The sequence below is a fragment of the Puccinia triticina genome, chromosome 2A, assembly GCF_026914185.1.
Source record: "Puccinia triticina chromosome 2A, complete sequence".
Lineage (NCBI taxonomy): Eukaryota > Fungi > Basidiomycota > Pucciniomycetes > Pucciniales > Pucciniaceae > Puccinia > Puccinia triticina.
In genome coordinates this window covers 1743295-1815383 of record NC_070559.1, presented here as the reverse complement: position 1 = coordinate 1815383, position 72089 = coordinate 1743295, and the positions used below count along the sequence as shown (strand labels likewise).

The window sequence follows — 72089 nt, the reverse complement described above, 5'->3', positions numbered from 1 at the left end:
GACAAACACGGTCTGCGGTGCAGACCAATGCTGAGTGAGAGAATCATCTCAGATTTCAACGGATCAAGGAACAGGACCTCTAGAGAGATCGACTTAAGGCTCGACAACGACCAAGCTCCAACAACTTTTATTGTCACGAGGCTGAAGGACTCCTATGACGGAATCCTGGGCATGCCTTGGATCCGCCAATACGGACACCTGATCAATTGGAAGGAGCACCGCTTCCGGGAGCACCCAGAACACTCCAACTTAGATCACGTCGCGGCCGTCGAAGCGGTTGCGTCTTGCCCGACAACAACCTCCAGCGACGGGGTGGAGCCCGTAGGGAGGCAAGCAAGGGTATTTGACGAGGGGGTGCGCACTACGTGCGGTGAAACACTCCCGCGATGTGAGTTCCCCATTCCCCACACCCAACCAGATTGTTTAGGAACCGCTGGCAAGCGGATACACTCTTTGGATCATCAAACAGCACAGGCGAAGGCGACGGCCAAGCAACGGGACAGCATCGCAGCCGCCGAAGCGGTTTCGTTGTGCCCGATATGGACTCCTGTCGGGTCTGAGCCGTGGCAGTCGGTTGAGGGGATGGTGCTGAGTGCTGCCCTCGTCGGTGGTCCTGCGAGAAGTATCGGATACGGGTTGAAAGGTGTGATAGCTGTTGGGGGGGGGGGGGGGGATTTATTGAGAGGAAACGAGGGGGTTGGAATACCCTCGGCGGGTTTGGTTGGGTAAAAAAGCTCAGATAAGGATAGAAGGAAGCCGGCGCGGTCGTCGGGATTATCGGGAGGTGATCAGATAAAAGAAACTCGGAAGTCTCGGGTACTCAAAACTCAGAAGTATGCGGGGAAGGATCTACATGGCCCGGGATCAATAAGCTCAAGAACTCAAAAAGGTGATGATATTCCTCGTGGTTCAGAGGTGGATACCATGCGGATCCTTCCTCCAAGTTTGGCTGACTTGGATTCAGGCCCGCAACATGCCGCGCGACGAGCCCTTGTGCCCGCCGCGCCCGTACAACTAGGATGAGAGGATGAGAAAAAAGAAAAGAACAAAACCAAACAAAACTCAAAACAAAAACCAACCCACTCCACTGATACCTAGGAAAAAATGTCTAAGACAACAAGAAAAAGAAAACAACCAAAGTAATAAAGAAAACCAACACAGGTGAGGAAGAGAAGGGGGAATAATAGGAGAGAAAGAAAGAAGGAAGGAAGGAAAGGAAAAGAAAAGAGACAGGACGGAGAGTTAGGGAGACTTAGGGAAGGGGGAAGGATAGACCATGAAGAAAAGAAAATCCTGATACGTCTTGAGGATGCAGCGCCCGCCGCGCGGTTGAGCCTTGAGATCTTGCCCGTGCATTTTCATCCTGAGTGCGCCCCAGAACTCCACATCTTCCCCCAGTTTGCAGTCTGTCCCTAGACTGCACGCTGCTCTTGGTTACGTGCTGCCGGACAGGAAAAAAAAAAAAAAAAAAGAAAACCGCGACGGTATGGCTCACAGAGTGGCATGTGATGCTTTGACGACGTGTAGAGTTACCCTAGGAGGTGCACTATTGGATGGAACTTACTTTTGTTCCTCCAAAACCTTGCGCGAAAAATACTTCTTGACTTGATCGGCCGCGAAGCGCCTCTTGAGCTCGGTGCCGTCCAGCTCAGCCAAGATGTAAGAGCCTCCCTCGACTTGGCGGACGACGCGGTAAGGCCCATTCCACCGATGAGCGAATAACTGACCCCACTGCGTTTCTAGTGACCGGTTATACGCCATGACCATTTCCCCCGGCGCAAGGGCTCCGCGGAGCCGGCCGGAACGCTTGTTGGTCCAATATTGGACTGACTCGCGGCGTGCCTCCATCATTTTGCGATGGGCTATGCCCCGCGTCTCTTCGCTTCTCTCCAGCTGAATCGACCTAGCCGCCAGAAGATCCGAGGTTGTTCGTACCGATTCCCAGTCCACGCCGAGATAGGACTCCATTTCCAGGTCGATGGGCAATACTGCCCGTTGTCCGAAAAGCAACTCATATGGGGAGTACCCTGTGGTGCGCTTGGTCGAGATTCAATCCGCAAACAGCACTAACGGAAGAAACTTGCGGCAGTGCTTGCCGCTCTCACCCGCTAACTTGACTAGAGCAGCCTTCAACGGTGCGTGTCCCCGCTCGACCATGCCCTGCCCCTCCGGGTAGTAGGGTGTCGATACTCGGTGCTGTCCTGGTAAAGCGCGCAGCATGTCAGCCAACGCGCCGCAGAACTCTGAGCCGCCGTTGGTGGAATAAGATTGAGCCGGCCCGTAACGCATTGTCCAATGTTCTTGGAGGAAAGAGGCCACCGCCTCTGAAGTGAGATTATTTAAGATCTTAGCCTCCACCCAGCCGGAGAAATCATCCCGTGCAACTATGAGATACTTAGCTCCGCCTGCCTTCAAGTGCACAGCATCCATCGCCACTCGTCCAAACACCGTAGACTCTCCTGTTGGGTACCGCTGCTCCAAGGGCCGCCGGAGACTGCGCCTCTGACAGGCGTCGCAGCTTTGACACCAGCGCGCCACGGATTGCTTCAAGGAGGGCCACCAGAAACGCTCCGAGACCCGTCGATAGGTTTCCGTCACTCCCCTATGGCCCAAATTCTCGTGTAACTGTTGAAGAACTTCCTCCTGTTTAGCGGGGATAGTGATGACAATCCTGGGAAGCGGGCTGCCCCTCTTCATAAGCCTGCCATGCTGAAGAAAGAAATCTGTGGATCTTCTCTTTAAGGCGCGAAATTTCTCGGCTTCCATTCCCTGAGGTTTAATCAACGACGATAGGAACAGCTCCATTTGACGCCAATACCCTTCTTGGTAGCCCGAGTATTCTCCTGCCTCCGCCGCGAATGAATACACCGGACGGATCAAAGGAGATTCTTCGTCAAAATCGGATGGGGGATCTGATTCGTCGTCTCCCTGCGGGCGGCGGGAAAGGCCATTGGGCATGGTGAAAGACTTGCCAGGACGGTGTACTATCTCGAAAGAAAACAACTGAATGAACGCTACCCAGCGCGTCATTGGCGCGTTCGGTAGACTAGGGGCGTTGATCATCTGAATCAATGACTGGGCGTCTACCTGCAGTTCGAAGTACTGGCCCCACAGAACCGTCTGGAGCTTCTTCAGGATTCTGGCTACACCACATAGTTCTAACTTAGACTGGGAATAGCGCGATTCTACCTCGGAGAAAAGGAGGGATTCGTAGAGGGCCGGGCGATCGAGGCCATTGTCATCAGCCTGAGTGAGAACGGCGCCAGCAGCGTGAAAGCTGGAGTCAACAGCGAGCTTAAGCTTTCCGGCATTGGGCCCATAATCAATTTTGACGAGCACAATATCTTTGCCCACCAGCTCCTTGAGCTCCTGAAAAGCTTGCTCGCAGTCTTCGGTCCAATTCCATTCCGAGTCCTTGCGTGTCAAACGCCTTAAGGGCAGGCAAATCTGAGATAATGAGGGAATAAAAATCCGGACATAGACGACGACCCCGAGGAAACCCCGAACTTCGGTAGCGTTGACGGGAGTTGGCCAGGATGTGATCTTGTTGACTTTACTAGCGGCCATCTTGCGGCCTGCCTTACAGACCACATGGCCTACAATCTCTAGAGCGGGTACGCAGGCAGCAAGCTTCGAAGCCGAAACCGTCAAGCCCGACTCCTCAATCTGGAACAGGATGCGCTCCAGAACTTCAGCGTATTCCCAAATGAAACGTTGGATTCTGCAATTCCAAGATAACGTCTCGTTGCCATAGTCGGATTTTGGGCCTTTGATACCCCCATCATTGATGAAGATGCCGGCGTGCTCAGGGATCTCATCCTGCAATATCCAGACCATTTGCGCCTGGTAGACTGCCACGGAATTCGTGGCTCCTTGAGGGAGCCGGGTCAACTGGAACCGACCTAGAGGCGTGTTGAAAGTAGTCAAGGGCCGGGAAATGGGATGTAACGCTCGCTCGTTGTAGCCGCCCATAATATCACCAAGACCATAACACGCTCGGCCTGAGAAAGACTCAACAAATTCCTCTGTAGCGGGCGGGACCCCTGCGTCCCGGATCGTAACTTTATTCAACGGTTGGAGATCGTGTACCACCCGAAGTTTACCGTTTCCCTTGAGTACGCAGAAGACCGGGCTCGAATAGCTCGACGTTGACTGCTCGTACAAGCCATTTCGAACTCTTTCCCGGATGATGCGGATATACTCTTCAGCCTTGGCGGCCGGAATCGGAATCTTTCTCTTCTGCCACGGTTTGTGTTCAACGACGGGTATGATGTAGGGAAGTCCGTAGGTCTCCTTCAGCAGTCCACGCTCATCCTTGGTGAAGGCAATGGCGAGGTTGCGCTCCGCCAGGACGTTCTTAATCAAAGACAATTCGTCCGGGTAGAGCCAGCCCTCCGGGCCAAAGTTAACCACCAAAAGGCGCTCCTCAGTTACTCGACCCTTGGGTACAAACGGTCCGGCTAGAGAGTGAGATAAGCCTTTATACGGGTCACGTGAAAGAGGCGGGCGGCGAAGCGGTGGGTTCAATTCCTGTGGCATCGGCTGATTCACCGGTTTGACCTTCTTGGCGACCGGTTTGTACTTGGCCGCCAACGCCAAGTAGACGCCCTCCTTCCATGATCGCGCCAAATCCACCTGCGCGTTGTACCGGAGCCCAGAATCCATAAGAAGACGCGTCCGATGCTCCGCCCAGCTTCCGAATGCCGCCTTATCTGAAAAGGAGAGTCCTTCCAGGAAGTCTTTGCTCACGTATGTGGCACGCGGCAGGGTTTTCGACGACGGGGGAGCATCACGCCTCGGAGGTGCATATTGGTGGGAACTTACTTTCACGCCATATGCCCTCCACGACGGCCCGAACATTACAAATCCTCCTTCACACTCCATTCCAAGAGAGCATAGTTTAAGCTCGTTGCGGAGCTCCGCTCCGCACGCCGCGCTTCCTGTCGCGCCAGATCCTGAAGGAAAAGCACCAAAATCTGGGTTGTGGCTCACCAGAGTGGCACAGGGCAGGGTTTTCGACGACGGAGAAGCATCATGCCTCGGAGGTGCATATTGGGAGGAACTTACTTTGCTACTCCCAATCCTCCGTGGTATCTCCGAATCCTGTTTACGTGCTTGGGCCTCTGTTTCCGAGGAAAATAGTTTACCCTCGTCACGGAGGCCGTCATAAGACGTAATTAGTTTAGCCTCTTCGCGGAGGAGAAGTAGTTTATTCTCTTCGCAGAGACAATCACATTTTGAATCTTGAGACTTCTCCTGAAACGAGAATTTAGGACTTGAGGAGGGTTCCCGTGATGGGGCTGAGGCCTCCTTGTGACAAATCGAGGATAGTTTATTCTCTTCTCGGAGACTATGATCTGGATTTGAAGGGTTGACGGTACTGGAAAAGAAGGAGGGCAAACAGGGGCGGCTCACAGCGTGGCATGTAATGTTTTCGACGCGCGTAGAGATGCCCGGAGGTGCACAATGAATGGGACTTACTTCTGTCCCGCTAATGCCCCACGAAATACCCTTTTTCTCCTCTCCCGCACCTCTTCTAATGTACAATTGAGACTTGAAACTGGGATGAAACTGAGAACCGATCTTCTGTTTGCTTTTTTTGATTATCTGTGAATGTTTTTCGGGTTTGATGATTTGGTGACTGAAAGAAGAAGTGAAAAGAAAACCGGGCCAATGATACTCTGAGAGATGAGTCGATTCGACGGCGAGAGTTCGAGCATCTAGATTAAAACTGCCGAGTACCGAACCAACTGTGTTCATAAAAAAGGACGATCCTCCGAAAAATCGTCGGGGAGCCGCGCCACATGAGTGAGCACCGCCTTACGACCCTGACCTGGGAAATCACGCTCCCATCGACCTGACCCAGTCAAACACAAAGAAACCTCGATGTTTCTTCCAGTAGCGTCCGGTATGATAAGCTTCTCGCCCGATTGGGGTGAGAACGCCAATGTAGCAGCAATATCCATTAAGAAAGGCCGACCTAAGATCAGCGGCCCGTCCATCTTTGTGATCCAAAAGTGACACGTCTTCACCAACAACTTGCCGATCCGGACCTGCACGTCTTCAGCTACACCCATCAATTCACAGGCCTGGTTATTAATACCGTAGACCGCCGATGCAAAGTTAACACAAGGGCTCAGATTAAACTTGTTGGCCATGGCGTCTGAGATCAGATTCAATTGAGAGCCCGAGTCAATAAGGGGAGACGCTGAAGTCTCATCGTCCCCAATGAGACACGGCAAATATCCCAGGGGGCAGGAGTAAAGGTTTGGGTCGGTTCCCAGATCCCTGTCAGAGACCTCAGCCAACGTCCCGGAGTTCACCTTCAGCTCTTCGGTTCCAACCTCCACGCGCCGTCTAGATACCCATTTCTTCATGCCTTCGGCTATAGAGGGAGAGATCGCCATGAGTTCCGATACCGTGATGCCGGGCACCTTCAACGCGGCGATCTTTCGCAATACGCCGTCAACCGCATTCGGGTGTTCGCGCGAGACCTCTCTTTCAAAGCGCACTTTCGGACCAGCAGCCTTTGTAGGCGTCGGCGGAGTCGTGGGGCGATCGGGAGACAGCTCGTGCGTTGGGTCGCCTCCAGGACTGCGCTCGAAAAGCTCCGCCTCCTCGTCCATTGCACTTCTTTCTTCGGGAACAGGCGGGGTTGGTGCCCGGCGGATAGGGCGCTTCACGGCACTGAGAGGGACGGCTGGGGCCTTATAAGGCTTCGAGTCTTCATGCCGCTTCCTTCCCGCCGGGTTGGCCTCATAAACTCCTGAGAATGACTGAGACGACACTGCTGGCGGGTACCAAGGTTGAAGAGAACCACAACCAACTTTAAATCCTGCAACAGGCTCCGTCGTCGCCTGACTTGCGGCAGCTCGAGTAGGTTGAAACGACGCTACCACGTGACGAATCGGCCTGGTAGAGTCCCAAGGTATCAACGCTCCGTTCGGCAAGAAAAAATTCGTGCCCTTCTGCTCTACGAGGTTGTCGTCCTTATCCTTCTGGAGCTCGAAACAACGCGCGGTCCCGTGTCCCTCCCGGTGACAGTAAAAGCACACCATCGGACCCCTCGGATTCTGCGACTGTGATGGTTTGGCGGGTACCGAGGCTAGCTTCTGGTCGAGCTTCTGTTCGAACGCCTCAAACATTTTTGACAGCTCGTCCAAAGTTGGGATGGGCTTTGGTGGGGCCGCTACCGCCTTCGGGCGCTTCTCCTCTCCCATCCTCTGCATGATACCATTTGCCTCGGCCAAAGTCGCGGGTGCCACTGGTTTCGACGCCTTCGAATCCTCAAAAATCAGTGCTGTCTGCCTTCTCATTACTTCGGTGATTGCCGCCTTGAGAACCTCAAATTTTGGTAACTTGAAGCAGTTGTCGGCTGTCGTGATCATCGTGTTGTCTTTAAGAAGCTGATCTCGGATTCGATCCTGAACGGCTAACGAGAATGACTGATAGTAGTTGTTACGAATCTCCTCCACGGACTCGATATGATCCTTGGCGAGAAGATAGGCTTGGATGGGCTCCCAATGCTTCCTAAAGGCCTGATAGTCCTCAACAGAGGAAAATCCTCCGCGCGCGACCCATCCCTCCGTCAAAACTTTGATGTCTCGCGCCGTAAATTTTGCCAAGTCAATCTCTCCCCAGTACGACAGCATCGATGCCTTCAGCTTAGGCCAGTTCGGCGGCTCGTAGCCTTCCAGGGTCTCCAGAACATCGAGAAGAGAGTCGTCCACAAAGAAAAACAGCTGCTCGGCCATATCTTGCCCGGACGCCTTGTCCAAACGAGCGGCGACTTGATACTGGTGTAAAAAGCGTTCAACGTTCGTCCCATCGAACTTCAGGCTCTTTCCGTGCGGCGGCTTGATCTTCACAGCTTCCACGGCGGCAGGTTCGGCCATCTTGCTCCTGAAAATCTTCACGCTGACCTAACAGGGAAGGCGGAATGACGGGGAGGCTCACAGAGTGGCAGGTAATGCTTTCAACGGCGCGTAGAGATGCCCGGAGGTGCACAATGGATGGGACTTACTTTTATCCCTCCTATGCCCCGCGGCTGACGTCCTACAACAACAATGAAATAAAATTATTCCAGTCTTGATCCTGAAACGAGGAAACTGGACCGGCTTTAGATGATTCTCGAATCGCCCTCAAAGAAAAGCTCCAAAAAAAAAAAAAAACAAATATCCAGCCTAAGACCGCCAGTCCGTCTTGAAATCCTGAGGCGAGACTGTAAATCTTGAGGTCGCTGGTTCGATCCCGGCTCGGGGGACCAAATATGGACTCCTGTCGGGTCTTAGCCGTGGCAGTCGGTTGAGGGGATGGTGCTGAGTGCTGCCCTCGTCGGTGGTCCTGCGAGAAGTATTGGATACGGGTCAAAAGGTGTGATAGCTGTTGGGGGGGGGGGGGGATTTATTGAGAGGAAACGAGGGGGTTGGAATACCCTCGGCGGGTTTGGTTGGGTAGAAAAGCTCAGATAAGGATAGAAGGAAGCCGGCGGGGTCGTCGGGATTATCGGGAGGTGATCAGATAAAAGAAACTCGGAAGTCTCGGGTACTCAAAACTCAGAAGTATGCGGGGAAGGATCTACACGGTCCGGGATCAATAAGCTCAAGAACTCAAAAAGGTGATGATATTCCTCGTGGTTCAGAGGTGGATACCATGCGGATCCTTCCTCCAAGTTTGGCTGACTTGGATTCAGGCCCGCAACATGCCGTGCGACGAGCCCTTGTGCCCGCCGCGCCCGTACAACTAGGATGAGAGGATGAGAAAAAAGAAAAGAACAAAACCAAACAAAACTCAAAACAAAAACCAACCCACTCCACTGATACCTAGGACAAAATGTCTAAGACAACAAGAAAAAGAAAACAACCAAAGTAATAAAGAAAACCAACACAGGTGAGGAAGAGAAGGGGGAATAATAGGAGAGAAAGAAAGAAAGAAGGAAGGAAAGGAAAAGAAAAGAGACAGGACGGAGAGTTAGGGAGACTTAGGGAAGGGGGAAGGATAGACCATGAAGAAAAGAAAATCCTGATACGTCTTGAGGATGCGGCGCCCGCCGTGCGGTTGAGCCTTGAGATCTTGCCCGTGCATTTTCATCCTGAGTGCGCCCCAGAACTCCACACCGACAAAAACCTCCAGCGACGGGGTGGAGCCCGTAGGGAGGCAAGCAAGGGTATTTGACGGGGGGGGTGCGCACTACGTGCGGTAAAACGCCCCCGCAATGTGAGTTCCCCAGTTCCCATTCTGAACCCAATTGGTTGAGAACCGCGGGCAAGCGGATACACTATTTAGAACATGATGTAGGGACAACACCGGTGGTGGTCAAACCGAGAGACGGCATTGCAACCGTTGAGACGGTGTCGTCTTACCCGAAAAAATCCTCCAGCGACGGGGTGGAGCCCGTAGGGAGGCAAGCAAGGGTATTTGACGAGGGGATGCGCACTACGTGCGGTAAAACACCCCCGCGATGTGAGTCCGCCGCGCACTTCTCTCCTCCCCAAGTGTTAGGAATATCTCGCGAGCGGACTTCCCTTTCAGAACTTTCCAACCAGCCCTGCATCGCCGCGGCGAAGACGTCTTGGTCGACCTCAGCACACCTAGCGGCCCAAACAAAAAGGACGGATCCGCAACGGACGGCGGAGGAGCTGGTCCCAAGAAAATACTACCAATACCTGGGGATGTTCCGCAAGTCAGAATCGCAACAAATCCCGCCCCGCTGCAAGTATGACTTCCGAGTGGACCTGATCCCAGGTGCAACCCCTCAGGCTAGCCGCATCATCCCGCTGTCATCCGCGGAGAACGAGGCGCTAGACACCTTGGTTAAGGAGGGTCTAAATAACGGCACCATAAGGCGTACTACATCTCCTTGGGCGGTGCCGGTGCTATTTACCGGAAAGAAGGACGGCAATCTGCGGCCCTGCTTTGATTACAGGAAGTTGAACGCCGTCACAATCAAGAACAAGTATCCACTCCCCCTTACAATGGATCTAGTCGATAGCCTCTTAGATGCGGACACATTCACAAATTTAGATCTCAGGAATGTATACGGCAATCTTCGGGTGGCCGAAGGGGATGAAGACAAGCTCGCATTCATCTGTTGTGCGGGCCAGTTTGCACCGCTGACGATGCCATTTGGGCCAACGGGCGCGCCAGGGTTCTTCCAATATTTCATGCAAGATATACTCTTAGGTCAAATCAGCAAGGACACCGCGGCTTATCTAGACGACATTATGATCTACACCCAAAAGAGATCCAACCACGAAGCAGCGGTTAGTGGTATACTAGAAATACTGAGCAAGCACAATTTATGGCTAAAACCCAAAAAATGCAAATTCTCAAGAGGAGAAGTCGAATATCTAGGCCTACTAATATCTTGCAACAGGTTGAGGATGGACCCAACAAAGGTCAAGGCTGTGACTGAGTGGCCGGCGCCCGCGAATGTGACCAAACTACAACGGTTCATTGGTTTCGCCAATTTTTACCCACGTTTCATAGATCACTTTTCAGGAATGACACGACCACTGCATGATCTAACCAAGCTGGGCACAAGATTCGTATGGGACGGGCGCTGTCAAGCCGCGTTTGATGCGCTAAAGATGGCTTTTACCACAGCCCCTATCTTGAAAATAGCCGACCCGTACCAACCGTTTGTACTGGAGTGCGACTGCTCTGACTTCGCCCTTGGCGCGGTCCTGTCGCAAGTCTGTACCAAAGACAACCTCCTTTATCCGGTCGCTTACCTGTCGTGGTCTTTGATACAGGCGGAGCGGAATTACGAAATGTTTGACAAGGAGTTGCTGGCAATAGTGGCGTCTTTCAAAGAATGGCGCCATTACCTGGAAGGCAACCCTAACAGACTGAAGGCTATTGTCTACACAGACCACCGCAACCTCAAAAGTTTCATGACCACCAAACAATTGACTCGACGCCAGGCAAGATGGGCGGAGACATTAGGGTGCTTTGATTTTGACATTGTATTCCGTCCGGGGCGGCAGGCAGAAAAACCCAATGCGCTGTCCAGACGACCCGATTTGGCGCCGTCAAAGGCGGAAAAGCTAAGTTTTGGACAGCTGCTACAACCGGAAAATATCACACCCGAGACGTTTGCGGAAGTGGCGGCGTTCAACACATGGTTTGAGGACAAATTGGTGGAGTTAGATGACGCGGGACATTGGTTTGAGGTGGATGTTCTGGGACTCGGAGACGAAACGGTGGACAGCGAGCGGGACACACCAGAGGTTCTGACGGACTGCTGTCCTCAGGCAGGATCGTTCACACCACGAACTCGGGGCCAAAGCTGCATAGCAGTCAAAGTTCTTATTTGTTTTCTTTATACCAGATTCCGCTCTCAGGTACATATTTCTTGTTCTCTTATTCTTCTATGTCTCTGAGATTGTCAGATAGACCTTTACCTAACAAGAAATATCATCTCAGTATTCTGAAATTTATCAGCACCGAACTTATCTAAGTCTCTCCTGGGCGCGAAGCGCCCGCCTCGCCCAGGAGGGACTTAGTTAAGTTTGGTGTTGCGCCAATGATGCAGAATGGCACGAACCCTTCTGGGTGCTGTACTTTTGAGTGCATTCGCCGGGCTGCTTGTGATTTGACTGGAAGTCACATCATTCTGGTCTCATTCAACGGACCAAGTGAATTTTAAGCGCTCAATATTGGGCGAGGCGCCAGGTGGACACAGTGGCGCTAGCTGGAAAAGGGAAAGTAGAGCCTTGCTGAAAGGAGTTAGCCTGCTAGGTGCGCAGACACCATTTTTCATAATTCAGCAACCTCTATCAGTGAATTACACTTGGCCTCTTTCTTTATTGTGCACTTTTCCTCTCTTCTATATCTGAGAAATGTTGAACATTTTAGCGCTCAAATCCACCAAACATCCATGCTGGACGTAACTTGCCTAATTCCCTCTCCCGGACCGGAGGGAGGTGATGCGACAAGTGTAAAGCTAAGACATCACTACTCCTGAACTCAAATCTGTCTACTCCAGTACATATGTATAAATATGTTTTGGAAACAAACCCCAAAATCCAATCATATTACAGGCCCTCAAACGACAATGTACATCCTTTGCAGCGTCACGTCAAGAAGCTCAGCCCTATGGAAGCATTTCACCGACTTCACACTACTTGTCGAAACCCAGACCGGGATCTCGCTGGACGGGCAAGCCTGGAAGATTTGCCATTTTCTTTCTTAATTGGGCTAATTGCTGAACCTTCAAAAATTCATTTAATTCAAGATACTGTGTCAAGATGCTCTTCAATTATTATCCTCTTGCACAATATGTGCTCGTGTACTTGGCTTACATAGCTACTTCCGCTTATTCAAGATTTCCGGATTCAGAAACAAATTGGGGGTACTCATCTAGTCTTCTAGCAGGCCAAGGCAACATTTGGCACAAAGTATCAAACCAAGAAAATAAAATCAATGGGAAGCGTCCTTTGGAAACTCAACTGAGCACTTTCCAAGCGTTTGACGTGCATCACCCACAGTTTTGCAATCCCAAACATTGCTATTACGGTAAGAAAATCTGGTCTATATTTCTTTGTTTTGGTGAAGGTATTTGGATGATTCTCAGCTTTTCTCCTTTGTCTCTTTTTTCAAGTAGAGAATCCCCAAACGCATTTGATTTGGAATGTTGGAAAAAGGCAAAAGACTATACATGATTGGAAGAGTGCACAGCCAAGTCATGAACCACATTTTGCCTGTGCTGGTACTGGTAGCGGCAGTGATCATGTTCTGATGTCCCCAACAACTCATGATGAAGGTGAGAAAGGTAGAATGTTGTTGTAAAAGATCCACCTACCAAGCATGTATTCCTCTGAGTTGTCTGAAGTATTACTAAACCCCTTGTCAAATTGGAACCAGGGACGCAAAATACTGAAAGTGACCACTTCAATGGCAAATTTTCTATCAATCCATTCCCGCCAACACTCATATCACACATTCCTATTGTGCCATCATTATCTTATGGTGATTATATGTACCCTGAAAGCTTACCTAGGAGAGAACCTTCAGCTGTTATCCTATCAAAATCAGCATCCAGCCTTCAAGAAATGAATGGGGATGATGCAGACACATATTGGCTATCAGACCCACATTTACTATTTGGAGATATTCAGCCGCAATGGCTATCTTTATTACAATATCCCTTGACACAAGACACAAATTTGAATGAAACATGTTCTATGCCATTAAAAAATTGCCCTGAAAATCAGAATCCTACTGGCCCTCAGGTTCAGTGCCCTAATACAACTCAAGATCTGGATCAAAATGAAAGTGAGTAGGAATCACAAAATAATGCTTTTCTGTAATGATGCACCTATTTATATTTACAAACTCATTTGCTATTTCTTTTCAGGACTAATCATGCCAATGGAAAGCTCTCAGTGCTTTCCTCATGGCCTTCAAAGTGAAGAATCTGATTACATGAATAGATTTGATTCCAAGGAAACAGCTCACAATGATGTTGACAATGGGGATCTGAGGCCATCTCACCATCAAACTTTCTCTGGAGAGAGTGTCTTCAAGGCCAGCATGGATTCAAATGTCTCAAAAGAAGGCCTTGAAAATCTTTTCAATTGCAGAAATCTTGCCAAAATTAATATCAGTGATGAATTTTTGGCAGGATTTACCAAGAAATTCCAAGAAAAAATCTTTGAAATACATCAGAGAAGGCCAAATGGAGAAAAAATTGAAATTCCTTCATTAAAAATATACCCAGTCAAGATAACTAAAAGAGGTGTGGAAAGATTGTATGCAATCAGGCCTACAAGGGATGGACAAAAATATCAAGATAAAAGCCAACTATACAATCAGGAATTCCGAACTCCCTCACAAACATTCAGCAAGTTCAAGCAATTGATTAGATGGGCTATTTTCATCAACACATCCATTTTCATAGAATTTGGACCAGGTAAAAGGGATTTCCAAGAGGAATATATATCTCATGGAAAACTTGTTGATTTCATTTTTCAAGAAGCTTTCAACCCTGCGGGAAATCATCTTCCTATCCTGGGAAATTTAGAAGACATTTGGGATAAGGGTTTTGGGCCTGTTCAGTTAATTTTGTTGGAGTACTTGACCCAAAAAGTGATGCATAAATCAAAAATGATGAATCCAATTGAAGTACTACAGAAGTCCTTATTGATAAGCAAAATTTATTATGGAAATTTTCAACCCAAGATATTAAGCCAGCTGAAGAGTGTTGGGGGGAGGGATGAACTACAGGCATTAGAAATCATAGTGCGTAAAAGAATTCAAAAAAATGTCAAAATTCATGAAAATCTCAAAGATGGTAATTTGAATGAAGATCTGGCAGTTAGAAAACTGGGTAACTTCAAGATTTGGCTGAAGAGTGGGTTTCCCAAGCAATTGAAGCCCAAATCTTTCCGGATAAAACAGGAAGTCAAATTTGACCAGCAGGAACAAGATATTTTAGATAAATTTATAGAGCTTTCAGATGAAAAATCAGCCTACCAAAAGATGATAAAGAAACAGGCAGGAGAGATTCCAATTGGGCTTGCATGCCTCAAGAGAAATGAAAAGAAGCAATTGGTTCAGGGATTCAGCTGGCCAATTCTGATGAATACAGGAGATTTTCCTGATAACAGACATCTTTATGCCAAATTGCGCTCTTTGATTATCAACTTGAAAGCATCCTATGTTGCCTTGAAAAGGAGTGATGCATTGAAGGAAATCATAATGGAAGCAGAGTCTCAAGACAAAACATTCTTCACATTCATCAAAGTTAATCTCCTTGCAAAACAAACTGACAGAGGATTACCAATATTTGGAGAATTCACACTTGATAATCGGGATATTGTCAAAGAACCACCTTCTTCTTCAGACTATACTGAAGTTCAACTCCTGTTCATTAATTACTTTAGTGATTCAAAATCACACTCCAGAATGGTTGACTTGTCTCTCTTGTTGATTAGTTATTGGTGTAAAGATCAATTGAAGTATAGTCCTACAATCATGCTTTGGGATGACCAATCTTTTTGGGATACAGGGGTTAGAATATTGGAGAAGAAACTTAGCTATTCTGGTAGATATTATTTGGGAAGTGCATGTGCACTTATTTCTCCACATGCAAACAGCATAGTTTAATCTCAAGTTTTTTGGTTCTTTTTCTGGATCTTTACCTTTGCAATACAAAAAACCTTGGTTTTCATAGCCAAGTTCCAACATCAGACAAAAAAATTCACACTTGAATGAATTGAGACTGCAGGAGGTGCCCTGCAGTCAGCTGCACTCCCTATCTGAGGATATACAGCTATATCAGAAAAGCTTGCTGCTTCCCCCACTTCTTTCATCTTTTTTTCCTTCCCTCCTCCCCAAAAATCTTTCTCACCCACTGAAGATCAGCAGGGAACCATCAATGACCTCAAAGTCTCCCTCACCGCCTGCGAGTAACTCTTCATTTTGCTTCAACGTTGAAATGGCTGGTACAATGTTGTATTGATGGGTGCTTTGCTCGTGTGGGACTCACTGCAAAAATAAATTGGTCAACTGCTTGCAGTTGACATGCAGGATACTCAAGCCAAGCTGCCATTGTAACTCCACCTGAATGCACAAGTGTCTTTGTTGGCACAGTCACTGTGCAAGGTGCACAGTCACCAGGGGAGATATGTTCCCACTCCCCAGGGAGTGCCAGAGGTGAATTTTATGTGAGTTTTGGTTGGATGTGGGCCTGATGTGGATTATTAACTCATCACTAAATGAATTGTAAAGTGGATGGAGAACTGATTCAGAAGTCAGTTAGAATTGATTTGGGACTCAACAAAATGTTGTGTGGAATTCTCTTGTTTTCTAGGTACAACTGGAGGAAAAAATATGATAAAATGATATTTCACCCAAATCCAACTCATCAATTGCTCCTGTTTTCTGATGTTGAAGGATAGAAAAGCAAAATTGACATTCTAAAATGTAATTCCTCTGAAAAAATGGGTTTCTTGTAATTCACATCATATGCCCTGATGTACAAAATTAAAGTAAAATTCAACTTGGTATTATTGGTTTAGAATTTTGGAATGTGGTTATAATGTTGCAGTAAAATTAGTGAAACCCATTTTCTTGGAAATGCGGGAATTAATTTGAACATGGCTAAAAACAAATGGTGAAAAACTTTTTCAATAGGGTGAAACTCTGAGTTAAGTCAAGGTTGGACTGCAGTGCCACTCCAGTTTGGCCAGATATCCTTGCCTCCTCACAAAAATGATCTGGTGAATTTTGCTTTTTTTTGCTTTTCAAAATTCACATGTGCACATGCAAGTGAACTTTTTTTTCACTTTGCCAATAGTCACCCTGATGTACGCACGTAAATTGATGTGGAAATATCACAGGATGGGCCTTTCACAGCCACATGAAAAGTAAAAGCTTTGGGTTGAGACACCAATTGTCCCCCTGATGTACGCGAGTACATGAGGGGGACAATATCAGAGGCTGGGCCTCTCACATCTCCATGAAAAGGACACACTGGTCACAGAGCCAAGAAAGGCCTGTATTCTGGATGAGTTCTGAATGATTTCTTGGCAAGTTCTGGTTTATTTCAGGATGATTTACAGCTGATTTCCATAGCTGACTTCCAGTCTTTTTCATACCTATCCAATTTAGAGATAGTCATTTGGTACCCGCGGCGGGTACCTAGTACCGCTTGGCGGGTACCCCCTTGCACCCGCCTCGCACCCGCGCAGCGGTGCCGGGTGCGGTACTAGGTATCGGGTTTTGGCTGGAAAGCGGTGGGGTACCCGGGTACCGCCTACAAGTACCTCCCACCCCCCGGGGGATTGAGAGCCTGGACTTGGTAGATCCAGCTCGGCGAAGGCCTCCCAGAAAGCTGGGAGGATTCCTCTCGGCGTATCCAGCTTGCCAAGGGGACTCCTCCCGCGAAGCTGGATACATATATTTTATCCAGCTCGCGGACGCCAAAGAACCTCTTAATGAGCTGGAGAGGAGTCCCCTCGCCAAGCGGGATACATATGTATCCAGCTCGCCGAGAGGAATCTTCCAAGGGAGCTGGATGTGTCCAGCTCGCCATGAGACCTCCCTAGCCGAGCTGGATATTGTGTATCCATCTCAATGAGGGATGAGCCATCTCGGAAAGCTGGATACATATTACGTATCCAGCTTGGCGAGGGATGTCCACCGGGTGAGCTGTACGCATATCCAGCTTGCTGGGTGGACTTGCCTCTTTGACCGGAGCCATTCATCCGGTCAAAGAGGTGTACATGCCTCCAATCGGATGGATCAATTCCTCCGGTCAGAGGTGTGTATTCCTCCTCAACCCAAGGGATTCCTCCGGTCAAAGAGGAGAGCCAGTGCTTGCCGGGAGGAGTCCCTCCCGGCAAACAGTAGCCTGTTTGCCCTCCAGCTTGTCGCAAAGGACGGCAACAAACTGGATGGAGCAAGCAGGACAGCAGGACGCTGCCACACCAAAAAATATCACGGGTGGTACCCGCGGTACCCGCCAGCGGTACCCGTGGTACCTCCCAGGCGGTGCCGGGTGCGGTACTAGGTACCTGAAATTGGCCAAAAAGCGGTGCGGTACCCGGGTACCGCTTGGTACCTGGGTCCCAAATGACTATCTCTAATCCAATTATTATTTACCAAAGGCCTCCAGCACAGTTATGGAAAAAATTTATGGTAGGGCACTCCCTGGGGAGTGGGAACATATCTACCCTAGTGAGTGACTGTGCATTAAAGCTTGGGTTGATTCAAACCTTGAGTAAGGCTGGTGTAACACCACAAGCTTCCTCAGAGTTACCGCATGTCAACTGCTCACAGTTGACACAGTTTTTTTTGCAGTGACTCTAGGGGTTTGTTTGCCAACTACAGCCCATCCTTGAGTTCATTGGACAACCTCTAGGCACAGGCCTGACTTGTCTGAGTAAGCATTAAAGGAGGTTTAGTGTATATTATTAAATTATATTGAATAAGTAGTTGTTGGTCCAGAAGCTCACCAGTAAACTCCAGACAAGAGGCTGGCACCGCTCCAACCTGGTAGATGTAATGGGCCCTCTTGGTTTTGTCTTGTTTGGGATGGAAGGTCCGCATTGTCTTTTTTGACATGCTCAACCGGCCATGCAGGGTGTTTAAGATAGTCAATACTGATACAGTGATCCCATGTTCTTTGGTCAAGCTGTGTTGGATCTCATCTGCGTAAATCAATGGCTTATCAGTAACAAGCTCTTTGATAAACTTCAAGTACTCATCATTCAAATCCAATGGACGCCCTCTCTGGAGATAAGTGCTGGGGTTGCAAACAACGGCACGGGTCCTCTTATACAAGCTAGACCATTGGTAAAGTGAATCGCGGCTGATTGAAGCCCCCAGAATTTCGTTGATCTTGGCTAGATGCTTCCCCTTAATGGCGTGACTGACAGCCGCATTTTTAAGGTCTGGTGAATATTTCCGGAAACCCATGATTGATATGGGGTTTCTTGAGCGTTACAAAGATCAAAAAGGGATGGCTTAATGCTCATTACTGGCTGGGCCAATCGGATATAGCAGGCGGGGGGACCGGCCGTTCCCTGCTGATCTTTGGCGGGCAAGAAAGATTTTTGGGGAGGGGGGAAGGCAAAAAAGATGAAAAAAGTGGGGGAAGCAGCAAGCTTTTCTCAAACTTAACACAAGTCCCAGGCTCCGTTGCGGGCTGTGCAGCATTTGGCTGGTTGCGAAGCGAACCTGACCGGAGGGAGGTACTTGCATGCTAATGCACATTCCTGGCGTGAGCAGATTCTCAGGATTGGCTGGGAGCGGCCTTGTGTGCATCACCACACCTTGAATACTCAACAGATTATTTCTAGGTTTTGCTATGTCATACATCTACATCTTCTGGATTTTTCTGTATTTTTTTACTACAAGATTGTTTTTGTAACTAGTGAAAAAAAATATATCCAAAGTCAAGATTTTGAACTTTGGGTCTCAAGGCTTGTATGACAAGGCCCAATCGCACTCACACTACAAGGATATTTATGCTTAAAGGGGAAATCAGTGATGGAACAACCAAGAGGCTCATATCACACAGCAAAATCTGTAAATCCGCATACCATCCAATCACTCAATCAGAATACGGACAGCTCAACCAGACCCAAGCCTGACCTAGCCAGACCTGAGCCTGAACTAGCCGGACAATCCTGCCCACCCACATCTGTAAACCCACCCCCCCAAAAGAAAAACAGGAAAGAAAAACAGACAAGTGAGTGGACTTCTCTTCAGCTCACACGTGCCGTCGCCCATCCATTTGGTTTTTGTATCATTTTGTTCATTTGTTTGGGACCTGACCCAGATGATTGATTTTTTTTCACAGTCTTGCTAGTCTGACTCCGCTCTGCAATACTCAGTATTCCAAAGTTTAAGATGCACCCTCCCCCCGACTGAACTGCCGACCTGACAACCCAGGCATCAAAGGTTTCATACATCTGTCAGGTGATGAACTCGGTTGACATGACCCCAAAAAAGTTTTTCCTTGCTTTTGTGGAGCAAGACAACATTAACATAGTCAGCTTGCTTTGGCGCCTGGGGTCTGTAAACTTTTTCCAATCGTTTCTCTAACATTTCAATTTGTTGGCCTCAAGTCATTTTGGTTATATCCAATTTTATTAAAATCACAGAAACACAGAAGGCAAGATCAAAATTTTTGCCTGTGCTCATTAGCAAAAATCCCATAACCATTGAAATTAATCCCCAAACACCCTGGAGGGCACCTCAGATTGACCCTCCAGCCCGTGCCGGATCAACAGGCAAAAGAAGGTCGGTCAAAAATGTAATCAAGGAGGCCCTAATCAAATGATTAGTGGGCTCCAGGGAGGGGGGTGGGACAAAAACACATCCCCTGGGGGGACAAACAGCTTCCCCCACACCCTTTAAGTATCCAACCAGCTGCACACAACCTGGGCCCTAATGCTTTGCACCCTGAAGGTTGCCAGGGCCCTGCGCCTGGGCAGGCATAATACTGGCCTGTACACACTCATCTGGGTGGTTACAGGTCAGCTCGAGGGCCTAAAGAGGGGGCTATTTCTACTCACATCTCTTCTTGATGACCGGTCCGACCGGTCATCGAGGGGACTCACCTCAATGACTGGCAAAGACCGCTGATTGGGAGGACTGACAGCTGTCAATGACCAGTCTGTACCGGTCATTGAGGGGACTCACATCTCCTCTTGATGACCAGTCTTTTCCGGTAATTGAGGGGACTCGCATCACCTCTCAATGACCGGTCTGACCATTCATTGAGGGGAATCACCTCCTGATGACCGGTTAGACCGGTCATCAAGGACTCACCACCTCTTGATGGCCGGTTAGACCGGTCATCAAGGGGACTCACCACCTCTCGATGACCGGCACAGACCAGTCATTGAAAGGACTCGCAGCTCTTGATGACTGGCTTGTGCCAGTCATTGTGGGGACTCACATCTCCTCTCGATGACCGGTCTTTGCCGGTCATCGAGGGGACTCACCACCTCTCAATGGCCGGTCAGACCGGTCATCAAGGGGACTCACCACCTCTCAAGACCGGCACAGACCGGTAATTGAGAGGACTCACAGCTCTCAATTACCGGTTTGTGATGGTCATTGTGGGGACTAACAGCTGTCAATGACCGGTCTTTGCCGGTCATTGAGGGGACTCACATCTCCTCTCGATGACCAGTCAGACCAGTCATCAAGAGTAGATGTGAGAATGTGACTCCCCCACCCATCACTTCAGATCGCATGGTCGCTTCCCCTGCTGTACCGCTTGCGAGTCAAAGGCCTAACTTAACTAAGTCCCTCTATTGGGGGTGGGGCGCCGTCCTGCAGGGACTCTCCGAAGGAAGGACTTGTACACTAAGTGGACCCCGCGGCTTGGCAGCTTGGCCTTTTTTGAGCCTGTGTAGCTTCATCACATCACATTATGTGATTGAGTTGTAGGGGAACAAAAGATGCACAACATCTAGGAGAATCTTCCCACCTATTGTGCTATTTTTAGGGATATGTAATGACAGTGAAATGTCTTTTTTTGCAACTTCATTAGTTGGCTATATCCCGTATCACACATGTTGCACTGTACAGAATCTGAAATCCATGAAGTTACAACTCTGATTGCAGCTCACCAAGAGGTGTTGAGGATGGGAAAAAATAGCAGAAAGATAGCAACAGCTTGCACCGCCCCAGAAATGTAAACAATATCAAAAATGGTGCAGAGGCTCATGAGTGAGATTGATTCTAAAAAAGTCCCCACCAAAAGTCATCATTCTCTCAGGCTGCGGGGTCCACATAGCGCATAAGTCCCTTCTTCAGAGGTTGCTTTGCTTCAAGGAGGAGGGAATTAGCTAAGCTAGGTTGAAGGCCCCCTCCCAAACTGACAGACATCCCACAGGTACCCTGAAACTATGAAGTGAATACAGTTCCTTTGAGGCAAAAAGTGACACATCAGTCTGCTTTTTTTGCATAGCTCTGACAGGTGTATGTACAGAGGATGAAAATCAAAGGCAACTTTGCTTTTTTTGATGATGATTGCAATCTGTGAGATAATGCCCCTAGGGACCCACATCTTACCCATTATGAGGCCTTCTTGCTAGCTGATTTCTTGACCATTAAGGTGGCGTGATATATAACAAGAAAAATACTGATAGATGTGCAGGCTTCTTGCCTGTTCATGTACATTGAGCAAACCTGATCAGAGGCGGGCACTTTGCGCCCAGGAGGGACTGAGTTAAGTCCAGCCCCCTCTGACCAAACACCCTTGCCCCTGCACAGAGCAACTGGAAAGTGTCAATGGCAATCCCTGCCGCACCCACTCCAGATGCTTCTCCCTGTGTTAAGGTCTGTTCTGTGGAGAGGAAGATGGGGTCTGGGTTCTGGGGTTCTGGGAGTTCTGGATCCAATATGGTAGATTGCAGGATGAGGAAGAGGCTTGGATCTCCAGCCTCTTGAACCTTGAGTATGGTCCGTGACATGTACGTGTAGTCTATGTACATGTGAGTCTGCGCTGCGGAGCCCGCGCTACGGCTCATAACATTATCCCCCCTTTAATGCCCAAGCCGCCCCCTTTTCTGGTTGGTCAATGAGAAAAAAATCCTCCTCTTTTGGCTCTGCATTCTGTCCCCGGGCAGCATTAAAAAACCCAGTGGGAAAAAGCTTGCCCTCTCACTTTCTTCTCCGCGTCCTCCAATGCCTGGCCGCCGCCTCCGGAAATTTTGAGTTAAACTCCGCCAATAGGTCTCTGCTGTTCTTCAAGTTCGCCTCTGGCTCCCAAGAATTTTCCGCCAGTCCAAATCCGCGCCAGCTGACAAGGTATTGAGTTGTCCGCCCTCTCCACCGGCTGTCCAGTATTCCGTCAACCTCCCACTCGTCTCCGCCGTTGACTGTTACTGGCTCCGGGGTCCGCCGCTGTCAGTGGGCGATCTTGTCGGGCTTGTGTTTGCGGAGTACTGACACGTGGAAAACTGGGTGGACTCCCTGCATGGAAAGCGGAAGGGTCAGTTTGTAAGCGGAGGTTGAAATTCTGCTAGCTATTGGGAATGGTCCAAGCCAGCGGTGTTCCAATTTGGGGCTGGGGCGTGTTGTCGAGATATTGCGCCCATCTAGCCAAACCTCGTCTCCACTGTTCCATTCCTGTGTTTTCCGCACTCCGCGGTCAAACTGGCTTTTCATGGCCTCCTGCGCCGCTTCTAGACAGTGCTTCAGTTCGTCCTGTACCTCCGCAAGCTGGCGGAGTCGCTCCGCCACTGCTGGTACACACTGTCCCGCTGATGGAATTCCGCTGTACAATGGGTTGAAACCGTAATTTGCCTTGAATGGTGGCACCCCTGTTGACGTGTGATTGTTGTTGTTGTAAGCAAATTCCGCCGTTGCCAGGAACGGAGCCCAATCGTCCTGTCAATAGTTACAAAATGGCGGAGATATTGCTCCACCGCTTTGTTTGTGATTTCCAACTGTCCGTCTGTCCTTGGATGGTACGCCGTAGATGGTTGGAGGCGGATGCCAAGTCTGTTGTCCAATTCCCGGGTGATTTGGGATACAAAAATGCTCCCTTGGTTGGAAACAATAGTCTTCGGAGTGCCGTGGAGTTTCCAAACGTGCTCCGCCATCAGGTCCGCTAAATGCTCTGCATTCATGGACTTCCTGCAGGGGATAAAGTGTGCCATCTTTGTCAGACGGTCAACAACAGTCAGTATGCTGTCGTGGGAGCGGGATTTAGGTAGGTCTGTGATGAGGTCATAGCTGATGTCCGGCCACGGCCCCGCCGGAATTGGCAGCGGCTCCAGTGTCCCAAATGGCTGTTGCGTCGAGGCTTTAAATCTTTGACAAGAATCACATCCATCCACGTATTGGTAGACGAACTTCTTCTGGCCGTTCCACACAAAACTCTGTCAGACCAGGGCGAGAGTGCGGGATCGGCCTGGGTGGCCCGCCGCTTTGGTGTTGTGTCGGCTCTTCAGGATCTTGGTCCGCAGTGCTGGGTCCGCCGGTACCACCATCCGCTCTTTGTCGTACAAGATGCCATCAGTCTCCGTGTATCTGTTCCGGTTACCTGTGGGGGTTTTCAAGGATTCTATCCATCCGGTCAGTTGGCCATTGAGTGGGGTCAATTCTCTGATTCTTGCAATGATCTCCGCATCAGCCATTGCCAGTTCATTTTCCGCTCCGTGCTCCGGGTCTATCCCCAGTACGTCTACCTCAAACCAGTGCTCCGCCTCCGCCAAGTCAATTGATTCGTCCTCAAACCAGGATTCAAACTCCGATATCTCCGCTCTGTGATGTTATTGGGCTTCAGCAGCTGTCCAAAGGTCAGTTTTTCACCAGGGGCGGGGGCTAGGTCCGGTCTTCTTGATAGGGCATCGGGTTTGGTGGCTTGGCGGCCCGGGCGGAAGATGATTTCAAAATCAAAGCAACCCATGGTCTCCGCCCACCGCGCCTGTCTCCGAGTGAGCTCCTTGGTGGTCATGAAGCTTTCTAGGTTCCGGTGGTCCGTGTAAACAATGGCGGTCAGGCGGTGCGGGTTTCCTTCCAGGTACTGCCGCCACTCTTTGAAAGCGGCAACAATGGCCAATAGTTCCTTGTCAAAGATCTCGTAGTTCTTCTCCGCCTGTACCAATGACCGGGATGAGTAAGAAACAGGGTGGAGTTCTTTGTCTTTGTTGCAGACTTGAGACAAGACTGCTCCAAGCGCGAAGTCGGAGCAGTCACATTCCAGGATAAACGGCTTGTACAGGTCCGCAATCTTAAGTATCAGAGCGGAGGTGAATGCGGTCTTTAGGCATTCAAAAGTGGAGTTACATTTGTCATCCCAGACAAAGGGGGTTTTTGCTTTGGTCAGGTTGTGTAGAGGTCTGGTCTTCCCCGAGAAGTGGTCAATGAACCGGCGGTAAAAGTTGGAGAATCCAATGAACCGCTGAAGTTCCGTAACGTTCCGCGGTGCGGGCCACTCCGTCACCGCCTTCACTTTTGCGGGGTCCATTCTAATCCGGTTACACGCAATTAAGAGTCCAAGAAATTCCACCTCCGGTTTTGAAAATTCACATTTCTCCGGTTTCAGCCATAATTGATGCTTGCTCAGGGTCTCCAGGATTCCGTTGACCGCCGCCGTGTGATCGGAGCCTTTCTGTGTGTATACCATAATGTCATCCAGGTATGCGGCGGTGTCCTTTCCAATTTGTCCAAGGAGAATGTCCTGCATAAAGTATTGAAAGTATCCCGGCGCTCCTGTGGGTCCAAACGGCATGGTGAGCGGAGCAAATTGCCCCGCCTTGCAGATGAACGCTAGCTTATCCTCATCTCCCTCCGCCACTCGGAGGTTTCCGTAGGCGTTGCGGAGGTCCAGCTTTGTGAAGGTGTCGGCGTCTAGCAGGCTGTCAACCAGGTCCATGGTCAGCGGAAGGGGGTAGCGGTTCTTCACTGTCAGTGCGTTGAGTTTTTGGTAGTCAAAACAGGGGCAAAGGTTTCCGTCCTTCTTTCCGGTGAATAGAACTGGGGCCGCCCATGGTGACGTGGTCCGCCGGATTGTTCCGCTGGCCAGTCCTTCCGCAATCAGTGTGTTGAGTGCCTGGTTCTCCGCTGGTGACAGCGGAATGATCCGGCTTGCTTGCGGTGTGGCTCCAGGGACTAGGTCAACACGGAAGTCATACTTTCTTTGTGGCGGTAGGCTCTTAGCGCTGGATTTCCGGAACATGTCGATGAATCAATGGTAGCACTGCAGGACAAGTTCCTCGACGGTCCGTGTGGCAATAGCGGCCTTTCCCGCCGCTGCTAGCCGGGTGGAGGTCAACCACGATGTCTTGGCGGCGCTAATCTCTGCAGTGTACAGTTCTAGGAGAGAAAGGGGCTTGCCAGCTGCTTCGAAAAATGATTGCAGAGAAACTTTATCGGACTCACATTGCGGGGGCGGTAAAATACGCACCCCCTCGTCACAAATCCTAGCTTTCCCCATCATGGGCCCTTGGCCCTCTGTTGAGGATGTTTGCGGAGTGGACGATACCGCCAAAGCGGCAGCAAAATTGTCGGCGGGGTTGGCGGGGTTCCATTCCAGCTGCGGGGGGGCGGGATTCCAGTCGGGGTGCGGAGTACTATCTACGGGGAGAAAAAGCTTGCCAGCCGTTTCAGGGAGTATGGAAGAGGGTAGTCTATCGAACTCACATTGCGGGGGCGGTAAAACACACACCCCCTCGTCACAAATCCTAGCTTTCCCCATCATGGGCCCTTGGCCCTCTGTTGAGGATGTTTTTGGAGTGGACGAAGCTGCGGAGGCAGCTGCAATGTTGGAGTGGTTGGAGCAGAGTGTGCGGGTGGTCCAGTCAATTTGGTGTCTGTGTTTGCGGATCCATGGCATCCCAAGGATGCCGTCGTACATGTCTTTCAGTCGGGTGATGATGAATTTTGAAGGGCGGGGTTCTTCATTCAGGGTCAGGTCAATCTCATATGCCGCTTGGGATGTGGATCCATCAAATCCCGACACTGTCCGCCTTGAGGCGGTGGCGTTGCGGATTAATCCCGCTGCGGCGGCATAGGACTCGCTCAACACATCATGGGTCGCTCCGGAATCAATCAAAAAGGAGGCAGGGGGTAAGGGGTTCTGGGGTGTGGCTCTGGGAGTTGTGATGGTGCGAGAGATGAAACATCTGGGGTCAATTTCATTTCTGGTTAAAGATTGACTAGCACCAATACGACAAGACAACTCCGCCGTGCTCAGGAAAGGCACAACCTTCATTCCTGAGCGCCTCCATTTTTTGACGAGTTGGCCTGGCCTTTTCCGCCTTTATCCGCTGGTCCGCCTCCGCCTATTGCCACCATCCCTTCCACTAATTGTCGGATCTGATCCTCCATCGCCGCAATCCTGGCGCTTCCGCGGCCTTTTCCCTTCTTGGTTGGACAGTCGCGGGAGATGTGGCACTGCGCTCCGCATTGGAAACAGAGTCCTTCCCGCATCATCCGGGCCTTCTCGGAGTCGGATAGTCGTCCCTTTAACGCTGATAGGTCCATGGCGTCGGGGTTGATCTTCTGTTTAGCTGGCGCTGTTCCGGCCTCTGCTCTGCTCATCGCCGTGTCAAGCTCCAGGGCCAAGGTAGCAACCTCATTAATGGTTGTGAATGCGGTGCGGGAAACAATGAGCGCCATCTGGATGTCCCGCTTTAGACCTTGGCGGTACTGGCTGAGGAGAGTGGGGATTTCCCATCCCGCTGTGGAGGCGTGCTGGACAAAGGTGTGGGTGTAGTCCGCCACAGAACCGGTCTGCTTCAGCGCTTGGAGGGCTTGTTCCGCCTTTGCCTTCTTTTCCGGGTTGAAAAACATGCCCCGGAAGGCCGCCGTGAACTCCGTGTAGGTCAGGGTGGGTGGTTCCACTGCTGCCTGGTCAAGGAACAGGGCTGCCCACACGCCCGCGGGTCCGGTCATGTATGAGGACACAAAAAGAATTCGTGTCGTGTCGGTTGGGAACAAGTGCTTGTTCACAGTCATATAGATGCCAACCTGGCGGGCAACCGTCTCCGCCACCGCTCCGCGTTCTCCATTTAACTTGTCGGGTTGAGCGATCTTGGGGGTCTTGGTTGCGGTTGGGGAAGGGGGTGGATTTGGAGTGCAGAGTGCGTCCTCCAACTTGGCCTTGGCCTGGCGGCGTTTTTCATCCTCGTCGTTGGCCTTCTTAGTAATGTCCGCCAGTTGTTGTTGGAGTTTGGCGGCTTCGGAGGCATCCATCGTATTGCTGTGTGATGTCGGAGCGGGATATTCAAGGTTTCTAGGAGTTGATTGCGGGATATTCAAGGTTTCAAAGTCGGGATGTTCAAGGTTTCGGAGTCGGAGCGATCTGGTTCTTGGTCTTCGTCTCTGTTAAGTAGATCCTGCAATATGTTAAGGTCTGTTCTGTGGAGAGGAAGATGGGGTCTGGGTTCTGGGGTTCTGGGAGTTCTGGATCCAATATGGTAGATTGCAGGATGAGGAAGAGGCTTGATTCTCCAGCCTCTCGAACCTTGAGTATGGTCGATGACATGTACGTGTAGTCTATGTACATGTGAGTCTGCGCTGCGGAGCCCGCGCTACGGCTCATAACACCCTGGGGCCCTCCTCCCGGCAACGTTGATCAAACTCCAGACGGACTGGGTCACACAACCAGACAGCGGGGATCATGGAGAGAGATTGCTTGGATATGGAAGAGTATGAAGTGATTAGATGAATCATAATCAAATTGTCCTTGGATTCTTTAATCATTTTTGCTATAAATTAATCAGTCCCACAAAAACATTGTGGCTTGACTTATTCAGATTAAGACTTGTGCAATCCATTTTTTGTTGCATGAAATTGATTTGAATGAGAAATTTGAATTTTTTGCATGCATGGGATGCAATGGAGTGTGTGTTCCTTAGCAGTGAATGGGGGATACTTCACAACAGCCTACTTAGCCAGATTTAAAATCATTTTTGCCAATCTAATATGTTTGCAGCGGCAAAGCCGCCTTGGCCTCTAGTTCTTATTAAAGGTCAGTTGGAATTTGTTCTTGAGCACTTGTCCAGACCTTCCCAACAATAACTCTTTGGTGTGGTTTTTGGATACATTTTCAAAGGTTAAGGGGTCTTCTGTGCTACCGATTGCATCTAACGGCAACATTGGTGGGAGCGTGTCTGGCTGATTATCGCCACCATTGATCTGTGTATCCACCATTGGAATCATGAGTCTTAGGTTGTTGGGATCTGTTTTCAAAAATGATGGAATGTGAATACAACAATAAAAAAAATATGAAAAAATAACTGACATGGCAAACAGTCAGAAAAACAAAACAAAAAACAAAAAATTGGGGTGAGTGGCATAGACGCGAGAAGAGAAACTGTTAAAACAGGGCTCTACATCACGCTTGGCTCACGCAAGCTTTGTGATTTTGCACGTAAGCCTCTCTGGTGAGACTGGGCTGCCTCCCAGACCCGCTCACCACAAGTGTTGGCTTAGGCCCCAATTACAAACGTTATTTTGAGATTATTTTGAAATTATTTTGAAATCAAAACCAACTTTGTTTTGATTTCTTTTCATTTCAAAATTGGTTCAAAACTCTTCAAACACACCCGGGAGGGGTGTTTGAGATTTCAGAAATCCAACATTTGAGGAATTGAACTTTTGAAATGGCAGTACGCCTGTATGGTTGCCAGGCCACTAACTTAGCTAATTTCCCTCCTCGGGGGAGCAAAGCGACCTCCAAAGGAGGGACTTACGCGCTATGTCTACCCTGGGGCCTGAGAGAATTTCAACTTTTGGCGGGCACTTTTTTATAATCAACATAGCACATGGGTCTTTGGACCAAATTCCTTCTAGTTTTCATTTCTATTTCTGGGACCACCCAAGCTGTCCCCATCTATGTAATATTTCCATCCCCCCCCCCCCCCCCCATCCCTTTTCTTTGATCTACAATACCCTTTGTAATATCATTAGTTTTGGATCCTGTAGAGATGGCAAACGGGTACTTGTTGCCGGGTACCCGGTACCCGTTTGGCCCTACAGGTACCCGCCGGCGGGTGCCGGGTGCGGGTGCGGGTGTCCAGAATTCTGGTGGGAAGGACGGCGGGTACCTGGACGGGTACCCGCCGGTCAGCTGGTCATTGAAGAGGATACCTCTTGATGACCAACTGAACCGGTCATCAAAGAGGATAAAAGCTCACAAAGACCGTTCAGCCGCTCATTGAAGAGCCTACTCTAGCGAGGGCAGATAGGCACGAGGTGCTTGGATGAAAGGGAGTACACAGTACTGAAAGGGAGTGTGACTCGCGGAGTCAGTGACTGTTGAAGTGTATGTAAATGGTCTTAAATTTTGACAAGCCTGAGAAGCAAAAAGGTACAAACAGAGCACTATTTATATACAAGAGGTTGGAGGCGGTCAGAGTGAGAGATAAAGGAAATAGGAAATGAGCATGTTGATCGTACAAAGACTGTTGAGAGACAAAACTAGAATGGGAAAATAACTGAGTATTTTAGACAACATTCAGTGTTTCAGTTTGATCTGTTCAGGTGAGTGTTGTTGAGCGTGAGTGATGAGTGGTGAGTATAATTTCTGAGCATTCAATCGGTAACCAGGTTTAGGGTTACAACAGCCCCCCCTGCTCGGAATTATTCGGGTAATTCTTGGATAGCGATGTTGTTGAATATTTTTCGGCATCAATTAATGACAATCACCCCAGCGTTTTTGGTTAACATATCGGCGGGCATGGACTTGGTGTCAATGTGTTTGGTTTCAATTTTCTTCATTTTGACTAAGTCGCGGATGATGTGGTATCGGATGTTGATGTGTTTAGATCTTTGATTGATTGCCGATTCTTGAGATAGAAATACTGCTCCGTTGTTGTCATTGAAAAGGTCCATTTCGGTGATGACATCGGCTGGATCCATGGGGGCTTGTATTATGTACGATATCATACGACGCATCCATAGGAGATGTTTAGCGGCATCGGATATCGCCATGTATTCGGCCTCTGTGGTTGATAGCGCAACCGTGCGTTGTCGTTTACTCTTCCAGGAGATAAGACATCCACGCCACATGATAGCATGTCCGGTGGTGGATCGGCGAGTGATGATACATGAGTCGTAGTCGGCATCCGTATAGGCGGTAATCTTGGATTTTGGTGAATCTTCCGTCTTGCAAAAAATGATGCCTCGGTCCAGAGTGACTTTGACATAACGGAGGAGGTGCTTTACTGCAGTCCAATGAGACCGGTCGTAGCAAGAGGAAAACCTAGCCAGGTAGTTGACAGCATATAGGATATCAGGCCGGGTGCAGATTGCTGCGTAGGTAAGACAACCAATCGCTTGTTGATAAGGTATAGAGTTGTCTACTGCGTTGGCTTTTACTAAAGCTATGTTATTCGGGAGAGGGGTCGAGTTGGGGTTACAGTCGGACATTTCGAAACGTTTGAGAACCTCCTTGAGGTAATGCTCTTGGGATATAGCTAAGGTATTGTTTTGTTGATCGCGTGTTATCTTGATTCCGAGGTGGAGTGATGGATTCTCATTCCATTTCAGGGAGTAGCACTTCTTGAATTCCTCCTTGAATTTAGCCAGCAATCCTTTAGAATTGGAGAAAGCTAGACTGTCGTCGACATGCATGTGGATGATTACAAAGTTGGGTCCCTCGCGGTGTACGTATAAGGAGTCATCGTCAAAAGAGCTGCTGAATTCAAGATTCGTAAGTTTTTCCTTTAGATCAGCGTTGAATTGCCTATGTGCCTGTCGGGTACCGTAGAGAGACTGGTCAAGACGAATAACACGACGTGGGTATGCAGAGTCTTTAAATCCTGTTACCTGCTGTATGTATACCGAGTGTTCCATTTGGCCATTAAGGAATGCTGTGGATATGTCGAATTGCTCCATTTTGAGGTTCTCATTAACGGTCAGGGTGAAAAGAATTCAAAGCGTGTCCGGAATTCCAACTGATGCAAAGGTCTGGTCGAAATCAATCCCCGGGATTTGATGGTTTCCAAACGCTACCCATCGAGCTTTGTACTTGATAATTTCGCCAAATTGATCGCGTTTGATCTTCAGGCGCCACATACCACCGATTTGGTGAGCGTCAGGAGGTAGATCCACTAATTGCCCGATGTTGTGTTGGACGAGAGAATTGAATTTGTCTTGCATAGCCGCAATCCATTTATCTCTATCTGCTGACGCCATTGCTTGTCAGTATGTGGGTTCGTCCAAATTGGTTTGCGACATATGAGCTACTGGGTTACCGTAGTAGTTGGGTTTTCCGCAGGATCTGGATGGTCGGGAAAAAGCGATGGGAATATCAGTGGGATCAGGGCAAAAACCAGATGGGATTTTTTCGTGTCTTTCTTCGGGAGAAGGAGAGTTCTGGTCCTGAGTGCGCTTGTCACCGTTTCTTTGTTCCTCGTGGTCATGTGTCGAGTCTGCCGCGGCGGGTTGCACAGCATTTGAGGAGTTAAGTAGGCTATCACTAACATCAACGCTGCATATCTCCTTCGGTATTATGTTCTTTTCCAAGGCAAAGGGGAATTTGTTTTCATTAAAAACAACATTCCTGGATACTGTGACTTTCTTTGTTTCAGGGTCTAGGAGCCAATATGCCTTTGAGATAGCATCATATCCAATCAGTACAAGATCGGCAGCCTTGGGTGAGAGCTTATCTCGTTTCTCCTTTTTGATTTGTGTGTATGCACGACACCCAATTGTTTGGAGGAAAGAGTAGTCGAATTTGTGGTGTGATCCAGTGGAATCACTGTAGGAATGCCAAAGGCGGTATGGAGTGTCAGATTTGATAGCACTGGAAGGTGCGATGTTTATGAGTAAGGATGCCGCCATAGCGATTTCCCCCCAAAGCCATTTGGGGAGCTTACCAGCACTCATTATGGCTAGCACCTTCTGCATTAATGTTTTGTTGAAACGCTCTGCAACTCCATTCTGTTGCGGAGTGTTAGCAGGGGCCTGCTCAGTAGATATGCCTTTTGTTTTCAGGAAGTCAATAAAAGAGGCTGAGTTGTATTCCCCTCCTCGGTCCGTATGAAGTATAGATACACGATGTTGGGAGTTAGACATGAGGTTTTCAACGCTAGCAACATATTCTTTGAAGCAGGAAAATGTGTCAGACTTGTTTTTGAGGAGGAAGATTTTATTGTATCGTGTGTGAAAATCGATGAAAGTGAGGATGTAGCGATAACTAGAGTTGGTGGGAACAGGCATAGGTCCTAGGATATCGGAATAGATACGGTACAATGGACGAGAGGAAATGGGTAGTAGGGATTTGAAAGGAGACCTCTGGAGCTTTCCCTTTACGCAATGTTCACAAAGATCGGGGCGGTTGGGGAGTTTACCTCCATCCACAGGGTACCTTCGATGGGTACCTGTTGAAGGATGACCAAATCAAGCGTGCCATATGTTAGCACACAAACCGACAAAATTGGAAGGGGGTGGGTTGATAGCACTGACGGTCCACAGATCGTTTCCTCGAGTTACTGATTTGATGTGTACGTCCTCGTTTTTGAATTCGATGATCATGGTGTTGTCCACAAATTGCACATCCGCTCCGGAATTTATGATTTGTTTGATTGATAGAAGGTTGGCGGTTAGATCCGGGCAGTAGAAGACATTTGGAAGATCTATGTAAACTCGTTGGTCAAAGTTGTTGGTGGCCATGACACGTACGCTGCCTTTGATGTTGACTTTGACACGGGTTTTCGATTTTGCTGTGTTGATCATTTTTGGCTCGCATTTGACAGGATTGATTAACATGTTATAGTTGTTTACCAAGTGTATACTGGCCCCCAAGTCTGCTATGAATTCGCCGGCAAAAGAGTAGTAATCAATTTCCGGATTGTGAATGACCACGTACGCGTTCTCAACCATGCATGAGGCTACTTCCAAGGTATCTTTGGCAGCAATAGGTTCATTGATGGTGGCTGCGTAGGCTGATGGCAGTCTGGGCTTTGAAGTGGATGCTCCGCTTGTTGAGGTGGATGCTCCGTTCGCCTTTCTCTTTTGAGTGTTGCATTCAGCATTCGTGTGGGAGCTAAACTTGTGGATGGAACATCGATCGTTGTTGCAAAGTCGCCCGGTGGGTTTGTATCTGGCCCCAAACATAGCGGTTTCCTTCGCGTTTGAGCTTTTGACTAGAGCTGCTTCAGAGTTTAGATGGCTGACAACCTGCTTCACGCTGACAGATTTATTGGAGAATAGGGATTGTATGATGTGTCGGAATTTGTCCATGGTAAGGTTGATTACCATGAAGATTGCTAGAACATTATCCGGTAGTTGGAAAGCTTCATTCTCTTTGGTCATGTCGTTGAGTCGGTTGTGAAGAGATCGAATCTGCGAGACATAATCGTCCAACGAAGCCGTGTCTTCAAATCTGAGGTGCACAATGTCTGCGATGGTGCTGGCGATCATGAAAGCGTCATTTGAGCCGTGCTTTTCTTCGAGAGCCTTAAATGCCCAGTACGGATCGTCGAAATGGATAATTGTGGAACGGTTCTCTTTGTTGATCGTTAATCGGATGGCCTGGAGGACCTGCGCGCGTTCTTGGATAAAGATCTTGGCTTCGGCTTCAGCTTCGGGTCGGGCAACTTCCTTTTCAATGAATTTTTGTTTCCCCATGGCGGTGAGATGACCGGTTATCGTCTTCTTCCACTCGAAGAAGTTGGTGTCCTCGAGTTTTGGGATGAGGTTGATGGACGGTGTGGTGCTCCATTGGCGTGACAATGCCAAAAGCACATTGCAGAGGTATTGAGACAGCATAGATACAGCTATCATTCATTATAAGAGGAGGAAGTTATATATAATTCAAGCAGTGTATGTGTTGATGGGAGGAATGGATTCATTACAGATACAGACAGATGGATGAGGGATAGTGTTAGCACGGACGGAACGGCAGACTAGGATCATGTAGGATGGACGGCGTGATCAGGGATGGAATGGAGGACCATGACTAGGTAGGATGGCAGGGAGGTGGAAGGATGTTATCAATAGAAGAGGTGGAAGGTATTGGGAGCACATGTCTCAACCAGGAATGGAAGGGAGGATGGTGTGGTGTATCAAGTAAGGCAGTGTTATAAGGGTATATTACTTGTGTAAGGGTATATTATCTTTATAAGGGTGGTATATTACTTTATAAGGGTCTAGGATTCAGTATGATGGGATATGGATGTAAGTATTAATTAGGGAGGAGGAAGAAGGAAGGATGGAGCAAGGTGGGAGGAGAGGCTTTGACCCCCAATATTCTGGATGGAAGAAGGCAACAGCTGGACATGCAGGCATATGGTAGGTTACGGAAGGTTGTTTGGGTCACCTAACAACACATGATATCATGCAGTGCAGCATATGCAGGCAGATAAGGTGTTCAAGGAGCCTGCCTGCAGAATCAATTACATCATTCTTTGGCAGGCAGTGTGCAACACATGCATATATTGCTGTGCAACTGATATCCCCTCCTGCAGAATCCATTACCTAATTGTTTGGCAGGCAGTGCAACACATGCATATCTTGCTGTGCAACTGATATCCCCTGCAGAAAATAGCCCTCACAAGGAGTTCCCCTGGAGCTAAATTCCCTCACCCTTCAATATATAAGGAGGCCTCTTTCCCCCCCTCATCAGATCTTTTCCCCATCAGCCTACAGAGGTTTGGTCACAGTGGTTAGTTTAGTTACAGTGGTAGTTTAGTGGTATTTTAGTGGTAGTGGTAGTGGTAGTGGTAGTGTTAAGTTTGAGTCAGTAGTAGTAGTAGTAGTCAGGAGCTCTAGTAGTAATTAAAGTGCCTTATCAAGAGATTGTTAAGGAAGAGATTATTACCAACTTCATCAACAACAATTATAACAAGTAGTAGTAGTGTAGTAGCAACCAGGAGCTCTAGTATTGATTAAAGTGCCTTATCAAGAGATTGCTTAAGGAAGAGATCATTACCAACCTTCTCATCAACAACCCAACATCAACAACAATTGTATTTTACATAATTGATCCCACTGGATTACATTATCCCTCCAGCATCAGAAGTTGTAACAGATCTGCAAGAATAGTGATTTGAGGAATCTAGGTCTGATAGAGATTACTATACAAAAGTAAGATCTATCTTGGAATCAGCCACATCTTTATAAATATTGATTACAAGACTCTTAGTTATTTGCATAGTACCATTAGAGGGGCAGGTCTTTCAAACCACCCGTAAGTTGTAATAGCCTTTCAACCTATTAGCAATTTATTTCCCCCTCAGAGGATATTTTCACCAAATAAACATTTAGTGTCCCACAAGAGTCCCTACATCTGGTGTCCCAACAGTGGCCGATTACCTTTGGAAAGATCATCAAGTCATCAAACAATTTAAGAAGATCATCAGTAACTTCAACTAACGGAGGATCAAGATAGTCAAGTGGACGGCGGCGAGGACAGGATTTCAGGAACGGATAACGGCAAGAACAGGATCTCAGGAGTGGACGGCGAGGATCAGGACGAGGATAGGATATCATCAGCAAGTGAAAGACGGGATAGGATTTGGCGTACGTGGTGGGGTTTGGATTTAAGTCTCGATTACAACACCAGGGAGTGGGAATACGGGGATTTGACGGAGCAAGAGAGAGAATTTCTTAGTGAATATTGTGATCAAGTCACCAGGAAGAAGTCAGAAGATTTGGAAGAGCAACTGATTGGATATCAGCGATTACCCATCATGGATCCACCAGGGCAAGATCAGTCAGAAATCATTCAGGAACAGCAAGTAAGGATTACTGGGTTGACTGAAGAAGTGAAGGGGCTAAAGGAAATGATGGCAGCATGGCTAGCAGAGAAGAAGGCACCACAAAATGTACCAATACCTGAAACTCCAGTTCAACAAGGAGCATCACTTCGATTTACAACTTCAACTCAAAATGTACCAATACCTGAAACTCCAGTTCAACAAGGACCATCACTTCAATTTACAACATCAACTCCATTTACACCAGGGGCAGTGGGTTTGGACACCACCATTCAAGGAATTACAGATAGCGTGGGGGAAACACCTGGATCAACACCAAACTCTAGTCAGTTCAAATCACGAGCTGAGATCAAGTTAGTGGACGAGGAAAAGGGTGTTTTACTAGATACTAAGAAGATGAACTTACATTTTGATGGGACTGAAGTGGAGTTGTTCATTCAGCGTGTGGAAAAGATAGCTCCAATGCAAAAAGCTGGTGGACAAGATGTGGCTTTACAATTGCCATTCTTGGTGAAGGACCGGAAGATTAGTGAATGTATTGAGAACATGGAGGGCCATGAGAACCGGGATTGGGAGTTGCTGAAGAGGGAACTCATTCGAAAATGGGGAAGGGCAACACCAAAAAGGTGATTCAATGAGGGCTCAATAGGCACCTTGGTTGAAAAGTATGCAGACAAGGGTGGCATCCAAACAAAGGAGGAGTACCGGTTGTTTATAGGTGATCTTGAGGAAATACTGGCATACTTGAAGAAGATGGGATACGAGGACGTTAACACGGAGAGTGGGGAACCACTTTGGAAGGCAATTTCAACGGAGATACGGCGAGACGTGGCACGTGATATGGCGCATAATAAGAAATTACGCAAGACCAAGGACGGAAAGGCACTGGTACCTAAGCTGGAACAGTTGAAGGAGTACGTGGAGGCATCATTGGCGGTATTGGATATGGATGTGGGTACTACAAAAGGTAAGAATGTCAGCAAGGATCCAGAAAACAACAAGGAAGGTCAAGCAAAACCCCAGCCAGAGGCGGGGAATGATAAGGTAAAGGCATTGGAGGAGGAAATTAAGAAATTACGTACGGATTTGAATACTAACCCAAATTCTAGACCTTTCCCACCTCATTTAGCAGCACCAAGACAGTCAGCACCAGGATTTAGACCGGCAGGACCAGGAGGACCACTGTTCTCACGGCCACCAATTCAGTGTTTTTATTGTGAGGAGATGGACCATACAGTCATGTTTTGCTCACATCTGAGTGAAGACATAACCAAGCGGGCAGTATTCAAGTCAGGTCCAAACTATTACTATCCCAACAAGGAACCAATTCCATCGGACACAGGGGATTCTATTCGGGAACTGGTACGGCGATACGCGGAGCGGGTTGAGTTAAGCAGCAAAGGAGCGGAAATACGAGCTAATATGGCGGCAGGAAACACGGGATTGGAGAAATCGCATGAGCCAACAGCAACCATGATTTTGACTAACCAATGGGAGATGTGGAGTCCACCAGAGATGCATTACGGCGAGGAGGATGAGGAAATTCAGATTGGGTTTGGCTTGAGAAGATCACCTAGAAATGCAGAAAAGGAGAAAGAAACAGAAAGTCAGCCAACTCAATCCAAACCGGAGAAAGTGGAAAAACCCAAAGAAGCTATACCTAAGCCCCCAGCGCCAAATCAAGAAGCCAACAAAAAGCCAGTAGCAGGACGTAAGAGGAGGTCAAGTTATCCAGGAGCATGGGTGGAAGGAACATCGGAGGACGGAAGCAGCAAAGGCGAGGAGAACCAGGAACAGGAGCGGCTACCGGAGAAAGAAGCGGAAAGCAAAGAGGAGGAATCAGCAAAAGAATCAACAGAGAAGAATGTGGATAGAGTCAAAGTTGGGGGGGGATTAAGGAAGAAAATACTGAAGCAAAGTTTCACACTCACCTTGGAGGAACTCTTGCTAATTGCACCAAAGTTTCTCCAAGACTTGAATAATCTGCCGGCAGGAGAGGTCAAGATGGCAAATCGACAACAGAATTCAGGAAGATGCAACCGGAATGACTTTGAGGAAGAATTTGACTGTAGAGGACGTCCAATTCACCCAACAGCACCTTTGACTTACGCATGCCCGTTGGGATTTGTGAACATAACTATTCAAGGACGAAAAATTAAGGCATTAGTGGATAGTGGAGCTGAACTGAATATTATGCCGGAAACGGTTGCGCTGCAGTTAAAACTGCCCACCAGGGAAATCAGTATGAATATTACGGGTATTGGCGGTCATTCTTCACCCATTGTTGGCTTAGCAGAATCTATTCCATTTCATATAGACCTGGAGGACAACAAGGCGGCTAATTTCTTCATTGTTCGAGGCAAAGTGTATACAGTGTTGGGAAGACCATTTTTGGCGGATCACAAAGTACGTCTGAAGTTGTCCAAGTCACGAGGAGAAATCCTGAGTTATGAGTTGTGGGATGGAGAGAGGTTGTGTATACCCATCTGTGCTCCAGAAGTTCCAGGATGGGAGATGGGACCGCCTAGAAGGATTGCTGATAAATGTTCTCATAGTATTCAAGTGGGCCGGTATCAGACTTCAGGAACGGACAGACGAGCGGATAGCGGAACGGACGGACAAGCGGATAGCGGAACGGACGGACAAGCGGGTAGCGTAACAGACAGAGGAACGGATAGTTTAATCAATGGTGGACTGGCGAGCGGGACAGGCAACGGAGAAGAGGGCATAACCAACAATGGAGCGGATAGCGTAACCTATAATGGAGCGGATAAGGGGATAAATGGTGGAGAGAATAATCAATTGTGTACCACCTGGTCTATTAGAAAAGAGCCAAAAGAGGATTTACAACAAACAATTTGCCCTCCAAACACCCCTTCAGATGATATTTCATATTCTTTTGGTACGCCGGTGGAAATGGTAGAGCTGAAAAATACCTGGGACCTTGAACCTAGCAGTACTACGGCACCTCCAGCAGGCGAGCTTAAGGGGGAACCTGAGGATGGATGGATAACAGAAAACTTGGACCAAGTACTGAATTGGGATACCAGTTGGACAGACTGTCCCACATATACTTCATCAGGACGAATACGCAACTACAAGGTGAACAGTGCATTAGGATTGGATTATATAGATCAAGGGTTTCCCACCCAAGACTTTTTACAAATATACCCAGAAACACTTCCGTCAATGGCAAAGGGGTATTGGGCGGAGCTTCCAGGGTATACGGCCGGGCGAATTGGTTTCATGATGTTGTTGAATGGTGATGGGGTGGAAGGGTATCTGAAGAACGAGTTGATTTGTCCAGGCCATTGGTGGATCCATGAAGAGGACAGGAAAAATTTGTATTCAGGGGGTGACATTGGTTACAAGTATCTGAGTAATCAAAGATTATGGGATTCATGTAGAGACAGAGAAAAAGAGGAGGAAGAATTCTTGGCCAGAGCAATAGCAAGGATGGTTGGTGCCTGCGGAAAATTTAGCTTGGAAGGATTTAGTTGGGCCGTACGGGAGGAGCAAAAACTGCTAGGAGAAGCTTATGCCACCTTTTGGGAGGAATGGGAGGATTTAGGTTTTAGCTGTTGAGATCTTTTCCATGAATAGCAATAATGTACAAAGAGATGGTGGAAGACAATGTATTTTTGATGGGTCCGCTTTTGACTAGAAGAAATGTATAAGTAGGAAACCTTAGGTTGGTTGTGCTTTTAGTTTCATTTTTTGGTGGTGTTTATCTTATGTGTTTTGTCAGTTATTTTGGCTTCTTTCAGAGTAGTTTTTCGCGTGGGCACTTTGTTCATGGGTTTTTTTTGGTACAGTCCATGTATTTCAAACTAGAAGCAAGAAAGAGGATGTTAAAGGTGATAGGTTGAATACACAATTCATAGATTGTTATGTTTGTTTCTATTTGCTTGACATGAGGGTACATAAGTAGGATAACGGTACAAGCAGAATATAGTTTTAGCTTTTATGTCGGTCCAATCCTTTCTTTTGTTGGGCTCCAATTTTTTCATGTAAAATAGGCAGGTCGGCAATAGCTTAAGGAAGCGAGTAGATAGATCAGAGCGCGAGGTTGAATGGATTGTAGGCGTGATGGTGTCGGCTAGTAGGCGGAGGGACGACGAGAGCACCGCGGGCTAAGGAAGCAGCTGGATAAGAAAAGAAACGGTAAGAGGATTGGCGAGTAGAACGGCTGGGAGCGAGCTGCAAGGAAGATGGAGATATACGTACAATGATCGGGTTGGATAGCTGCATATCGAGTTTGTCAGAATAACGGCGATATTAGGATGGGGATGCTTTGCACCATCAGCGAAGCTAGCAAGCATAATAAACGGTCGGGCCGATTGAAGTTGGTGGGTTATTAAACAAGGAGATCGGCGAGCGGATAGCCGCGGAGGTGATTCATTCGCGAGATCAATAGCGGGACTGAGGTCTTGACAGGTAAAGTATGAAAAGATGCATTTCAGCAATGGCACATCATGCAAGAGAAGACGAGCATATCATGAGCGAGCAGTAGCAACCGATCCTGCTGATTGGAGTAGAAAAATGAGTGCAAGTGTGGTCTATAATGAAAGGAGAACGATGATCAGCAGCTAATATATTATATATGCAAAATCAGATAGAAATTGAGAAACAGAGAACAAACACCTTACCAGCAGCGAATGAACCTGAATGAACCCAACAAGGAAAGGGAGGCGATCGACAGGCAAGCTTGAAGCAGTCGGGCTGAGCCTTTGTTTTCAAGTCCGGCAAGGTCCGGTAACAATCAGACTTAGCTTCGGGAAGCGCACCAGGCGCAGCGGGGCAAGTTTCAATTATGTAATCAAGACATAATGGAAGCGACGCGCGAAGGCACGCAAGAAATATGTATCAGGACATCACCAATCTCAACAGGCAATAGTGGAGCATGGATTTCAACATTTATCTAGGCCTCCTTGGCAAGAGGTAAAACTGCCTAGGCCTCCTTGGCAAGAGGTAAAACTGCCTAGGCCTCCTTGGTAAGAGGTAAATCTGCCTACTCTCTCCTCAGCAAGAGACAAAACTGCTCATGTCTCCTCAGCAAGAGATAAAATTGCTATGTGTAAATGTATACTTGGCTCCTCAGCATGAAATTCAAACGGCTATGAACAGGAAATTCAACAACAAGCGCAATATGGAATTACAGATCAAAATTGGAGGACTACAGAATATTATGGACAGTTTTAGGCATAGGAATTCAAGCATTTTTATACTTCAAGACTTAGTATATAGAATATATTGGAAAGCATTTGGTAGGCAAACAGTTTCCCTTGTTTAGCTGAGGGAATAGGGTGGGCCAATTTGAAAACAAGTTACATTTTTTTTAGTATGAAGAGTAGTCAGTCATTAGAGGTTACAATCATTGGGATATTCAAAGGATAGGAAAATGGACGGACGGACGTTTGGAACCGGAAGATACTAGCGGGCAAAATGGATGGGGTGGAATAGGACTTGGAATTTTATAGCAAAACAACAGGGCAAAATAAGAGTATTTTGGATTAGCGGGGTTCATCGATTGCGGGCATCAGGACTGGAAAAATTTGTAGAATCATATTGAGCAGGTATCAGGAGGGAAGGATGAAATAGGCCGGATCTTATTAAATACTGCTTTTCAACAACCTTTTGCGGAATAAACTGGCTTTTTCCTTGGAACAATGTCATTGGTGTGGAGAGGAAGAAAGATAGGATTGGGATTTTTTTTTGTCTTATACTGGATCATGGATGGATGTCACAGAACAACAACAGGGATTACAGTTAAGATGTAGTGGTGAATTTAGACATTTGGAACTTGGAATTGGACTAGTTGTAGGAAGGGGAGATGAATCACTAATTTTAGAATACCTTATTTCAACTGGCGCTTTGGTATAGGAGGAAAATAACTATTGGACACGGCAAAAATGGGACTCGAAATATTAGATTGGGAAGAACGGAAATCACGACTGTTGGACAATTCTTTTGGTGAATAATTGAATATGGTTCTTTTGGCATTTGTCATGAATGCTGTGGACAGCATTAAGTTGGGGGGGGGATGTGGTGCTCCATTGGCGTGACAATGCCAAAAGCACATTGCAGAGGTATTGAGACAGCATAGATACAGCTATCATTCATTATAAGAGGAGGAAGTTATATATAATACAAGCAGTGTATGTGTTGATGGGAGGAATGGATTCATTACAGATACAGACAGATGGATGAGGGATAGTGTTAGCACGGACGGAACGGCAGACTAGGATCATGTAGGATGGACGGCGTGATCAGGGATGGAATGGAGGACCATGACTAGGTAGGATGGCAGGGAGGTGGAAGGATGTTATCAATAGAAGAGGTGGAAGGTATTGGGAGCACATGTCTCAACCAGGAATGGAAGGGAGGATGGTGTGGTGTATCAAGTAAGGCAGTGTTATAAGGGTATATTACTTGTGTAAGGGTATATTATCTTTATAAGGGTGGTATATTACTTTATAAGGGTCTAGGATTCAGTATGATGGGATATGGATGTAAGTATTAATTAGGGAGGAGGAAGAAGGAAGGATGGAGCAAGGTGGGAGGAGAGGCTTTGACCCCCAATATTCTGGATGGAAGAAGGCAACAGCTGGACATGCAGGCATATGGTAGGTTACGGAAGGTTGTTTGGGTCACCTAACAACACATGATATCATGCAGTGCAGCATATGCAGGCAGATAAGGTGTTCAAGGAGCCTGCCTGCAGAATCAATTACATCATTCTTTGGCAGGCAGTGCAACACATGCATATATTGCTGTGCAACTGATATCCCCTCCTGCAGAATCCATTACCTAATTGTTTGGCAGGCAGTGCAACACATGCATATCTTGCTGTGCAACTGATATCCCCTGCAGAAAATAGCCCTCACAAGGAGTTCCCCTGGAGCTAAATTCCCTCACCCTTCAATATATAAGGAGGCCTCTTTCCCCCCCTCATCAGATCTTTTCCCCATCAGCCTACAGAGGTTTGGTCACAGTGGTTAGTTTAGTTACAGTGGTAGTTTAGTGGTATTTTAGTGGTAGTGGTAGTGGTAGTGGTAGTGTTAAGTTTGAGTCAGTAGTAGTAGTAGTAGTCAGGAGCTCTAGTAGTAATTAAAGTGCCTTATCAAGAGATTGTTAAGGAAGAGATTATTACCAACTTCATCAACAACAATTATAACAAGTAGTAGTAGTGTAGTAGCAACCAGGAGCTCTAGTATTGATTAAAGTGCCTTATCAAGAGATTGCTTAAGGAAGAGATCATTACCAACCTTCTCATCAACAACCCAACATCAACAACAATTGTATTTTACATAATTGATCCCACTGGATTACATTATCCCTCCAGCATCAGAAGTTGTCACAGATCTGCAAGAATAGTGATTTGAGGAATCTAGGTCTGATAGAGATTACTATACAAAAGTAAGATCTATCTTGGAATCAGCCACATCTTTATAAATATTGATTACAAGACTCTTAGTTATTTGCATAGTACCATTAGAGGGGCAGGTCTTTCAAACCACCCGTAAGTTGTAATAGCCTTTCAACCTATTAGCAATTTATTTCCCCCTCAGAGGATATTTTCACCAAATAAACATTTAGTGTCCCACAAGAGTCCCTACAACGGGTTCAGAGGATTCAACGTGTTGTTGGCCATGGCGAAAAAAGCAGGTGAGATGTGGATTTAGTTTAGTTTGATGCAGGTGTCGAGGGCTTCCTTGCAGTTTCTGAGTTGTCTCTTGATGGTGTCGATTCTGACAGTGAGAGTGGTGAATAGATCTTTGAGTAGGAAATATAAGGTGAAGATAGCAATGGTGTAAAATAATCGTAGACTGTAATTGTAAATTGCAGCTGGGCTCATAACCTCTAGCGAGGGCAGATAGGCACGAGGTGCTTGGATGAAAGGGAGTACGCGGTACTGAAAGGGAGTGTGACTCGCGGAGTCAGTGACTGTGGAAGTGTATGTAAATGGTCTTAAATTTCGATAAGCCTGAGAAACAAACAGGTACAAACAGAGCACTATTTATATACAAGAGGTTGGAGGCGGTCAGAGTGAGAGATAAAGGAAATAGGAAATGAGCATGTTGATCGTACAAAGACTGTTGAGAGACAAAACTAGAATGGGAAAATAACTGAGTATTTTAGACAACGTTCAGTGTTTCAGTTTGATCTGTTCAGGTGAGTGTTGTTAAGCGTGAGTGATGAGTGGTGAGTATAATTTCTGAGCATTCAATCGGTAACCAGGTTTAGGGTTACAACACCTACAACCTCTCGATGACCGGTCAGCCGGTCATCGAAGAGTCTACACTCTTGATGACCGGCTGACCGGTCAGCCGGCCATCGAGGAGGATAAAACCTCTCAATGACCGTTCAGCCAGTCATTGAAGAGCCTACAACCTCTCGATGACCGGCTGACCGGTCATCGAAAGGGATACAACCTCTCAATGGCCGGCTGAGGTCATTAAACAGGATAAAAGCTTATGATGAACGTTCAGCCGATCATCAAAGAGCTTCCAACCTCTCAATGACCGGTCGGCCGGTCATTGAGGAGGCTACACTCTTGATGACCGGTTGGCCGGTCATTGAGGAGGCTACACTCTTGATGACCGGCTGACCGGTCATTGAAGAGGCTACACTCTTGATGACCGGCTGACCGGTCATTGAAGAGGCTACACTCTCAATGACCGGCTGACCGGTCATCGAAGAGGCTACACTCTCAATGACTGGCTGACTGGTCATCGAAAGGGATACAACCTCTTGATGACCGGCTGACCGGTCATCAAAAAGGATAAAGGCTCTTGATGACCAATCAGCCAGCCATCGAGGAGGATAAAATCTCTCAATGACCGGTCAGCCGGTCATTGAAGGCACTACAACACCTCTCAGCCAGCCACCAAAGGTGATACCCGGGTACCTGTGCCTGGCACCCGGGTAACTCCCCCTCTGCACCCGGGTACCTCTCATGGCGGGTGCCGGGTGCGGGTGCGGGTGTGAGGAATTTGTGAAAAAACAGGGGGGTACATACCCGCACCCGCCACAGGTACCCGGGTGCCATATGCCATCTCTAGGATCCTGTACAGTGCAAGATGTGTAATGAAGGATGAAGTAGACATGCACTACCAGCATAATTGGCTGGGTTGAGGTTATCCCAGTTAAAGTGGGATGCACTCAACCAATTTAAACTTGGTTGATCTCACCTGATGAAATATAAATCCAAGGTACCCCCCTTGGTTTTATATTTCATCGGATGAGATCAACTCATTTTAAATTGGTTGAGTGCATCCCAGTTAAACTGGGTTGACTTCATCCCAGTCAAATATGCTGACAGTGATGATGGTGGTCATAAGAAAGTAATTTGAGTGCCACTCAAGGCTTCAAAAAATTTGAAAAATGTTTAGGAATATTCTCCATGGTCTTCTGCATCTCTTGTTCCCCCAACACCTAATCACCCAATGAGAATTGGTGCTGCTACAAAACATCAAAAAACAGCATTTCTGTAATTCTCTCGGCCACAAGGTTAACATAGCGCATAATTCTCTCCTTTGGAGGGTCCCTGCAGGACGGTGTCCCCCCTCCACATAGAGAGGGACTTAGTTAAGGTAGGCCAGGCCACTACTCCCCATTCAAATTTCTGTACTGGGTTGGCAGAGGTTGCAAATGGGTACATTATATATACATACCACCAATTCTTGGACCGGCATGTCCAACAACTCCTCTAGCCAACCTAGTTCTGGGATATGGCGGTCCAACAAGAGGTTGGACTTGCCTGTCCAAGCAGATGGGCCGATTGGTGATGGTCATGTCCAAGAACTGCTTGCACAGGCCGCTCCGAGGACTTGTCAAACCTACCGGTCCAAACTGGTGCCAGTACATAGTCTGACCTGCTTGCTGAGGTCTTTGGCAAGCAAGGAACATTGTACTCACACAAGGAAACCTCCTGGGCCAGCGGAGCATCCGGTTCAAGTTCCGGTCCTGGAGCTGTATTCCAGCTGTCCTGGCCCGTGTCACAGATATCTTGCCCCTACCTACCCACTCCGGCAGGCTACTCGGTCAGGGATGCACAAATGTTTATATGTGCACCCTGTTGTTTGAAGCTTGCCCAAGAGATTTTTGAAATCAAAAATCGTTCATTTTGATTTTGTTTTTGTTTCAAAATTGTTTTTGAATACTTTCAAAATAAAACTCGAATATTTGTTTATAAATGGGGCCTTAGTTACACAAGCTTTTCTGATATAGCTGTATGAGATGCAAGACAAGAGCAGCTGTCCCGGTAACCGCGGGGTGTCGGGACTCGGGACACCAAAGCGCAGCGGATTGCGCAGCTGTGAGGCGACATTAAGCGCAGCAACACACCTGAGCAAGCTTAACTAAGCCTCTCAATCGGAGGGTCGGGGGGGCCCGACCCCGCGGCCCGAAGGGACGCTCTCCAAATAAGACACCTGAGCCCGGCTCACAAATACAAACAATCACAATTATGGTATTCAAAATTGCATAAGATTTTTTTACATAAAATCATAAACTGCAATTTTGGCTGGGAGATGTCACTCTGAGTTTTATGCACGCTGACATCTCCCAGCCAAAATGGGCTTTATGATTTTATGTAAACAGTGGCATATGCAATTTTGAATACCATAAATCAACCATTCACCTCCAAACAGAATATCCAGTGGACACCAAGATAATCGCCAAAGCAGTTGAAACAACTGGCGGAGGCTCAAGGTCAATTCATATCGTCCTACAGTCACACTTGGGATGTTGAGTACATACTACCCAGAAATGCTCTGAGATCATAGAACAGTTGACTGATCGAGAAAATATCTCAGCTCCAAGACGAATTGTTACTGCAACGTTCATACGCCCCAGTCGGCCCCAGGGCCAATTCCACTCACGAGGTGTGGTCGCCGCAAACGTTTGGTCCAAGCAGTTGCTCCCCTGACCCTCGACTTTCGCCGTTACTTGGGAAACACAAATTAGCTTACCCGATGTTCAAGTGGCCGTATAGGCTGTACAGCTATGGGCTGAGCACCAACCATTGACCTTGCTCTTTTGGACTCCTCATGAAAACTTATCAAGCTCTTTCACGTGTGTCCAATCATTCTTTCTAGTCCTCCTGACCCGCCCAAATGATATTGGGTCGAGCTAATATGTGTTCTTTTTTTTATCTAATAGGGCGACCCCTATCACTTGACCGATGAAGTACTGAGACTCCGCCCAACTAACATGCACGAGAGATAATTGCACATCATCAAATTCCTCCGTCGCGGGACTCCGAGGCACAACACTTGAGAAAAGTGACCGTCAAGGAAAGCAAAGCAAAGTAACGCTATTTTGCCCACGTCCGTTGAAATTATCCCGGGTAGCCAATTTGCCCAATAAACAAGTGACAAAAGTGAGTATGGAAAGCACACAGCAGTCTAATATATCCTTTCTGTATATTCACTGTTCCCTATGAACTCGGCAGGTATTCTTGAACAAAGCCCTTCGCAGCTATTGGGCCCGATGGCTTGCCGGAGGCCTGCAGGGACTTGTATCAAGTCGTCCAACCTGGTCCGCCTTGGTTACCCTCAACCCAACTTTTGATTCCCCTTATCAACCCTGACCCATGATACAGAATCCAGCGTTGTCGCCAACTTCACCCCGCCAGTCTAGTCGAAGAACCCCAAGCCTGGCTGGCCACATTCGCGTTTGTACATTCCAGCCCGTCTCAACCGATCTGTCTCCCCCTCCGCCAGCATCACATCATCTCCTCGATCTCGCAGCCATTGCGCTTTCAACGCCCGTTGACCACGGTCCAGTCTGACCATCTAAGAATCGCACTCTACGACCAACCAACGAAATACCGTCGCACGGCCGTCCCTTCGACATGTCAGTCCCCTCCTTGTTCATCAACCTCTACTCCAACATTGCTTGTATCGGTTCCAGTGAAATGCCCAAAAACGCTTAGCAAGAGACCCTGACGCGCCAACTTCAACTCTCCAAGGAGTCTTTTTCAGCTCATAATCTAATCTCAGGTCAATCGATCTCTCGATGATCAAACTCCTGATCAACAACTTCACTTTCCTGCTCTCGAGCCTTGCTCTTTCCCTCAGTAATCTGGGTTAGCACGACATTCACCTTATCAGCGCAGGAGATAAGGTTCCTCCACGTCTCAATTCGTCGAGTCTCGCCAGACTGCTTGCACATATCCATTCCACCCTACCAATACTCTCAAATTCTTCGCACCGTCCCGACCCGGAAAATCACTTAAGACCCTGTCCCTTTCTGATGAGTGCTTGACGTCGGCCGCAGAACCCGCCCTTAAGGCCTGGTATCTTTTATAATATTGGGTAAACCCCTAGCTGAAAACAGGATCAATATAACTTCACAGGAAGTATGAAGGCCGATGGATCCACGCTCGTCTTTGATCATAATCCAGTACCAGTACTTGTGATTTATTTTAAATCACAGTTGCCTTATTTATAGTGTACCTTCATGTCTTTTTGATTTCTGAGAAAACCATGGGCATTTTAGCACTCCACTCCATCAAAGCTGTTGGCAAGGTGCTGGCAAGTATAAGGTTGAGGTATTGGGAACTCTGTACTCCAATGTTTCCAAGATTGGTGGTGAGAATGATAAAATTTCTGATTCTTATTCAAAGGATTAATGAGCATGTAGAATAGTCCAGAACAAGACTGTTCATTTGGCATAGAAACTCAAAACAGCATCAGGTAAGATAAGAACTGATTCTGACAATTGCTCCAGTAAGCCTCAGTCTATGAGGTCCAACTAGACTAAAAGATGATCAATCAAGCTCTGTAACCATTGATGATGAATGTGTCAATTTGTGTCTCTGCCTATATATATCAAATTAGCTGCTAGCTTCTGCATTGATATCAACTATTGTTTCCACCATTCAGGGGAATATATCCAACAATAGAATACATTCAAGTTGCAGCCATTCAGGTCAAAGTGTTCTTGGTAATGTGGCAAGTGCACTTGAAATAGATGTAGGAGAGATTTTTTCTTTGCTAGTAGACACACGGACAGAAATTGTTTATGGTGTTAATTGTGCTGGTAGCATTTATAAGGGTATGGGATGTGCAAGAAGATTAAGCTATGCCTAATGAAATAGAATCCAATTGGGAACTAGAGATCTGTTGGAAAAACCTTGTAAAGGGAAATATTTGTGGGGCTGAAGACCTTCAAATAACATATCAAGTTCTATACCCCTATCTGTCAAGACAGAGTAAATGTCATTCTTTGAACTGTATTAATACTTTTCTCTCTATGCATGGTACACTAGCTGGAAAATGTAGTATGGAGTCCATTCAATCAGTTTGAAACACTTTAATTTTGAGTTCCAGAAAATGTCTACTCAATATGTTAAACCAACCTCTAATCCAAGATCTGGTAGCATTGCAGCCCCCCGACTTTGCAGTGTCAAATCAGGCAGCTGAGCCCCACACAAGGAGCTTACCAACATCAAATTCAATAGTATTCATTGGGATCTATCTAAGCCAGGGCTTGAATTCTTGCTTGACAGACAAACCTGGGAGACTTTTCATTTTCTTCCTTGACTCATATTGTGGAAATTGCTTGCACCTAAGAGTCACTAACTCCAAAGAACTCACTATTGCAGCAAACTAGTATTTCAAAATGATCCCAAATTGTCATCATCTTGCACAATTTTTGCTTGGTTACTGGGCTTTCAGAGCTACTTTCACTTATTCAAGACTTGCAGATTCAGCAACAAATCATAAGTTTCCATCTAGCCTTCCCTGCGGCCAAGAAGGTGTGTGGCACAATGTGTTAAACCAAGAAAGCCTGACCAACGGGAAGCACCCCATGGAAAATCAACTGAACACCCTCCAACCAGACTTCTTAGGGGTTGGAGCGCATCAGTCAGAACTGTACAACCCCAAACATAGCTATAATGGTAAGATTTGTTTTTCTAGTGCTCAAAATGTTGTTCTCAGCTGCTCTAATTTTCTTCTATTCTTAAGCAGGGAATCCAGAAACTTATTCAATTTCAAATGTTGGAAAAAGACAAAAGACTACACCACATGATCATGTTGGGACATGTTCACAGCCAAGCTTTGAGTCATATTTCACCTGTAATGATAGTAGCACTAGCAGCCATCATGGTCAGATGTCCCTTCCAACTCATAATGCAGGTAAGAGAGAAAGATTTTTCTTGGGCAATGACCCACCAAGCTTGTATTCCTCTGGAGTGGTCGCAGTATTGCTAACCAATTTGTCAAAGTTGAAGCAGAGCGACAAAACACTGAAAATCATCACTTGACTGATTGCCAATTTGCTTGCAATCCATGCCCTCCCCCAAAACCATCACCCATTCCTCTTGTCCCACCACTATCTCAAGGTGATGTGCTCCCTGAAAGCTTAGCTAAGGGGAAATCCTCTCTTTTATTCCCACCAAAATTGGCATCAAACCCTCAGGAAAAAAATAAGAATGCTGCATATGCAAATTGGCTATCAGAACCAGAATTGGTAATTGGAGATTTTGATCCAGCATGGCTATCGTTTTTAGATCTACCAGTGGAAAATATAGATTTGAATGGAACAGGTTCTACTTCTGTTAAAATTCACCTTCAAATCCAGGATCCCCCTCAGGTTGAGTACAATAATCATGAAAGTGAGTAGGAATCACAAAAAAACAGGTATCTGCTAGGAACTTTATGATATGTTCTCCTAATTTTTTGGACTCTTTTCTTTCAGGACTAATTCAAAGTTCTGAGGATTTTTCTCAAGTTCTACAAATAGAAACCAACAGATTTTATTCCAACAAAATGACCCATTATGAGATGGAAAATGAGAATGCAAATCCATCCCATCAAGAAATGTTCTCCCCAGAGAGCATCATCAAGGCTGGTGTTGATCTAAATTTGTCAAGAGAAGGCAATGGTGAGCTGGTAAATCAGAATAATCTTCAAAAAATAAATAAACTTAGTGATAGGTTCTTGGGAGGATTCACCAAGAAATTCCAAGAAAAACTCTTTGAAATATATCAGAAAAAGGCAAATGGAGTATTGATTGATACCCCTTTGTCAGAGAGGTATCAAGTGAAGATAACTAAAAGAGGCTCAGACAAATTGTACACAATCAGGCCCATCAGCAAAGGGGAAAAAAAGGAAGATCAGAGCCAAAGATACAATCAGGAATTTCGAACCCGCACACAAACATTGAGGAAGTTCAAAGAATTGATTAGATGGACCATCCTGATCAATACATCTATTTTGATAGAACTTGGACCAACTGAAAGGAATTTTGAAGATGAGTACAAATCTCATAGCAAGATAGTTGATTTTATTTTTGAAGAAGCTTTTAATCCCAGAGGAAATCAACTTCCTATCTTTGGAAATTTGGAGGATATTAAGGAGAAGAGTTTTGGACAAATTCAGTTGATTTTGCTGGAATACTTATCACAAAAATTGAGGCATCAATCAAAAATGATGAATCCAAATGAAGCAGTAAATAAATCTTTGTTGATAACCAAATTTTATTATGAAGAATTTGAGCCTGTATTATTTACCCAGTTGAGAAGTTATGGGGGGAGGGATGTGTTACACACGTTGGAAATCTTAATGCATGAAGGAATTCAGAAAAATATTGAAATTCCAGAAAATATCAAATATGGTAATTCCAATGAATATCTCAAATTCAGAAAGCTGTGTGACATGAATCTCTGGACAAGTGATGGATTTTCAAAAAAATTGAAACCCAGATCCTTCAGGGTAAGACTGGAAGTGAAATTTGACAAGGAAGAACAGGATATTCTAGATAATTTCCAAAATCTTTTATCTGGAAAAGTCAATCAAAGAAAGATGATAAAGAATGAGGCAGGGGATATTCCAATTGGGCTTGCATGGCTTTGGAAAAATGAAGAGAATGGTGTTGAAGGATTCAGCTGGATTATGATGAATACTGGAGAGGTTCCTGACAATAGACATCTTTATTGCAAATTATTTACATTGATAATCAACTTAAAAGCATGTTACATTGCCTTGAAAAGCAGTGATGAATTGGACAAAATCATACTCAAAGGAGAGTCCCAAGGACAGCCCTTCATCAAATGGATCCAAATGAATATCCTCACAAAACAAACCACCAACGGATTGCCAATATTTGGACATTTTGCATTAGATGATAGGGATGTTCTTGCACAGCCTCCTTGTACTGCTGATTTTACTAAAGTTCAGCTTTTGCTCATTGATTACTTCAGTGACTCAGAATCACACTCCAAAATGGTTGAATTATCTCTCTTGCTGATACGTTATTGGTGCAAAGATCAATTTGAAAATGTAAATAGCTCTACCCCCATATGGTGGCATGATCAACTCTTTTGGGATATAGGAATTAGAATATTGGAGGAAAAACTTAGCTCTAGAGGGAAATATTGTTTAAAAAATTGCTGTGACCTTATTTCATCAAATCACAACAGGATTGCTTAATTTCATTGACTTTATTTGCTGAGGCCTATTATTTGCAATTCAAAAACACCGGATTTTGATATGCTGAAGCCTGCACTGCAAGAAAAAGTCACACAACCACTGTCAGTTGAAACACAAGATGCTCCAGGATGATTTCTATTCAAACTCTCAAAGTCTACCAAACTGCATAATGATGTTTCTTTTTGTCAATGTGCATTGAAGCTTTCTTGAAGTTACCTATGACAGAGGTTCAGCTAAAAACCACCTGCTGCGCTTGAGTTTGCGCGGATGGCAGTTGCAACAATTTCTCTTGTAGTGCTGAGGTTGAAGGTTTTCACAAAAAATAAAATGCTGGTCACTGTTTGATTTGTTTGGATAGTTAAATACAAACAGTAGAGAGGAAAGAGAGAAAGAGAGAAAGGTCTTTGACTGATGATTGACCTGGGCAATGCTCATCCTTTAAAAGGTGGCTTCCAACTGTGCTATAAAGAGTGCAACATTCCCCACTCAAACCAAGAAAACAGTGGTGTGAATCAGAAGTACATAGTAAAACTACTCTGCTCTGGTTTTTATACTAAGTCTAGGTTATAACAAGATGTAAACTAGAGATTGCCAATTGTACCCTGGTACACACAGCATTTTTTGCAAATTTCAGACACCCGTACCCATACACAGCACCTGCGGGCGGGTAACAGCGGTACTTTTGGCGTGCACCACAGGTACCACCTATGATTGACCCTTCACAGCTTGTCTGTGCCGGCCTTCAAGGGGACTCACACCTCTTGATGACCGGCCTGTCCCGGTCATTGAGGGGACTCAAACCTTCTCTCAATGAAGGGCACAGACCGGTCATCTAGGTGAGTCACATCTCTCAATGACTGGTCTGTGCCTGTCATTGAGGGGAGTAACACCACCTCTCAATAACCAGACTGGTGTGGTAGAAATAGGTGGTCTCTGGTATGAAATGACCGGAGCAGACCCTTTTCACACAAGATAATCCCAAGTGCTCAAGGGAAGTCCGAACTCAGCGTAGCATAAGCGTGCAAATAACTCCGCAGAAGGAAAAGAATTCCGTAGAGCAAGAATAATTAATCCAAGTATATTAAAGTCAGTGAAAAATAGAATGAAAGATCAAGGGTTCCCCCTAGAAATGTACAAAATCAGAAAAAAATGTCATGGGTTTCCCCTTTACACAATCTAAAATCTACAAAAATTATAAGACACTCAGAAAAAATGAAAAAACTACAATCAGCCCGCTAGCATCAGCAAGCTGATGCACCCGGGCCCACCTTCCATCCCTGTCTAGCAGGGTTGAAAAAAGGTGGGTGGATGACCCCCAGCGCGCGCAGTAAAGGCATTATGCAAAGGGGGGCCAACAAATATTACCCCTCAGACTGCGCAAGCGCAACAGCGGAGGGTGTTGAGACTGACCCCCGGCTGGAATTACAGCATGGTGTAGACGGGCAGGCTACAGGTCTAAGAATGTGGGTCTGCGGCGTAGTAGGTGCAACACGCAGTAATGGATGTAACAGTAAGAAGTCTGAGATTTTGTCTGTATGAAGATGAATGATGAAAACAACGAGGGAAAGAGAGGCCCTTTTATAAGGGCCGACAACGAGAGAGGAAATCAAATGGAAACCCTGTTGAGTAAGTATCTCAACAGTAGGGACATAACACGTACAAATGGTGTTGTAACATAATATGAAATGGAAATACTCTAAGACAGATACTGCGCGCCTATTGCGCGTGACGTACATACGTCGGCTTCCCTAACTCCTGCGCTAGGCCGGAGTGGGAAGTACCTAGCGTGTACAGCACGCTCATAGTATGGGCGCGTGTCACTTGAACTCTTGTAGCCCTGCTACAATGGGGGACAGCCTGGGGATTAAAGCTTGAGGAGTGCCCCCATTTTATAGACAACCTTTACATACGCCGACTCCGCACACCCTTCCTTGTGCTCGGGAACCTGCCAAATTCAACTTGGCCAGGTCAACCATTGTCCAGACACCCGCTCAGCCCAGACCATTTGACTAACCGGTGCTGCCCAGTTGGGACACAGACACCAACCTGAGCTCTAGATTTGAGCAAAGATGGGAAAAGCTGGGAAAGCAACAACCCTCCAGACCTCGCCTGGACAACCCTAGCAGTCCCCACCTGCCAGTACGCCACACTTCCCCTTGCCAGTCTCCACCAAACAGCCATGTCACAGTCAGCGCCGCCAATCATCCAGCCCGCCAGGTTCTCTGCTCCCGCGGGTGAATCTGTGTTGCCTGTCCAGCGCAAGACTTACTGGATCACTGCTACCACCGTCCAGCCGCACACGCAACCCACGCCCTCACAACGTTGTCGGATTCCCTAGCGCCCCGCGGGTATCTAAACAGAGCCACACATTCTTTGACACTAACTCGCACAACTATCGTTTGCTTAACACGGCCATAGGCACGGAGCTGCTTGGCTTCCCCTCCTGTCCGCAGAAGAAGTCCAAGCTTGTCCCCCAGCTAGCAGCAGAAGAACACCGGGCCGCCAGATGGGCAGCTTAGCCAGGCTCGAAGCTAAATTTACGGGAGCCCTGTTTGAGGAAATCACCTTGTTCCTGCGCACCACAACTCAGCCAGGAAACCATGCCACATGAGGGGGGACCAGCGGTGTTGGAGAAGGAGGCCGATGACGGAAGGCCGACGGAGGCTGTCTCAGCCCCAGTCGCCTCTCTGTCCGGCTCCCCAACATCCACATGCGTCTCCCCCATGCCGCCCAAATAACCCTCCATCCGTCGTGCCCAACGTCGACAGACAACTAAGACACGTCTGTCGAGTCGCTCAAAGAGTCAAGCTAGTAGGAATAAGCTCTGGTCTTTGTCTTCGTCGTCGGCCACCCCCGCTGCTGTTGCTGCTGCTGACCCCGCCAACATCCCGCCCTTGCCCTCCGCCTCCAACCTCTCGCCCCGACTTCCCCTCCAGCAAAATCCTCTTCCCCCCGCCAATCCTCTTCCTCCCGCCACTCCTCTTCCTCCCGCCAATCCTCTCCACCACGCCTCCCCCCTCTGCTTCTTTGGCCCCCGACCTTTCGCCCGATCCCTCTCCTGCTAACTACCTTCCCCCGCTCGCTCCCAAGCCGCCGTTGACTCCTGCACGCCAAGGGTTTTTTTTTTTTTTTTCTAGCGTCCACTGATCTGCATCCTGTCCTCCTCACTCCTCTTTGCCAACTTGCTAATAAAAATTGATTTGTTCTACATACATACATTTTTCAAGAGGTATTGATGGCCATTTGAAGCTGGTGCCACAATATTTCATTGTTGATGGAGTATAAGGTGGTTGGAGCAAAAGCAGAAAATGGTCCATAGATGGAGATGACTTGGGTCCAAGATCCCAGACCAATAAACTACAAGAAAAATCAGTCTTAAATGGCTGTTTGAGGCTTCTTGTGAAAACAAACTCCCCACCAAAAGATCTACATACTCCAAGAGTGGCAGTGCAGCTCCAATAAAACCCCTGTAAATTGTTGGAAGTTTTTTCACAGTAGGTTTGAATTGTGGAATTGCCACCCTTGGGACAAGCTTAAATAAGTCTCCCAGGAGAGACTTGTGCTAAGTTTGCCGCTCTCAAACAAGAAGTACAGCAGTGAAGCAACACCAATTCTTCTAATCCTCAATTTGAAGGTTGGAAAAACATAAAAATTGTCATTAGTTATCATAGTAAGTTGAACCTGAATCTTAGGCATGTCCAGTTCAAATCTTGCCAAATCAGCTTGAGGATACTGATGCATGCACAATTGAAGTTTGGCTTGAGCAGGATTTTCTAGGGGCATCACATACAGCGGCGCAGCCACATTGGCCTCTAGTAATATTAATATGTCAGAAAAGTAAAGTAGACCACCGTAAAAAACTGCAAAAACCACAAGAAATAGCCATAAGTAAACTATAATAAGGAAACTCCGCAATCACAACCCGCAGAAAAAGATTAATAATCTGTAATAATAATAAAAAGTCCATAAAAGATAGCATGATGAGATCTCCCTCTGCAGGAAGGAACACCCCCCCCCCCCCCCCCCCCCCTCCCTCTATATAGACAAATCTCCACCGCCCCACTGTAGATAATGAAAAAAGAGAAAGCTCTGCCGCATGTCATAACCCAATAGAAAAAGAAATCCTCCTCCCATCCCACAAATGCTGCCTGCCTCCGCTCCCACGTTGTCATCTGAGCCTCCACTGCTTGCTGAAGACAGCCGCCAAACTCCTGATCATCCATCATTCACACCCCTGTCTAGCCTCCGATGTTGGGATCCCACTTGCTGCCTCCGCCCCAGCTATGTCCGCTGACAAAGCCCGCTTCAGCTGCCACAGCTTCCCCCAATCACCGCGCCGCTCTAGATAGTCCACGCTGGACTGCCTGGACTCAGCAAGTCCTCTCCGCTCCACTGCTTTTGACCGCACGCTCCCCTAGCATATGCGCTCTGCCGCTCCGCCTTTGCTGTTTGAAGATCCTGCACCGCCCCAGCTGCCTGCAGAACCCTTGTGCCTCGCAGCACCGCGAGCCCAAAACTTTGTTGGACAATTTGGCCCCCCGCGCCAGAATCAACCACCACACCGGTCATCAAGGGGAGTAACACAACCTCTTGATGACCAGACCAGTCATGAAGGGGAATAACATCACTCACACCTCTTGATGAGTGGTCTGTGCTAGTCATTGAGGGGAGTAACACCTCCTCCAAATGACCAGTCAGACCAATCATCAATGGGGATGCCAGGGTTCAGACCCATCTGATTGTGGGTACCTTGTGTCATTTTCCCCAAATTCTTGCACCTGGACCCGTACATGGCACCCGCGCGGTGTGGTGGTATAAATAGACAGACAGTCAGAGAATGCCCACAAAGCAGCATGGCCGGAAAGCCCGGGCGGCTGAGATCATTGGAAAGCTTGTGCATTCCTGAGAGAGGAGAAATAACGCGCGCTTATATGCTGCTGATGGAAACTTGAATGTACGACCAAACAAAAGCACATGGAAATTCAACGGACAGAGATGGGCGCGGACCCGGGGACCGGGGTCCAAGCCACGGTCTAGACGGAGATTTAGCTGAGAGTTGGATTAGGACTGCGGTGTTTCCATTGCACGATGTGGTGTTCCATATGCGTGACAATGCCAAAAGCCCATTGCAGAGGTATTATAGTGGAGGGAGTGTGTAATACAGTGTGGGGGAAGAAGGGAAGAAGGAGCAAGATGGGAGGAGAGGCCTTGACCCCCAACATTGGGAATGGAACAGGTTAGACAATGGATGCAGAGTGTGTGGAAGAGGATGGAAGATGGCTTGGTTGCATAGCAACACATGACATCATGCAGCGCAGTACATCCATGAAAGTGCTGTGTAGCTCAAGCGCCTCATGCAGTATATATCCCTCATTGTTTGTACGCATAGTACAGCATATGCAGGTAGATAAGCTGTACAGGAAGTGTCTCCCGCAGCATAAATCCCTCATTTTTTGTAAATTTAGCACAGCATATGCAGGCAGATAAGCTGTACAGGAAGTGTCTCCTGCAGCATAAATCCCTCATTGTTTGTAAGGCAGTGCAGCACACGCATGCAGATGCTGTGTAGTTGAGTGTCTCCTGCAGCATAAACCCCTCGTTGTTTGTACATGCAGCGCAGTACATGCATGAGAGGCTGTGTAGTTGAGATCCCCTGCAGCAATAATCCCTCATGAAGAGCTTCCCTGGAGCAAAAATCCCTCACCCTTCAATATATAAGGAGGCCCTTTCTTCCCTCATCAGATGTTTCCCCATCAGCATACAGAGGTTTGGTCACAACTGGTTAGTTAGTTTAGTTATCTTCAGCCTACAGAGGTTTGGTCACATACGGTAGTTTAGTCAGCAGTGTGGTTATTAGCGGTATTAGTGGTTAGTACAAGAAGTGTAGAAGTTTAGTAGCAGTATTAGTGTTTTGGCAGTAGTCGAACCAAGCATAACACAACAACAAGTTTGCATTAAACAGCATATTAGTAACGTGTAATACGGGTATAACAAAGTAAGTATATTGCCTGCAAGCAAAGAACTTATAACAGATTTGCTAGCCTGTTGAATCAAGTGATCTAGGTCTGATAGAGATTACTATATGAAAGTAAGATCTATCTTGGAATCAGCCATATTTTTATAAATATTGATTACAAGACTCTTAGATATTTGCATAGTATTATTAGAGGGGCAGGTCTTTCAAACCACCCGTAAGTTGTAATAGCCTTTCAACCTATTAAGGAATTTATTTCCCCCTCAGCGGATATTTCACCAAATTATATTTAGTGTCCCACACAAGTCCTACAACGGAGTGTGCTTTGGCACACTCCTACAAACGGAGTGGGCTTTGGCACACTCCTACAAACGGAGTGGGCTTTGGCACAATCCTACAAACGGAGTGGGCTTTGGCACACTCCTACAAACGCAGTGTGCTTTGGCACACTCCTACAAACAGAGTGTGCTTTGGCACACTCCTACAAACAGAGTGTGCTTTGGCACACTCCTACAAACAGAGTGTGCTTTGGCACACTCCTACAAACAGAGTGTGCTTTGGCACACTCCTACAAACAGAGTGTGCTTTGGCACACTCCTACAAACAGAGTGTGCTTTGGCACACTCCTACAAACAGAGTGTGCTTTGGCACACTCCTACAAACGGAGTGTGCTTTGGCACACTCAGAAAGGTATCCCTCCAAAGATCTGTCTATCATTCAAGGAAAAACCTGTCAGAATTGAAAGAAAATTACTTGTTGTGTGTGGTACAAAACCTATTCCCGCGTTCTTTGGGTGGACGCAATTTGGCAGAGATTAAACTGCATACCACTGAATACAAGGCTCTCAACTGAAAATTACGCCTTCAAGAAATTGCTGCAAAACTTTCCCCTGGCGGCAACCAGGAGCCTACTCTTATAGTGAAAGGTAAGCCTCCATGCTGTCTGTGTCAAAACTCTTGTGCTAGTAATACAAAGTCAAAGCTTGCTCCATGCTCACTCTCACTGCTTGATGTTTAAAAATCTTACTCTGTTATTATTTGTAAAACCACAGATTTCCCTGGTTGTGAAAGGTAAGCACACATCCTGTGCCCGTCAAAACTCTTTTGCCAGCAATACAGTCAAGCAGAAATTCCACAGGAAATCATAGAATTTTGGAAGTCTCTGCCAGAAGCCATGTTGTTTGATGTACCAAGTACCACCGTGGTTGCCAAAACATTTGCCACTTTGGATGCCAAACCAGATGCTGCGTTGAATGCCAAGCCAGACACCACTTTAGATGCCAAACCAGATGCTGCTTTGTTATCAACACAACAATGCAATATTTGCAGCTAAAAGAATCATATGTTCTTGGAGATAAAAGGCTTGGTGACAGCTTCCTTGTTTGCCCAATTTACAAAGAGATCTACAAGCTTTTTGATTCCCAGGGCTTTTGCAAATGGGTTGTCACCAACACTCCTGGGATTGGCAGAAACATTTTCTCCACCTACTGCATGTGGATTTCCGCTTGCAAGAAACAAACTGTGGTGTGGGAGCCTTGCCCGCCTTGAAAGGGTCTTATTGCAACCTATTTGATGACATCAGCTGGTGTTGAACTGGTAGATACAGATAGTCTTGAGTTTTATAACGTTATCCAGAATCCTGAAACAGTGTACATTGCGGATGGTCAAGCTCCACTTGTGTACAATGCCTGGATTCTCCTTTTCACCCCTCCACAAGGCAAGAGTTACAAACACTTTCTCAAGCAGCCCTTATGGTTCTTTGACTGGCGCTAGGCCGGCGACAGCACTGGGAGGGGAAAAATGTGCCTGACGGCTGCCCTCACGGATGGTCCAATGAAAGGGAGCGTAGGATTTGAGTGATAGCTTTGTAGTGGGGTGGTTTAGATCCTTGGCGGCGGTTTTGTTGCGTGTTGGAGGGATTCTTGAGATAAGGAAAGGTTCTTGACTCTCTTGATTTGATGGACTCTGTATTCAAGATGATCCCTAAAATTTTGATGTGCTCAGATCCCATGCTGCTCCCCTCCTCCAAGTTCTGCAAACTTTGACTTGGGGAGGCAACATTTCACATGCATTTCATCATATCACTTGCGCGCCACGCGCGCGCGCACAACACAACAGATCACAGGGAGACAAGAGGAGAAACAGAAAGAAAATAAAAGAGAAACAGAACCAAAGTAAAACAAGCCTCAGGATCAAACAAGACCAGCAGAGAAAGAAGAGAGGACCACCGCCTAAAAAAAGAAATAATAAAAAAAACAAAGGAAAAGAAAAGACAAAAGCCAGAGATCAAGGGAGGACAAAGGAAGCAGATCAAATCAAACAACAATAAAACCACAGCACAAGCTGTGTTAGGACCAAGAAAGGAAAGAAAAAAAAGGGGGAAAGGGGAAAGATAATGAGAAAAGTAGGAGTCAGAAGAGGAAGATAGGGAAATGGGGAAAGAGCCTAAGCGTCTTGAATCTTGAGATCTTGCTGACTACTGGGTTGGCCACCACACCATTTTCAACACTATTGTATGTGACACTTTGGAGTTGAAGGAATTGTGAGAATGGAAAGTCATTCCCTATCCTGATGAGCAAATAGTACCTATACCGCTTGTGGACCAGCTTTTTTAGTGGTAAGGCAGTGTGCCAAGATATTTTTTGGAAGCGGCCTCAGCTCAATTCAAAGCCCATGGTGGCAACAAGGAAGCTGACAGAGCTGTCTGTGCATCTAGCTGATTTCATTATAAACAGCAATTGGCTGAGTGATATTTTTCAAGCACAGCATGCCAGAAATCCCAACAGAGGCCATTGTGTGCTACATATTTGTTGACATCCTAGTGGAAATCTCAATCTGTACCACTTGGCCTGGGCATCACGCTATGTTGAGCGGAAAGTGACCAACAGATTTGCACATAAAATTTGCTTTGACCTGAAGCACTTGCTATGAATTTCTGACAACTACAACTGTGGCAATTTACGCAGATTGACTTTTGAGAGACACGCTCACAGCGTGTTGCAAGATGGCAGAAGTTTTAAAGTCTGACAACTGTGCAAAGGAGATCTGCCAAGCAACCAGAAAGTTGGAATTGAGGTCACGTTTTCCGCAACCAAGCTTTGATTCTTTGAAGCTTGCAACCAAATTGAACTGCACACCAACGCTTACTGGCAACCGGCCAAGAAGAGCCCATCATCAATTGACTCGTTACGTGGACCTGCAAATGTTTTCCAAATTTCATTTTTGAAAAAACACCCAATCAAGCATAAGGCCGGCATCAGCAATCCTCTAGCCGTGGTGGACAAGTCCAAACCTCACCCAAGGCTCTACTTTGCAGTCCCATCCAAGATTTATTCAACCTACAAATACCACATGTGAGTCTGCGCTGCGGAGCCCGCACTACAGCTCATAACATATTCAAGTCAGGGCTTGGCAAGGTTGGGAAAGTAGAAAAATGGGAATTGATGATTCTGACAGCCCACAGGGCATGAGGAGCCGGCAAGAGGATAATAATTGGAACACTGTGCTGGAAAAAAACGTAAGGCTGTCTCAACAATTGCACAGACCAAAAAAGAAACTTGTGCTGACACCCTCATCCCTGGGACTGCCAAGTTCTCTCTTCATGTGCATTATCTGAATCAAGTTGTGTCACATAGGCTCCGAGATCTATCTCACAAAGCTATTTTGACATCATTTTTCCCCAATTGCATTTATCCTAATCAATTGGGCAAAGGAATTGAAGGCGGCGGGGGCGGCCCTCTAACTTTTGCTGCACTCTCTTCTCCTGTCTCTACAAACCCTTGTCCCAAAGTTCTCCTCTCTTTCTCTTTTTATGCTTTTATTTTTGTTTGCAATGGAAATCATTGACCAGATGCCAAGTTAAGGCAGCTTCGCCACGCTACTGTAAGGGGTTCAGGGGAAATATTTTTAGGATAGGCCCTTTTCATCATTCTGCAACACAGCACAGCCGTACGTACATGCTACACCTATGAAAATAAGTTGGATTTCTACAATATGAATTCATGGTTTGCAAATTTTTGATGCTTGAAATCAATTAATGAACAAATTCTCAATTGAATAAATGACTCATACCAGCAACTGTGACTTGAGTGAAGTGAGTGACCTGGCTTCTAGGGTCTTCCCTAATTGCCATGAAGCCTTGTGTATCACCCTAATTCTCCATTATCCTGATTGATACCTATGATCTATAATATATTGACTTTCCCATCTATCTTCATTAATCCTTACTCCTAGTCTTTCTCCTATATATCACAATCTTGCCAAAGTTTTTATCACATTGGACAACTCAGATGAGGTGACCACCCTGACAATTGACTTACCATTCCATCATAAAGAGATCTCTGGCAAGGTAAGTCTTCATGATTGGGGACTCAAGTTGGCCATGAGATTTGGAATATTGTAATTTAGGGAGTTGAAGACATGTATCCATTTTATGGGTGTGCACACACCTCTCAAGATAAATGCTATGAGTGCTATGAGTATACCTCTCAAGATAAATTGAAATTCAAACATGGCAACAAGTTGTTGTCTGAATCAAGATGACCTCCATTGAGAGATGTTGTGAGACTTCTGCTGTAGTCAGCTGCCAATTTATAGAGGTCTTTGGTTTCAGCCTTATCAATACAACTGACATTACTTTGATCTTGATAATGATCAACTACATTGGAGGAGGCGCTACAGGACCTGGGGGCAGGTATTTGAATTCTATGCTCTCAGTTGTACCAGCCCATGCAGTTAGCTGAGTGTCTTCCTCAATTACTAAGTTTCTTAGCAATCAATCTTTAGGCTCATTAAAAACAAGGGGATAATTCTTGTTGGTGTAGCACTGGCTGCTGACCACTGCAGAAATCAACTTCTTGGAAATTTTTGTCCAAGCATTTGGGCACCTTCCCCTCAGAAAAGAGATTATGCTAGGCATGGCTCTCAAATTTCTGGGAAGTTGTTAAAGAACCTAGGTTTTGATTGCTCAAGACACAAGACCAGAAGACTGAACAACAAAGAGGTTAGAAGAGAGATAAAAAAAAAGAGATGAAATGACAGCATACCCAAGATTGATTTGAAGTAGACAAGCAGAAAACCAGATAGAAAAAGAGGACAGGAGAACAAAGAGACAAAGGACTGAAGAAGAAGTGTTAGTGATTGACCGACGACCGAGGAGATGAGCGCTGAGAGAGAGAGCTTTGAGTTCATTTCTCACCAAGTTGAACACAAGTCAGTTGTTGTTGAAAGTTGGCCGTTGATTGACTGCGAGACAGATTAGTAGGTCAACAATGATTGACAGCAAGGAATTGGAGAGTTTATTGGCGAAGTGGAGGAGAGGATGATGGGGAAAAAGCGGGAAGAGTCAAGGTGAGTGAGCGGTTGAGTGATCGGAGGAGTTAGGTTTTCGTTGATGATAATGGTTTTGGGGCTTGGGATTTGGAGGGCTTGAGGTCTTGATGGCTTGAGGGCTTGAGGGCTTGAGGTCTTGAAAGCTCAAGGGCTCGAGATCCGCAGCTGTTTTAGCACTGACGAGATTCAACAGTTGTTGCTGATTATAGATGGTAAGCGTCTTCTAGACCAGCAAGCTGACTGCTTGGACCAAATTATGAATCAGCAGGAAAATAAAATAGTCAGTTGATAACAAGTGACATCACACCATCTCCAGCCAGCTACCCACCATCTATCCAATATCTATCCACTATCTACCCCAATCTCCCAGCCATCTCCTAAACTTCTAAAATTCACCAAGGAGCTCCTCTTCAGTTTTTGATGAGCCCAACTGATCCTCAGTTCTTTCCAGCTGATACTCAGCTTTGGTACCCAGCTCATACTCAGCTTTTTTCCCCAGCTCATGCTCAGATTTTTCACGCAGCTCACTCTCAGAATTGGAATAAAGCCTTTTGACCAGTCCTTGCCCAGGTGATGCTCAGCTTTGTACTAGTCCTGGCGCAGCTGATGCTCAGCTTTGTACCAGTCCTTGCTCAGCCTTTTCCTAGTCCTTTCCCAGCTGATGCTCAGCTTTGACCCAGTCCTGGGCCAGCTAGCCAGATGATGCTCAGCTTGGTGAGTATCAGCTGAGTCAGGCCAGGGAAAAAGATGGGAATCAGCTTGGACAGGACCAGAGCTGAAAATCAGCTAGGCTAAGGCCAAAGCTGAGCATCAGCTGAGCCATGGCCAAGGCTGAGCATCAGCTGTACCAGGGCCAAAGATGATCATCAGGTGGCCGGTGCCAAAGCTGAGAATCACCTGGGCCAGGCCAAAAACTGAGCATCAGCTGAGCCATGGTAAAAACTGAGCATCAGCTGGGCCGGGGCCAAAGCTGAGCATCATCTACTTTTGTCACATTGAGTGCTTTGATCTTGACACCTGTCATGTGAGCCCTAGCTGTGCTGGTGGAGAGGAGCAGAATTGGAGCAGTGTTGGAGCTGAAAACAAAGCTGCATCATGTTGCTTTCCATCAAGTGACTACTTTTTTTTCCTGGTGAATTTATGTTTATGCAGTGATGGCTCAATTTTGAAGGCCGCTATTGATATTTCTTCCTAGGGTACACACCCTAAATTATTCTATTCCTATTTGATGAAATGAGTTCACAACAACTTTTTAAACAATATTTTCCTCTAGGGCTAAGTTTTTTTCCCAATATTCTCAGTCCTGTCTTCCTAAAATCTTGATCATCCCACCGTACCTGGGTAGAAATATTTTTTAATTGATCTTTGCACCAATAACAAATCAACAAGAGAGATAATTCAACCATTTTGGAGTGTGATTCTGAGTCGCTAAAGTAATCAATGAACAAGAGCTGAACTTCAGTAAAATCTGAAGGAACAAGAGGCTCTTCAATAAAATCCCTATTATCTAGTGAAAAATATCCAAATATTGGAAATCCATTGGTGGTTTGTTTCATGTAGATATTGCTTTGAATCCATTTGAAGAATTTTTGTCCTTGGGAATCTGCTTTGATTATGATATCATCCAATTCATCACTTATTTTCATGGAAATGTAGCATGCCTTCAAGTTTATTATTAATGCATATAGTTTGCTATAAAGATGTCGATTGTCAGGAACCTCTCCAGTATTCATCATAATCCAGCTAAACCCTTGAGAATTATTATCCTCTCCATTTTTCCAAAGGCATGCAAGTCCAATTGGAATTAATCCTGCATCTTTCTTGATGCTCTTTTTCTGATAAACTTTGCCATTTAAAAGCTTTTGGAAATTATCTAGAATATCTTGTTCTTCCTTTTCAAATATTACTTTCTGTATTATCCTGAAGGATCTGGGTTTCAATTCATTGGAAAATCCATCCCTTGTCCAGAGCTTAAGGTCACACAACTTCCTAAATGTCATATCTTCAATATTGGAATCATCATTTCCAAGATTCTCTGAAAAATTTTTATTTTCTGGAATTATGATATTTTTTTGGATTGATATATAATCCAAGTTTATTAAAGACAGAGAAACACAGAAACAAAGATCAAGGGTTCCCCCTACAAATTAACAAAATTACAGAAAAATGCAAGGGTTCCCCCTTCCAAAAAAAAAACAAATCACAAAAAAAGTGTTATTAACACAAAATCTAAACACCACAAACTAGACCCACTATCCATCCCTGTCTAGCAGGGTTTAAAATAGTGGGTGGATGGCCCCCAGCGCGCCGCATTGAAGGCATTATGCAAAGGGGGGCCAACGAGATTAGCCCCTCAAACTGCGCAAGTGCAACAGCGGAGGGGTGAGGACGAACCGCACGCTGGAAGTACAGCGGCAGAGGACGCCCTGGGGGACATAAGCAAGCAAGCCAAGGTCTATTTTATAGACAATCCAGCATTTAAAAGCCCTGACAACTACGCCACTGCCACGCCCCTCTGGTATCTCCGACCTGCAAGCCGGTGTTTTGAAAGGCTAGGTGTTGTCTAGGTTTTGGGCTGCGCGTGACCACGACAACATGTATCCAGAAACCACCAAAGCCGCAAGCAACCCAACCATCACCAGCCTCAGAATCTAGAGCTTGCTGCCCAGGTGAAGGATTACCACTCCGAGGCAGCCGCCCTCAAGGATGCGATCTCGAACTTATCCAAGGATGGGGTCACCTTGGAACAACACCTGTTGGATTTGGCCACACAACTTCCCAACGACATCCACCCCAGTGTTCCGATCGGCGCGTACGAACAATTCGAGATCGTCTCTCTGTCTTCCGGCTCAACGCTTTCTGCCAACCCACTGCCCTTCAACTCTTTCGAAGTTCCTTCTCGCCCACCAGACCCTCACCGGGACCATTTCAAAATCATGACCGAACTAGGATGGTTATTGTTCACAGACGGACAGAAGACAACCGGGCCGTCGTTCCCCTTTCTGCTCGGCAACGGGGCCTTTCTCGAGCTCGCGCTAACGCAGTATGCGATCTCCACTGCCGTTTAGTCCGGCTGGAATCTCATCCTGGGGCCAGACATCGTCCGAACCGAACTCTCAGAGCGATGCGGCTTTTCTCCCCGGGACGGGGGCGAATCCAATCACACGCACTTCGTCTTGACCCACAAGACCAACGACACCAACTCGGAGGAAGGAGATCAATCGTTAGAGCATCTCTCGACCCAATCTCTGTCTCGCCGCAACGGCCGAAATCCCCCTCGTGGGCTCCTTTCACTCATCAACTCTCCCCAACAAGGCTTGCCCCTCATTCCCATCGAGGGCCATCCAGCTCGTCAGTCTATGAACAGCTTATAGGGCCGAAGCTGGCGCGAGAGGAAGTGAAAGTCGAGGCTTATATCGAATTCATCAGTTTAAGAAAGTTGAACTCATGGCTATCACCCACTCTGACCTCGCAACGAGTGAGAAGATGCTTCAAAAGATGCTCGAGCTTCAGATTCAGATTGTTGCCAGTCTTAATCTTCCATAGAGGTATTTCGTTTTGTTCTTGAAAAACATGGATTTATCCATTAAAACTTGGTGAAGCCATCGATTGACGTCTTTCCCAAAAACAAAAGGGTCTTGGAGTTGTCAAGTCAGGAGTTAGGCGCATCGGCCTACCACAAATATGATATTGAGACGTGGATCCCAGGGCTGGGAAGATGGGGAGAGGTAACTGATGAAATTGTGTTTGCCTGGGAAATCCTCCCGACAGAATTCCCAACACTCAGCCACCGCACATCTATACCTAGCTAGGTCTCTTCAGCCTCAAACTGTACGGATTACCAATCCCGGCGGCTCGGGGATCCGCTCCAAAGTGCGCCGACCGTGTCCCGATCCCTGTACGGGAAATCAGGACTCAGGAGAAGGCGAGCCGGAGAGCAAGCCGGTTCCAAGCCGGAGAGGAAGCGACAAGCCGGCTTACGTCCACACTCACAACGCCACCGCTGCAGCAATGCCCTGGCTGATCGTAAGTCTGGTCAAGAACAGCGTGATCCTGGACCAGAATAACAAGGTCACGGGCATCAAACTACCCGCGATCTTGAAGGATTTTTGGCTCGGCGAATCGACAGACATCGAGTGGGTACCTTCTAAACCGTCAACTTGATTCACGTCGGTAGGGTCTCCCTTTTTGGCTAGGAAATAAAATTGGTTTATGCATATCTATTTAGACCACTATTCAAAATTCTGTTAGTGATGATTTTCCTATTGAGATGCCATACTCAAAACTACATGTTCATAGTATAATCTTTCTCCCCTCTCTGCATTTCTTTGACCTTGTCTTAGTGTACTCAAATGGCTGCGTGGATCGAGATGTATTGCATGATAGGTGTTTTGTGCAATACTACCAGCTGATTCAAAATAAAAGGTATGAAAAGATGTGTTTGGATCTTTTTGGAGAGTAAAGATTTATATGCAGGCAGGAACATGCCATTCCTGAGGTTACAAAATGCACCATGCTTTGCAAATCTGCCCGACCCTTGACTGTGTACCAGGCGCCCTTTCAAAGGCTTCCAAATTATTATCATCACTTCTACATGTTGTGTTGTCAAAAGCAATCATATTCAATTCATCTCACTAGCCCTGGCCTCTCTTTTTTCACTTTCTGTTATGAGCAAACAGAAGTGGCCGCCACAATGTCTTATGATTAGGGCCTCCATGAACATGTATATCTCTGAGGAAGACAATCCTGGAGGTGAAAAGTATTGTCTGCAATTAGGTCTCATCAGTTCAAATCAATGTAAGTTGTTGACTGATGCTACATTTTTGACTGATGCTACATTGTTGACTGATGCTACATGAGGACAACAGCTCATTTCCAGCTTGATAGAGAACAGATTACTTATCAGCTCCAGCCCATGACTATTCCCCCTTTCCTTATCAGTGACTGTATACTATTTTTGACATGGTCACTTGACATCCAACTCATTTCTACAAAATCAAAGTTTCCTGGTTGTTAGTTTCCTGATTGAAATATCCAAAGCCAGCTCAGCTGAGCAGTGCATGCTTTTTTGTAATGAAGAGCTCTGATTTGTATTTGGAATTACTGAAATTGAGATTGATGCAATTTACAAACTGACCCAATCCAAAGCTGTGTTATTCATTTATAAGGTGTCACTGTTAGCCAAAGAATAAAAAAGGCAAGTTCTCTGCTTGTTAACCCATTAAAAAGCCACACAATTATTAGTGTGCAGGCCGGCCTGCTGCCCCGGTGTCTTTTTGAGGAAACTTTTTTTTTGAATGCTGTGAAGTGAACCCCTGATTCTCTGCAGCGGCGCAGCCGCCTTGGCCTCTAGTTTATGTGTTAAGATTTCCAATCCCTGTAATTCATCCCTCCCCCCAAAATTTCTCAGTTGGACAAACAATTTGGGCTGAAATTTTTCATAATAAAGTTTGGTTATCAACAAAGATTTATTTACTGCTTCATTTGGATTCATCATTTTTGATTGATGCCTCAATTTTTGTGATAAGTATTCCAGCAAAATCAACTGAATTTGTCCAAAACTCTTCTCCTTAATATCCTCCAAATTTCCAAAGATAGGAAGTTGATTTCCTCTGGGATTAAAAGCTTCTTCAAAAATAAAATCAACTATCTTGCTATGAGATTTGTACTCATATTCAAAGTTCCTTTCAGTTGGTCCAAATTCTATCAAAATAGATGTATTGATCAGGATAGTCCATCTAATCAATTCCTTGAACTTCCTCAATGCTTGTGTGCGAGTTCGGCCTTCCCGACTATATCTTTGAATCTGATCTTGATTTGTATGCCCTTTGCTTGCAGGCCTGATTGCGTACAATCTGTCTGAACCTCTTTTAGTTATCCTGACGTGATATCTCTCGGATAAAGGGAATTCTATTTTTTCTCCATGTGAATTCTTCTGATATATTCCAAATATTTTTTTTTGGAATTTTGTGGTGAATCCTCCCAAGAATCTATCACTGATTGTATTAATGTGTGCAATATTTCTCCAATTTGAAATACCTTCAATACTTTTTATTGATGAATGTAGATCCATACTACTGTTGATGATGCTCACTTGGGATGGATTGGAATCCCTATACTCTGTCTCATCATGAGCCATTGCCTGGAAATTATATATATTCATTTTATCAGGTTTTTCTATTTGCAGGCCTTGAAAAAAACCCTCAGAACTTTGAATTATTCCTGGAAGGGAAGAGGCACAAAATTAGGAGATGAAATCAAATCCATCCAAGAGGAAACATGGTATTTTGTGATTCCTACTCACCTTCATTTGGTTTTGGATCTTCAGTTGTGCAAGGATCCTGAACAAGAGGGGGATCCCGGAGTTGGACTTGAATGTTAACAGGAATAGAACATGTTTCATCCATATCTATGTCTTCTGCTGATAGATCTAAAAATGATAGCCATTCAGAATCAGGATCTCTAATTACCAATTCAGGGTTTGATAGCCAATGTGTGTATGCAGAATTCCCGTTCTTTTCTTCCAGGTTGGAGGCCAATTTTGATGGTAAGAAAAAGGATGCTTCCCCCCTAGCTAAGCTTTCAGGGTGAATATCACCCTGAGATAGTGGTGGCACTGGCATAATAGGAATAAGTGATATCTGTGGTGGTGGGGATGGATGGCAATTGAATTGATCACTTTCAATTTTTTGTCTCTCTGGTTGAACTGATTTGAAAAAGTGGTTAGAAATAATTTTTTAAACTTAGAGAAATAAAAATCTTGGAGGATCATTCCCCAAGAAAAAGAGTTTTACTTACCTGCATCATTAATTTTCAGGGAAATCTCACAATGACTACTGCTACTACCATTACAGGTAAAATATGGTTCAAAAATTGGTGGTGAAAATGCCCCAAGATGATCATGCGGTGTATTCTTTTGTCTTTTGCCAGTATTAGAAATCAAATTTGTTTCTGGATTACCTTCTTAAGAAAAGAGGAAAAGTAGAGCAGTTGATAACTATATAGATACCTGTCCCCAATATGACTACCACAAAATTGATTTGTCTTACCACAATAGCTATGTTTGGGGTTGTAAAACTCTGACTGATGATCTTCAACCTCTGAGAGTTCTGGTTGAAAGTTGATCATTTGATTTTCCATAGGGCGCTTGCCATTGATCATTCTTTCTTGGTTTAACATTCTGTACCACATATCTTCTTGGCCAGGCCCACAGCAAAGACTAGATGGACACCTGCAATTTTTTGCTGAACCCCGCAGTCTTGAATAGGCGAAAGTAGCTCTGTAAGCCAAGTACCCAAGCACACATTGTGCAAGAGGATAACAATTCGAGATCATTTTGAAACACTAGTCTACAATAGTGAGTTCTATGGAGGTTGTGACTATTAAGGGCAAGCAATTTTCACAATATGAGTCAAGGAAGAAAATACAAAGTCTCCCAGGTTTGCCTGTCAAGCAAGACTTCAAGACCTGGCTTAGATAGTTCCCAATGAATAATATGGACTTCTATTTAGATGATATTTTTGTATTGAACTGCTTGATTTGACACCAAAAATGCTGTAATTTCACCAGATCCCGGAGTGGAGTTTGGTTTTACATAATGAGTTGACATCTGTTTTTAACTCAAAATGAAAGTGTTTCAAACTTGTGGAATTGACACCAAGAGCAAATTATTATTTCAGGTCAAATAATGATATTTTCTCTGCCTGACAGGCTGACAGAAAGGGGTGTATATCTCTATGTGTTATGTGAAATTCTTAAACCCCACAATTCTTGCACCTCACAAGATTAATTATGCCAAAAGATCATTGATTTCCAATCCAATAAAATTTCAGCAGGCATAGTCCAATATTCTTGCATATATGATACCTTTATCCCAGTTTAAAATCATGGCACATTATATCTAAGTTTTGGTGTGTGCTCTTTAGCAGAAATCCCACCAAGATGATCAATCCACCCTTAGATAACAACTAGAGGCCAAGGCGGCTTTGCCGCTGCAGGGAAAGTGGCCCATGCCTCATCTCATAATTTGTTTATTCATTTGAAATTAATCTAACATCTTACCAGCAGGGGGGTTCACAATAGGATAAAAACAAAATTTCAGAGTCAATTTTAAGGCCTCTATCAAGAAATTTTTAAGAAGTTGGCAAACTGGACAAAAATTGAGGATTGTTGGTGATCTAAGCAGGAATTTAATTTTTCCAAAAGTTGTTCATAAAAATATTAGGGGGGTTCACAATAGGATAAAAAAAAAACTTTAGAGTGAATTTTAAGGCCTTTATGAACAATTTTTTTAAAAAGTGAACAAGTTGATCTGATTCCCAGGGGACACCCAGTCCTGTACAATTTGCCAGATTTTTAAAATCTTGTTGATAAAGGCCTCAAAATTGACTCTAAAATTTTGTTTTCATCCTATTGTGAACCCCCCTATTAAAATGGGCTTTAAATTTTTCATAAATTTCTATTGTGAACCCCCCTATTATACTTTCCTTGTTCTTTTCCTTCCCTTATCTTGCCTGTTTATCTCCCACGCTTTTCTCATCATTTTGGAATTATCCACACAAGTCTAGATTTCATCTCTTTTTGCTTGTGACATCTTTTTATTTAGATGTTGTTTTTACCTATGGAGATACATTCCACAACTTGAAATCTTAAGTATTCTTCCAAAAAGATGTTTCAATTCTTCTTCTTTGCC

General features: G+C 46.2%; 2 protein-coding genes across 2 annotated transcripts; both read left to right on the top strand.

Moving 5' to 3' along the window:
* Positions 1-46627: 46627 nt before the first annotated feature.
* PtA15_2A202 (uncharacterized protein) lies at positions 46628-47602 on the top strand (the record flags this gene model as incomplete). Its single annotated transcript, XM_053166199.1, has 2 exons — positions 46628-46641; positions 47257-47602. 2 exons carry the CDS (start codon positions 46628-46630, stop codon positions 47600-47602), a joined length of 360 nt encoding a protein of 119 aa, XP_053017444.1.
* Positions 47603-54272: 6670 nt separating this feature from the next.
* Positions 54273-54612, top strand: PtA15_2A201 (uncharacterized protein; the record flags this gene model as incomplete). The annotated part of the gene is made up of 2 exons (XM_053166198.1): positions 54273-54414; positions 54512-54612. 2 exons carry the CDS (start codon positions 54273-54275, stop codon positions 54610-54612), a joined length of 243 nt encoding a protein of 80 aa, XP_053017443.1.
* Positions 54613-72089: the final 17477 nt, after the last annotated feature.